General features: G+C 40.8%; 1 protein-coding gene across 1 annotated transcript; it reads right to left on the bottom strand.

Moving 5' to 3' along the window:
* Positions 1-22472: 22472 nt before the first annotated feature.
* LOC118925851 (lysozyme-like protein 1) lies at positions 22473-30472 on the bottom strand. Its single transcript, XM_036912157.2, has 4 exons — positions 30314-30472; positions 29656-29814; positions 23432-23510; positions 22473-22631 (listed from the first exon to the last, which is right to left on the bottom strand). The coding sequence occupies exons 1-4, from the start codon at positions 30450-30452 to the stop codon at positions 22562-22564; spliced, it is 447 nt and encodes a 148-aa protein (XP_036768052.1). The 5' UTR covers positions 30453-30472; the 3' UTR covers positions 22473-22561.
* Between the last annotated feature and the right edge of the window lie 41617 nt (positions 30473-72089).

The following is a 72089-nucleotide window of genomic DNA, read 5'->3' as shown; positions in this document are numbered from 1 at the left end:
ACCTGCTCTAGCCAAGTGTCATCCTGCCTGGGCCTTCGTATCTGAGAGCAGTGGTACAAAACAGGACTGCCGAGGCACATATGCATAGTAGCTCCGTTGTGCATCCGTGTGGTTTTTTTATCCTATCAAGGCCAGCTACTGGAATACAGTTCTGGCATCCTCGGCAGCCTTTCACTAATTCATGACACTTGGTTCAGTGTCTCCTATATGCTGGGGTTCAGTGTCTACTATATGCAGCTCTGGGGAATAAAACAAACCAGTCCCTACTTACCAGGGGCTTCCAGATAAAGGAGGTCCAGTGATGGGATCTGGAATCACATTAATCAGATAATTAAAAAAATAAATATACAGTTGATCCCTGAACAATACAGGGGCTCAGGGTGCTGATCCCCAGCACAATCAAAAATCCACATAAAACAGCTTCCTGTTGACTAGAAGCATTACCGATAACTTTAATAGTCGATCAACACATATTTGTATGTTACATATATTATATGCTGTATTCTTACAATAAAGTAAGCTAGAGAAAATGTGTTTTCAAACTGTTGCAAATCTCCAGAAATTTTTCCAATATATTTGTTGAGAAAATTCTGCATATAAGTGGACCCATGCAGTTTCAACCTGTGTTGTCCAAGGGTGGGTCAATTGAATAATTATAAACTGTGATAAGTGCCTGGAAGGAAAGTGAGTGATGGGAGAATAGAATGGAACATTCTAAAGGAGGAGGAGGAAACAGCCCTGTGGGCCCAGGGGAATCAGGACACCACTCTGAGGGCCAGATAAAGAGGACCATTTAGGAAGAAGAAGGACCCAACTTTAACATTTGTATTTAGCTGGTTACTGAGGCCCTTGCCATCAGAGTTCACAATGAATATTAAGTCTGGCTTTACAACATGAGGCTGTACAACATAGTGGTCAATGAGTAGATTTTCATGAGCATAAGTCTTGGATGGCAATACTTACATTGAATCACATTTTTTCCATGATAACTGATATTTTAAATGAAATGTGCTATGTTCATAATAACCCCCAACATACACAAAACTGGCAAACCCAAGGGAGTGACCTTAGACAACAGCATGCCGTGCTTTCCCCAGCATTTTGCATAGACAGACCCGTTTTGAATGAACATTTTCTTCTTTTTCCTGCTCTTGAACATCATTCCATGCTCACAAACCATGCTTTTCCTTTCTTCCCTCCTCCTCAATATTTATCACATATAAAGGACTAACTCTGAAGCCAGAAATTGTTCATCATTACTTGGGTAATAATCAAGTCGTCATTTCCTGTAGACTTGTTTGGGAGTGAAAATGAAGTGGTTAGTCTTAAAGTTTAATTAGCACAGAACTAAAAATAAGTTCTGGGTGATGAAACAAAAACATGGTATCATCGCTTGAACAAATCCATATAACATAAAACCACTAATCTAGTGCTTTATTTACTCTACTTGTTAAATTGTAATGTTATTATTACTATATTTTTTTCTTACTGTGCTAAGGATGGGGAAAAATGTTGTACAAATGTTGTTACACATGGATGGTTTTCCTCCACAGATGAAGATACGAGATTATTAAGGGAATTTAATTTATTTTTATTTTTATTTTTTATTAAGGTATTATTGGCATACACTCTTATGAATGTTTCACATGAAAAACAATGTGGTTACTACATTTACCCATATTATCAAGTCCCCACCCATACCCCATTGCAATCACTGTCCATCAGTGTAGTAAGATGCCACAGATTCACTATTTGCCTTCTCTGTGCTACACTGTTTTCCCTGTGATCCCCCACACACACCATGTGTACTAAACATAATACCCCTCAGTCCCCTTCTCCCTCCCTCCCCACCCCTCCTCCCCCACCCCTCCCCTTTGGTAACTGCTAGTCCCTTCTTGGAGTCTCTTAGTCTGCTGCTATTTTGTTCCTTCAGTTTTGCTTCATTGTTATACTCCACAAATGAGGGAAATCATTTGGCACTTGTCTTTCTCTGCCTGACTTATTTCATTGAGCACAATATTCTCCCACTCCATCCATGTTGTCGCAAATGGTAGGATTTGTTTCTTTCTTATGGCTGAATAGTATTCCATTGCATGTATGTACCACTTTTTCTTTATCCATTCATCTACTAATGGACACTTAGGTTGCTTCCATATCTTGGCTATTGTAAATAGTGCTGCAATTAGCATAGGGGTGCATATGTCTTTTTGAATCTGAGAAGTTGTATTCTTTGGGTAAATTCCAAGGAGTGGGATTCCCAGGTCAAATGGTATTTCTGTTTTTAGTTTTTTAAGGAACCTCCATATTGCTTTCCACAATGGTTGAACTAGCTTACCTTCCCACCAGCAGTGTAGGAGGATTCCCCTTTCTCTGCATCCTCACCAGCATTTGTCATTCTTAGTATTTTCGATGCTGGCCATCCTTATTGGTGTGAGTTGCTATCTCATTGTGGTTTTAATTTGCATTTCCCTGATGATTAGTGATGTGGAGCATCTTTTCATGCGTCTGTTGGCCATCTGAGTGTCTTCTTTGGAGAACTGTCTCTTCATATTCTCTGCCCATTTTTTAATCAGGCTATTTGCTTTTTGGGTGTTGAGGCATGTGAGTTCTTTATATATTTCAGATGTTAACCCCTTATAGGATATGTCATTTACAAATATATTCTCCCATACTGTAGGATGCCTTTTTGTTCTGTTGATGGTGTTCTTTGCTGTACAGAAACTTTTTAGTTTGATTTAGTCCCATGAGTTGATTTTTGCTTTTGTTTCCCTTGCTCGAGGAGATGCGTTCAGGAAGAAGTTGCCCTGCTTATATTCAGGAGATTTCTGCCTATGTTGTATTCTAACAGTTTTATGGTTTCATCACTTACATTCAGGTCTTTGATCCATTTTGAGTTTACTTTTGTGTATGGGGTTAAACAATAATCCAGTTTCATTCTCTTGCATCTAGCTGTCCAGTTTTGCCAACACCAGCCATTGAAGAGGCTGCCATTTCCCCATTGTATGTCCATGTCTCCTTTATCATATATTAATTGACCATATATGGTTGGGTTTAAATTAGGGCTCTCTAGTCTGTTCCATTGGTCTATGGGTCTGTTTTTGTGCTAGTACCAAATTGTCTTGATTACTGTGGCTTTGTAGTAGAGCATGAAGTTGGGGAACATAATCCCCCCAGCTTTATTCTTCCTTCTCAGGATTGTTTTGGCTATTCGGGGTCTTTTGTGGTCCCATATGTATTTTAGAACAATTTTCTCTAGTTTGTTGAAGAATGATGTTGGTATTTTGATAGGAATTGCATTGAATCTGTAGATTGCTTTAGGCAGGATGGTCATTTTGACAATATTATTTCTTCCTATCCATGAGCACAGGATGTGTTTCCATTTATTGGTATCTTCTTTAATTTCTCTCATGAGTGTCTTGTAGTTTTCATAGTATAGGTCTTTCACTTCCTTTGTTAGGATTATTCCTAGGTATTTTATTCTTTTTGATGCAACTGTGAATGGAATTGTTTTCCTAATTTCTCTTTCTGCTGGTTCATTGTTAGTGTATAGGAATGCCACAGATTTCTGCATATTAATTTTGTATTGTGCAACTTTGCTGAATTCAGATATTAGATGTAGTAGTTTTGGAGTGGATTCTTTAGGGTTTTTTATGTACAATATCATGTCATCTGCAAACAGGGACAGTTTAACTTCTTCCTTGCCAATCTGGATGCCTTTTATTTCTTTGTGTTGTCTGGTTGCTGTGGCTAGGACCTCCAGTACTATGTTGAACAAAAGCGGGGAGAGTGGGCATCCTTGTCTTATTTCCAATCTTAAAGGAAAACTCTCAACTTCTCGCTGTTAACTATAATGTTGGCTGTGGATTTGTCATATATGGCTTTTATTGTGTTGGGGTACTTGCCCTCTATACCCATTTTGTTTGAGAGTTTTTATCATGAATGGATGTTGAATTTTGTCATATGCTTTTTCAGCATCTATGGAGATTATCATGTGATTTTGGTCTTTTTTTTGTTGGTGTGGTGGGTGATGTTGATGGATTTTCAAATGTTGTACCATCCTTGCATCCCTGGAATACTTGATCATGATGGATGATCTTTTTGATGTATTTTTTAATTTGGTTTGCTAATATTTTGTTGAGTATTTTTGCATCTATATTTCTCAGGGATATTGGTCTGTAATTTTCTTTTTTTGTGGTGTCTTTGCCTGGTTTTGGTATTAGAGTGATGCTGGCCTCATAGAATGAGTTTGGAAGTATTCCCTCTTCTTCTACTCTTTGGAAAACTTTAAGGAGGATGGACATTAGGTTTTCACTAAATGTTTGATCAAATTCAGTGGTGAAGCCATCAGGTACAGGTGTTTTGTTCTTAGGTAGGGTTTTGATTACCAGTTCAATTTCGTTGCTGTTAATTGGTGTATTCAGATGTTCAGTTTCTTTCTCAGTCAGCCTTGGAAGGTTGTATTTTTCTAGAGAGTTGTCCATTTCTTCTAGATTATCCAGTTTGTTAGCATATAATTTTGCATAGTATTCTCTAATAATTCTTTGTATTTCTTTGGTGTCTGTAGTGTCTTTTCTTTCTCATTTCTGATTCTGTTTATGTGAGTAGACTCTCTTTTTTCTTGATAAGTCTGGCTAGGGGTTTACCTATTTTGTTAATTTCTCCAAGAACCAGCTCTTGCTTTCATTGATTCTTTCTATTGTTTTATTCTTCTTGATTTTATTTATTTCTGCTCTAATCTTTATTATGTCACTCCTTCTACTGACTTTGGGCCTCATTTGTTCTTCTTTTCTAGTTTTGTTAATTGTTAATTGAGACTGCTCATATGGGACTGTTCTTTCCTAAAGTAGGCCTATATTGCAATATACTTTCCTCTTAGCACAGCCATCACTGTGTCCCACAGATTTTGCAGCATTGAATTATTGTTGTCATTTGTCTCCATATATTGCTTGATCTCTGTTTTTGTTTGGTCACTGATCCACTGGTTATTTAGGAGCATGTTGTGAAGCCTCCATGTGTTTGTGGGGTTTTTCATTTTCTTTGTGTAATTTATTTCTAGTTTCATACCTTTGTGGTCTGAGAAACTGGTTGGTGCAATTTCAATCTTTTTGAATTTCCTGAGGCTCTTTTTGTGGCCTAGTGCATGATCTATTCTTGAAAATGTTCCATGTACACTTGAGAAGAATGTGTACTCTGCTGCTTTTGGGTGTAGAGTTCTGTAGATGTCTGTTAGGTTCATCTGTTCTAATGTGTTGTTCTGTGCCTCTGTCTCCTTACTTATTTTCTGTCTGGTTGATCTGTCCTTCATAGTGAGTGGAGTGCTGAAGTCTCCTAGAATGAATGCATTGCATTCTATTGCCCATTTTAATTCTGTTAGTATTTGTTTCACATATGTGGGTGCTCCTGTATTGGGTGCATAGATATTTATAATGGTTATATCTTCTTGTTGGATTGACCCCTTTATCATTATGTAATGTCTGTCTTTGTCTCTTGTTACTTTCTTTGTTTTGAAGTCCATTTTGTCTGATATAAGTACTGCAACTCCTGCTTTTTTGTCCCTATTAGTTGCATGAAACATCTTTTTCCATCCCTTCGCTTTTAGTCTGTGTATGTCTTTGGGTTTAAAGTGAGTCTCTGTTGTAGGCAGAATATAGATGGGTCTTGTTTTTTTATCCATTCAGTGACTCTATGTCTTTTGATTGGTACATTCTTTCATATACATTTAGGTTAAATATCGATAAGTATGTATTTATTGCCATTGCAGGCTTTGGATTTGTGCTTATGAAAGGTTCAAGGTTAACTTCCCTACTATCTAAAAGTCTAACTTCACTCACTTAATGTGCTATTACAAACACAATCTAAGGGTTCTTTTTTTTATCCTCCTTTTTCTTCCTCCTCCATTCTTTATATATTAGGTATCATATTCTGTACTCTTTGTCTATCCCTTGACTGACTTTGGGAATAGTTAATTTAATTTTGCACTTGCTTAGTATTTAGCTGTTCTACTTTCTTTACTATGGTTTTATTACCTCTGGTGACAGCTATTAAACCTTAGGAACACTTCCATCTATAGCAGTCCCTCCAAAATACACTGTAGAGATGGTTTTTGGGAGGTAAATTCTCTCAGCTTTTGATTATCTGGAAATTGTTTAATCCCTCCTTCAAATTTAAATGATAATCTTGCTGGATAAAGTAATCTTGGTTGGAGGCCCTTCTGCTTCATGGCATTGAACACATCATGCCACTCCCTTCTGGCCTGTAAGGTTTCTGCTGAGAAGTCTGATGAATGCCTGATGGGCTTTCCTTTGTATGTGATCTTATTTCTGTCTCTGGCTGCTTTTCATAGTCTGTCCTTATCCTTGATCCTTGCCATTTTAATTACTATATGTCTTGGTGTTGTCTTCTTTGGGTCCCTTGTGTTGGGACTTCTGTGTACCTCCATGGTCTGAGAGAGTATCTCCTTTCCCAGATTGGGGAAGTTTTCAGCAATTACCTCCTCAAAGACACTTTCTATCCCTGTTTCTCTCTTCTTCTTCTTTTTGTACCCCTATAATGCAAATAGTGTTCTATTTGGATTGGTCACACAGTTGTCTCAATATTCTTTCTTTCTTAGAGATGCTTTTTTCTCTCTGTGCCTCAGCTTCCTTATATCCTCTTCTCTAGTTTCTATTTCATTTATCGTCTCCTCCACTGTATTTAATCTGCTTTTAATAACCTCCATTGTGCTCTTCAACAATTGGATCTCTGGCTGGAATTCATTCCTGAGTTCTTGAATATTTTTCTGTACCTACATGAGCATGTTAATGATTTTTATTTTGAAATCCCTTTCAGGAAGATTCATGAGGTCAATGTCATTTATATCTTTCTCAGGAGTTGTATTCATAATCTTACTTTGAATCAGGTTCCCTTGGTGTTTCATATTTGTATATGCTGCCCTCTAGTGCCCTGAAGCTCTACTCTCTGGAGCTGCTCAGTCCCTGAAGCAATGTCGGGGATCACAGTGGAGTGGTATTGGTGCCTGTGGGGAGGAAAGAGCTGTTTGCTGCTTCCTGGCTGCTAAGCCTGTCTCCACTCCCTGAACCAGTGGGGCGAGCACACAGGTATAAGCCTCTATGCTTTGCATTTATAGTTGCTGTAGACAGGTCTTCCCTCTGGCTGGCCTAATGCCAGGGTAGTGTTTGCCAGTTTGAGAGCCAGGTGGGGCTGACTGAGAGAAACGCGCAGTAGGCTGCATATCATGGAGGGGGTTCTTGGAGCTGTGTAGCCAGCCAGGAAGCTGGAGTGCCTAAAGATCTTGGAAGCTCCCAACCTGCTAGGCAGAGTGCACCCAGACAATTTAGTCTACCTGTCCTTTCTCCTGAGCAGTAATCTCTGTGCAATCCTTGCCGCTTTAGCAGCCCTCTTGCTTTTCGGAAGTCCCTCAGACTGTCTGCTTTTCTTTTGTCCCAGAGCAGCCAGATATGGATCCCTGCTTTCCACAAGTGGCTGGAATCTCAGTCTCTCCAGGAATTCTTCCTGTCTTAGCTTTCCAAACCCCTAATCATGAGAGAACCATGCAAGCACCATGAAATGTAGGTTTGTGCTCCCAGAGCAGATCTCCGGAGCTAGGTATTCAGGAGTCCCAGGCCTCCACTCCCTCCCTGCTCCGTTTCTCATCCTCCAGCCTGTGAGCTTGGGTGGGGGAAGGGCTTGGGTCCTGCCGGGCCACAGCATTGGTATGTTACCCTGTTCTGTGAGGTTTATTCTTTTCTCCAGGTGTATGCAGTTTGGTGCAGTCCTCTTTCCTGTTGCTCTTTCAGGATTAGTTGTGTTAATTATATTTTTGTATTATATGCGGTTTTAGGAGGAAACCTCTCTCTCACCTCTCATGCTGCCATCTTTAATCCTTTTTGGAATTTAATTTGTTTTATCTTTTTTTCTGGTAGACTATTCCCCCTGATCTAATTTAATCTAATTTTTGTTTGTTTTTGACTTTCAGGCAGTTGTTTCTCTTTGATATACAAAGGAGGGATTTAGCATCCAGACTAGAAGCATGAAAAGCTGATAAGAAAAATATCAGAGGATAATGGGAAAAAAATCATTTTTTTTCTAAGCAGAGAGAAAAAAAATAATCAAATTAATCACATTACTCTGCTTTTAATATTCTCATAAGGACCTAGGGGGTGATCTTAATTTAGAGGATGTGAAACAAATAAAATGTTTTAAAAAATCACAAAATTGTAAAACCATAGAGATGAGTTAGTTAAATGCTTCAATTTTATAAAAAATTGGGTCGTGAGAGATTTTGCCTCATCCTGAGTCGCATGGGTAGTTAGTGGCAAAATCAGGACTCGAACTTAGGCCTCCAAACTCTTAGTCAAGTGACTTTAACCTGTCTTGGAAGCCATGGTTGCTTGTGTATATATAAATATATATAAATGAGGAATATAAATATAAATATATTTAAATAAGGAATATAAATATAAATGAGGAAAATAATCTGATAACAGTAACACTTTAATTTCAGTTTTGTAAGTGTGTAGTTATTGTGTTTTGGTGTCCATACTCTGTTACCATAACTCTTCTTCTCATTCTTGCTTTGTCTTCTTAGGAATGATTGAGAGAAAGAGAATGAGAGGGAGAGGGAGAGTGTGTGTATTCTTTCTTTAAAAAACACTCTAGATGGGCAAAAACCATCCTGAGTGTTTTTCTTCATCACTCTCAACCTTCAACTATTAATCCATGTGCAATTCAAATAATTTAAACAAATGCGTCTAAAAATACATGCAGAGCGCTGTGCTGGGCATTGCAGGACTATGGTGATAAACATGCTGCTGCTCTCAAGGAATTTACAAGCTGGTGGGGAATTTGACTCTTTTGCAGATAACTTGTCCAAAGCGGATTCTGATTAGTGTCATCATCATAGAGGTAGAAACTAAATGCCATGAGAGGTTCAAAGAGAGGAGAGATCTTTTTGTGAAGATGGGGCTCTGGGCTGGAATCAAAAGAGGCTTCTTCACAAAGGAAGCTGCCTTTGACATGACCTTAAAGGATGGGTAGGATTTCAGTAGTTGGAGATGAAGGGAGGGAGTCTGCGGTGTGGGAGGGGGCACGGGCCAAATGACACCACCTTTCATTACAGACTTTCAAAATTTGGGTCTGTCTCAAACTCTTCTCATGCAGTAGGCAGTTGATAAATGTGTGTTGATTGACTGATATTCTGCACCAGGGTCCCTGTCTCCCATCTGTGCCTTTGGTATGCAAGACCCACAAGGGCTGTGAACACTCTGTAAGAATGCCATGTTCATGAAGTTCACGTGTGTTGCATCTGCAATGGACTTGAGTGTGTGACCTAGAGATATTTATCTTTTTTCCCCCTCTGAGAACACACTTAACTTCTGGCGCACATCAGTTCTCAGTTTAGGATGATGTCCCATCTGTCTACATAATATTTAAACCCAAATCCTAGAGGTTTTAGCATGATGGCTGCAGAAACCTCTTAGGATTCACTAGAGCATCTACTGAAGTAGGCTGAGTTTTTGCCTGGCTCCTGTACAGAGAAACAGCCAGGTGGGTTTCATCCTGAGGCTATGTCCTCTTGGCCTTTCCCCAGGAGTTCACCCAGGAAACTCTTAGTCCTGTTTCCTCACCTAGAGTGGCTGACTCTTCTTCAGGCAGAATTGGCAGCTGGTACTCCTTCCCTGAAATGGCCAGGCACCCTGATCCCAGAAGCTGAGAGCACAGCCAGTGTCTAGACCAGAGGTTTACTGGCCAGTCTGAACAGCTGTGATTGTGAGCACAAGAGAGGTGCAAGCAAAAGGGTGCTTTTAAGTTTAGCAGTAACTTAGCTAAACATTTGGTTGTGGAGATTAAGAAGGAGAAGAGCTGAGATTAGCTGAGGGACAGAAAGAGGAAGAATTTCAGTGCAGGTCAGCTGTGAGCTTTGTTCAAATAACTTACGATTTCTGACTCAGTCTCTCTGTTTATCAAGTTGGACCCTTACTATCTGCCCTATCCAACACGGTTTCTTTCTTAAGGCTTAAAAAAGGAAATTGAATGTGCAAGTTATTGCATAGAAGTTAGAATTACATTATTAGTGCACAGAGTTTGAGGAGATGGTCTCAGGGTCATGCAGATTAAGCCCTGGGTGCCTCTCTTGCTTCACCTTGGTTATTAATGACTATTTTGTGCAATATGTTATTAATAATTAATAAAAGAAAGAAAAGAAGAAAATGTGGACTGCATAGTATCATTCTCCTCTGTAATCACAAAGAGTTGTCCATTACAACTGTATTTTCCCTTGGTAATGAATAGTAAACAACATGGGTTATAGAAATGATCTAATCTGTTTTCCTCTTCTTGCTGCCTACAATCATTGCTGGACTCCTTTCTTTCACACACACACACACACACACACACACACACAACTCACAAATCAGCGAACCATGTTAAAGACCTGCTCAATGCCATGCACTGTGAAAGGCACAGCATGAGGGATGTAATCCTTACTCCTGAGGATTAAATATGTGCTTATTGATGCTTGGCCTGAGAGGAGACACAATGTCTTTTAGGGTAGGAGTTGTGTAAATGCTCTGTTCTTAGCATTCTGTTTGACTTGGAGAGAATTTATAAAGCAGAATGCCCTTTAACATCTATTTCAAAGAGATATGAATGCATTGAGTATGATACTAATTTCCCTCAAGTGGTGGTTATGCAGCTAGGCAAGATTGGTTCTGAATAGGTGACAGTCAAGAGGCTTTGCAAAAACTAGAGGAGGTGGGGAGATCAAAATGTGGGTTGTGTTTGCTACAGCAGGTAGAAGGTGCTGGTGAGCTTCTGCAGAGCCAGCCATGGAGGTGAGCAGTAAATATACACAGGGCTGCTCACTCAAGAATGTTGGAAGCCATTCCCAGGCATTTCCTCTGCTCTTAGCTCACTCTTTATATTTGGAGAACATACCAGTGGAGTGGTAGATCCCAAAGTTTTAGGTCTTAACTGCTTCCCTGGCCGCATTATAATAATCCATGTTCCAAACCATCTTTCCATACTCGTGCCAAAAGTCAAACCAGCCACCCCATCAAGAATGAGGTGCATAGGTTCCACATGCACTGAGCCATTGTTAGAAAATTTTCAGAAAGGGTCCCTCTGGTCATCAACCAGACCTTTGAAATGAAGAATTAGAAAAGGAAGACTGTGGGGTCCCAAAGAGGAAGATAGAAGATGGGCATCTTACTTATCCCATACCTGAGGCCCCCGGGGTAGACAGCAGTGTCTGCAGAAGCAGCCTGGTGCACAGGGATGGACGTTGGCTTCAGGGTCAAGCAGATGCTGCAATCACATTCTGGCTCTGCCCCTTCCTATCTGTGCAACCTTCCCAGGTTCCCCTGAGTCTACAGTCTCGGTTTCCCCAAATGAAAAATGCCTGACATTATATTTCTTAATAAAAGATGGTTATTATTATTATTATTTAATGAATATTTCAAACAGTGATTGGGTGGTTGCTGCAGCCACGTCTCACTGCCTCTGAACTCCCAAAGTCCACGCAGCTTAGATGGTCTGACCTCCAACTACAGAAATGCTGATGTGGGACATGCCAGAACACAAACATCTCAGTTTTCGCTGTTCCTTCTCTAAGGAGAAACCTGGGGATATTCAGGGTCAACCACCTGCATAATCTATTACTAACCCAAAGAAAAAAAAGATTTCTCTGACAGTATGAGGAATGAGGTCACAAAACTGAAACTGGGGGGAAATGCAAGGAAACGTCCTGTGTCCTCAGACTTCGCTTGGCATGAGTGTATTGTCACAGCCCCTCTCACATGGATGGCTCTGATGGCATCACAGGGGAGAGGATGAGGAAGGCTTCATCCACAAGGTGCTGTTAGGGATGACTGGGCTAAATCAACAGCCAGAGACATATTGATGTGTACATCAGAGAGAAACCATTTAACTAGGAGGCTCTGTTTAGTTTAGGATGTTTTTGACTTTGAAATGCGAAAGCTGACGCCATATGGGGCATTCCCTGTAAGTGTGGGAAACTGCAGGCTTCAGAGAGCCTGCAATCTGCAAATATTTGAGTTTATTTTTTCCGCATGCTGATAAGTTTTAGCTTTAATTCCTTCACATACTCACCCTGTTACATTTTATTATGCCTCTGCTCTTGGTGGCCATTCCACAGAATGTACATGCACACAAAACACCAACAATCACAACTCAAACCATTGCTTATACAGTTAATAGAAACCACATGTCCCAGTAGCTTGCAACTCTGCATATCACATGTTTTCCTTTTCCCCACTGATTTAAGAAGCTCTTTCCTTGAGCTAATTTTCTTCCCTGTTCTCTCCACCCCAGGCCGCAAATGTCTACAGTCTACAGGTCTTTTGTCAACCACACTTAAAGACTTGCATCTCTTCAAGGGTGAATGTGTCTGCCTTGTTTCATTACTTGCATGGCATTCTTCACAGATGGGAACTTTGACCTTCTGGAATTCCTGCTGGAGATTAAATGTGGAGCCCAGCAGTCCACGGGAGAGTTAATAGACAGTTTCAGTATACACAGCAAGACCTCTCAGAGGGGTCAAATTATTAACTCACTGGAAAATGTGGATGGGATAGTCAAATACAGGATGTAACTCACATGTTAATCAACTCTGGCGATGGGGGTCACTGCATCCTAGGTAGGGAACAGGTCTGCTCTTAGTGAGCAGAAGATCTGAGTCTGGGCTTTTTCTGCAAAGCACACAAATGCTACTTCTCTCCTCATTAGGGAACTTCTAGGAGCTTTCTTCCCATTTTCAACAACCCAACTCCTGGCCCTCACTTATAACCTCTCTTCATGCTGTTCTTACACAGTGACTGAGTCAGACCTGCTGCCTCTTCCATCCTTCTCTTTTGCCTTTCCACAACCCAGTTTTAGGCTTTTCTAGTAGTTTAAAATATTATCTGGCTGGTCAGTTAGACAGAAGTTAATAAGAAGCCTACTGTATACATGAGGTGCATATCCCATAGCTACACAGGGGCTTAAAGTCCCCAGCTCAGGAGGTGGGGGGCCAGGAATAGAGCTGAGAAAATCATGTCCTTCTTCCAGCATGAAAATTTGCTAACAAATTTCTTGTTTTGAAATTGAACATAATTTTTCCAGTTTTACACTTTCTGAAATACCTATTTTGTTGAAAGTGTTTTTGGACAGTTGTTTCTTCATTGATTCAGAATTTTTCATTGGTCCCTTCTTCCTGTTGTCTGCTCTCGGGTTATGCTCATTACTTACTCTCTGAAGTAAGGAGGGAAGGTTCCTGGAGAGAAGAAAGAAAAATATGATTCTGTCTTCTTATCTGGGAACTTGTTAACATTTTCTTGGGAACAGGAGACTGAAGTTCTGGGCAAAATGTGTTTTAGGGTATGTATTCAGGTAGTAAGTATCATGCAATGTATAACCACATGGGTTTAGTATCAGGAGAACCTAGACTTGAATTACTTGCACTAATTAACTAACCTTCTATGACCAAGGGCAAGTTCATTAAGACTCTCTCAGTTTTAATGTTCTCATTTGTAAAATGAGAATGATATTAATTTCATAGGATTGTTAAGGAGGTTCAGTTAGCTAATATACATGAAAAGTCCTTAGATGTGTTCTCAACATACAGGAAAATTTATTGAGTGGTATTGTTTTATTATTATTCCATAAATCTGCTACAAATGGAACACATTGCTCCAAACATTTTCTGTTCAGTGTGGCGGGATATTTTTGAGAATTTAGTCCATATTTTCCTACCTTCTTTCCTTTTCTTTGTTCAACAGGCAGCAGGCTACTGCCTGGATGGCTGAGATTGTGGGTTCGCCCCATACTGCCATGCCATTAAAGAGAGCAACACTTCATTAAGCGGGTGAAAGCAATTTCAGATCAAATGGACAGAAGCATTTGTAACTAATCAGGAAGCTACATGCTCCAAACTTCCCATCACTGATGTCCAGGAATTTAGTTTTTTCAGGGTACATTTGGCCATGCTCAAAGAAAAGACACAAAACAGAAAGTTTTGAAAATGTCTGTAGTTTCTGAGTTATGCCACCTACACTCTTTTAGGACCTAGAGTAGGAGCATTAAAAATATCCAGAATGAGGTGGTGCTCACCTGATTTAATTTGGTTAGTTCAGTCCAATCAGTGTTGTGGTCCTGGTATTCAGGCTTCACCCGGGGCCCAGGGGCTTGTTTTCACTCAGCCTCCTGCAAGAAAGTAGCTAGAAGGCATTGCAAGACTGCTTGGCCAGCTTGACAGCATTCCCCTACCTGATAGGACAGGGCTGTTTCAGAACTTTCTCCACTTTGGGCTTCAGAAGATTTTTCTGAGAGTATGAAGATAGTAAGGAGACTTGGAATCAAGTAAGGAGCTCTGGAATCAGCCCAGCTCTCAGACTGGCTTCAGGATGTCGGGACAGTAACATCCCCTTCTAGTGTTTAATGGGTCACTGAAGGCTACATGTGCATGCTGAATTCATCCCTCCAATGGCTCTGGGAGGTTTACTGGACCAAATCGTGATCAGAACAGCAAAATCTCATTGAGCACCTGCTATGTGCTAGAATGTACTCTAGTACTCAAGATCTTATGAGGTGGCACTGATACCCTTTGAAAGTGAAGCAGAAGCTGAAGGGGGTTAAGTTACTCATCATACTGCAGAGATGGGGTTTGAACTTAGGCCTGCCCAGCCTGGCAGGCTGTGCCCTTCACCACCATGCAGGAGGCAGGAGGAGTGGGAGCCTCGGCACGACCAGGACCAACCCCAGATTTCTTGTCCCCTAGCTGGTCTTCTTCCTATTTTGTAGTGCCAAAGGCACTCTATATTTTGAATTACTAAACTTAAGCAGCTTATAAAACCACTCAATTTCATTTACCCTGCAGCTGGGAGTGATTAGCTTAGTTCTGGCCCTCGGGTCATATATACCTTATATATTTATTACATATTATATACTTTATGTGTATTCTATATAAAATGTATTAGTATATTGCACACAATACAGTTATGTTATGATATATTATAAAATAAAATTTTATGTATTTATAAAACATTGTATTATATATAATTATATATAAAATATGTTTTTTGTAATATAAAAATAAGTATTTCTTATATGTATGTATAATAAGTGTATACTTTATATATTATATGTAAAATATACTTTATGTATGATACTCTGTGCTGTATAGGTTATAAATATAGTGTATATATATATATATATACTGTATATACTTTATTATAAAAGTGCACTAAAATGTGTTTTAGAGATCAGACTTCACTTAAGACTATTTTTCAATCAACTGCTTAAAGAGGAGATAAAATTCTGATCATCTGAGTTATTAGCAGCTAAGATGATTTAAAAAAAAACAAGGCAGTGGCAAAGAGGTGGTTTGGTCAGAGAGAAACCAGAGCAGAGGAGGAGCATTCTGACACGGGAGCAGGTGGGGCATCTTTTGGAGAACAGGAATTGCAAACGTCTGAATTACTTGCATTTAAAATCTAAATCCTTTCATCTGCTTGGGCCTTCTAGTAAAACCGATATAAATGTCCTCTGTGAGTGGGCTTTATTTTATTTTTGTGTTAGGAACATTAAGAAAAGGGACACGTTTTCAGTAAGAAATGAGAGGACCTTTAAGGGACTAGTTCCTCAGAAGAAGGCACTTGTTGCCAGAGAGGAGCAGAAAGGGAACTGGTGAGGATGCTCAGGAACTGAGAGGAGGCATTAGGTAGTCCTGTATTTGTAAAGGGTTGAATCTGTCTTCCCAGAAGTATAAGGGGCTGTGAATGGCATGTGAGTGAGCCTTCGCCTGGCTGTCAGCATGCTATTATTGGTTTGTAATGGTGTAGACTGGGCTTTCTGGGTCGGTGTAGACTCTTGTGTGACTCTGCAGCTGCCACCTCAGGGTTTCTTCTTCAGGCCTGCCGCCTTGACACCTTTCTCTATCTGTCAAGAAAAATTATCAAAAACCTGGAAATAAGGCAAATGGATGGGCAGTACGCCCTTTCAAAGTCACGTGGGGACCAGAGTCTACCTAAGGATTACCTAGGGCAATGCACTCTCACTGTGCATGTTGTTAATAATTCCTAGACTTGGAGAAGTTTCATATCAAATTGTAGATCTTTCTTTGGTAGAGGTGCAAGTAATTTGTGTGGCAGGAAACAAACAACAACTCCGAAGTGTATAGTTTATTTCCTTAAGATGTTAGTTTTGGATCGAACCCAGCAATTTTCCCATAACATCCCTTTTGTAAAGTGCCTATAAATACCTACCTCTTCAAATCTCTTTCAAGCAGTCTTATCTCACTAGTTCTCTCATGAATTAATGAGTTGAATAAAATCTTTGCTGTGTTTACTTTATGTTTGCATGAAGAGTCACAACTTGACCTGTGTGGAAATTGTGCTCCAGCCCTCTCTGTGCCTGTAGACCTCAGCCAGGGGAGGGTGCTGCCCTGCCTCACCCCAAACCCTCTCGGCTTCAAGATTTCAGACTTGCCCCGCCTGGGCTCCTATGCGCCATTGCCAGCACAGTGCCTGGCACATAGTACTCACCCAAATATTTGTTGATTTGTATGATTTACATCCCCTTACCCCTGTCTGCTTTGATGACTAGGTTCGACTTCTCAGATCCTGGGACTGGCTTTCAGCCTTCCACATAGAATGACTTCTCGAGACCCAGAACGCAGCGGGAAGCTGGACCCTATTTGGGTTCTTCTCCCAGTGAGCAGACAGATTGCAACAGCCTGAGCAGTCTGGCCTCTTTAAGTCTCTTGCTTTAGGATTCACAGCCCTGGCTGCAAGTGAGCATTCGCGGGGGAGTTAAAAAACAAAAAAGCTCACTCCATGGGCCCCACTTTCAGCCAGCCTGATTTAACACAGCGAGCCGGACCTGGGTATCATCATTTTTAAAAAGCCTCCCACAGGTGCTTTTGTGCAGCCGGGCCTGAGAACCGCAACCCCAGCGCTGTCCCTAAACCAGCCCCCGGAATGCCCTGGGCTCTCCGCCTCCTCAACCGGGGATCCCTTGAGCTGTGTTCAAAGGGTCTCCTGGGGCTGTTTTTTTTTGGTGGCCCACCTTAATCTTCGTGGTGGGGCTCTGAGGAGCTCCAAAGTCCACAGAAAAATCCTAACTCCTGAAAGATTCTCATCTTATCAGCAATCTCACTGCTGCCTGCACAGAATGCTCTATTGTATGAGGCTTTTTCTTTTTTCGTTTTAATCCAAAGTTCCTGGCAGCGACTGAAATGTCTCCGAGGCAGAAGCCGGTTTTGATTGTCAGCAGAGCCGAAAACTGCAATTTTTAAAACAATTTTCTCAAGTTTCCCTTTCCTAGTTTTATCCTTCGCCCCCACCGGCTGGCCTTTGGACTGCCGATGGGCTCTGTGAGCATTGCTGGCCTCCCCAGCAGCGGGCCTCCCCTCCTCCCTGCCCCTGCAAAATAACGTAGCACTGCTGAGAGATGGGGTTTCTCCTAGGGTGCCTTTCTCTGGCCTCTCTGCCATCGCAGCCTGGCAGCTTCAAAGCTGTCACCGTCCTGTTTCTGTCTTCTCAGTGCCCGTGTGGTCTAACTCCCCTGCATGGGTCAAAAGTGCAGCCTCGCTGGTGGGCAACCTCCTCATCTCTCCCCCTATCGCCTTCTCCCCGTCCTCCTCCAAAATCAGCCCCTCCTTTGGCAAGATAAGGCCCTCTTCTCAGTTCCTGCTGCCCCTTCCCCTGACTGCTGTTTCCTTTTATTGCAGACTAAGGGGGCTCTTTGTGAAGGGAGGGTGTGGGGTATTTTTGCACAAATATTTAATCTTTTCCAATCTGCCCTCTGCATGCCTGTCAGTTCTCCGGGTTGAAACTGCTCTGTTTGCTTTAGCTGGTAACAGGATACTGTTTTGAAAAGTGATGCAGAAGTCCGATTACTTATGAATCTGGGCTTTATTTTGCATGAATGCTTTTCAAGGCAACTATAGATTTTTTTCTTCCTCACCAAGAATTATGTTACCAGTGGGGGCGTGGTAGCAAGCAGGCTGGGAAATCTAGAGACCATTTAACTTTTTACCTTTTGCTTGGGTATCTCAGCAGCAGGGACCTAGTAAAACAAACTCAGCCAAGGTTTCATTGGTGGTTTCTTTCAGGATAGATCTTCCCCTTACCCACTTGGAAATATTATTTCACAAAAACTGTAATTCACCCTATTGAAGTGTCTGTCAAACCTTACAGAAATCACCTGTTAAACATACTGGAGAAAGAAAAAATGTAGAAATAGAATAATAGTAACCAGTTTTTATCAAAAGCCTGGTTTGTACCATGTGCTTCTGATATTGTTGCTAATCGTTACCACAACTGTATATGGCAAATATATTATTTCCATTTTACAAGAGGTGAGACAGCATGGTAACTTTGTGTTTTAGATTTTTCTTGGCAGTATAGACATTAAATATTTTCTCTCAATGTTGGACCAACGGGCAGATAATGGATCCTAATTGTTTGGAAAATGTGACCCAATATCGTATTTCTTGTCTCCAAGTCATTCCCAAAGATGTCAAAGAGCTCATGGATTAAAGATGGACCCTAAAAAATCATGTATTGAGGACTTTGGGGTATGCTTGCAGAAAAATGAGCCATGAGAAAAGAAAAGGCCCTTTGCAAAAATCACCAAAACCCGAGGCCTGAAAATGCTACTGGTTAACCAAATAAACAACAGAGAAGAGAGGGAATGAATTATGAAACAGCAGAGTACCTATTACACTGTCTTATGTATTGTCTTTTAGAAAACATTAATTGGGTCATATATTAAGTGAAAAGAACAGGTTAAAAAGTGAAAACCCTGTAATTCTGACTTTATAAAAAGTAAAAAAAAAACTAGAAGAACAAACAGAAGTGTTAGTAGCCATTATTGTTGAGTGTTGAGAATATTTTTATAGTTTTGAAAGATATCTTCTGTGTTTCACCATGACTGTGCATTCTTGTTGTAACCAGAGCCTAACTGATAAAATGACTTAAAGGAAAGAAACGCCATTGCACAATATGCACGGTTTCATTTGGGTTGTGAATCAATAAGGAGGCCCCTGTGGTAGAAATTGTTCAAGTTGCGGCCTCATGTATGAAAACACGCTCTCTGTCCTTCCCCTCCTCTCTGAGACTGTTAGCATCGGATCTCCTGTTTCCCTTTCTTTCTACTCTTATGGAAGGATCAGATTAAACAGATGGGCTTGCTGTTATGTGTGACTTAGAACAGTTTCCAAGTGTCTCTCTTTCCCATTCAACTGCACTGTGAAACTAACTGGAAATGGGAGGGAAGGAGAATGAGGGAAAAATCACCTCTCCAAATTGTAATAGCTGCCTGGACATCCATAAGGGAGCCCCATTGTGGCCCAAATGCTTCTGTTTGTTCTTGGATTCTACGCTGTCTCAGGCAGGGGCAACTTTGCAAGTTGATTGTGTGAATTTCCATCCCCTGACATCACTGCATGTAAACAACCATAAGCAGCTTGATGCCCCCAGGACCGGCAACATGGATGATGGTAATGTCTGTAGTGCTGCCTCAGCCACGAGTACTCTACAGTCCAGAGGCGCTGTGGAGGAAATGCAGGGCCTGGAAACCCTGGCAAAATGATTCAAGGGGAATGGACCTCTAGTGGCCGTTTGGTCTATGTGGGAAGAAATAATGTTTCATGGTTTAAATTTTTTAATTAAAAAACATAAATTTTCTTACTGAAAAAGTCAATAATGCTTATTGTTTGAAGTTTTAGAAATCTAGAGCATATTGTTGTCCATTTTGGGAGGAGAGAAGAAATCTTCCCAGGTCTCCTAATGAAGTCTTTTAAAATTAAATTTTGGGTGGAAGCATTTTGTACTCTTTTCTCCTAGATCTTTCAGGGGCCAGCTAGAGTTTGCACTGTATTTTGGTGAACAATGAGGAGGAACTTGGGCTTTCCCTATCCCTGAAGGATACTGTTCTTTCCCTGAGTTCTGAAGATTCCTATCGGGTGGTACTGTGTGCCTGAATCCCCCACTGTAAGACTTGGAGAGAAAGTCACCCTTTCTGCGTCTCAGTGCCTTCTGTATAAAATGAAGATTACATTACATCACGTGCCAGGGTGCTTGTGTGGAGTATTTGAAATACTGGATGTGAACCTGATTTAAAGTAAAAATCTTCTAAATGTCAGATTGCATTCATATTCTATGATCCCATATGTGTCTAAGGGCACCAAAAATCAATATCAAACATTTTTGAATGTCAATTATCATGTGTTTATCACTGCAAGCGGGATTGTGGAAGATGCAGAGAGACATGGTCCAGGACTCATGGAGGTTACAGACCAAGTGAGTTCACCAACCCCTGGTGACCTCATGTGTAGTACACACCCAGCCATATTAGGAAGGGCCATAGAGAAAAAAACCGTTAGAAGGTTGGAGGGGCAGAGAGGCTTCATGTGGGCTGGGTGGGGCTTGAATAGGCTATAGGGAAGTGACACAATCTTCTAGATTTGGGGAAAACTAGGAGCAAAGACATCCATGGGGAGATGGTACACAGGTTCAGGAGGCAGCAGGAAAAAATGGCAGACCAGACAGAAAGTGTGGAAGAATGACAGGGATGAATGAGCTTGGGGTGCAAGGGGACAGCTGCTGGGGGAGGGAGTCCCGAGACAGCTGAGTCCCCAAAAAGAAATAAACCCGCATAACCAGGCACCTGCTCAATGTGTCTGATAAACTGATGATAAGTCAGTAGTGAGAAATCCATTTCCAAATGTCTTAGAAACTAAAAAAGGGAATATAAATCTTGATTGTTACCTTAATGTACTTCAGTTAAATAAAAATAACTCGAGAACAGAAGCGATACTTTCCTCTTGAATTTCTGAGGGTATTAATTATGGAAATTACCCAGGACAATGTATTTTTTACCTTCAATTATTGCTGATGGAAATACTAAGTAAATAAAACACTTAGGGAAAGAAATAGTAAGATTGTGTGTTTAGAAATTTCATGTTTTGCAAAAAGAGCAATCAGATTGTAGGGCCAGCCAACTTTCCTTCACCTTGAATTTCAAAGCACTCCTTTTTGGAGTTGAGTTTTTGTGTTTTAAAAAATATTCACCCTAGTCTTTGAACAGCTGGTGCCAGGCCCCATGCTCACCCAGGTCATTAACATGGTACCACTGGTTTAATGAAACAGGAGTTTTGTCTGAGAATGGGGACTGCAAGGAAGACGGATGACAGGACAACAATAGTGAAAAATACACACTGATGGGCTTCTATAAGCACAGATTATTGATTTAGAGCAGCTTAATGGATTCAACATTTTTCAGATTTTCTTCAGCTATCTTATGGAACTGTTTTTCAGTTCTTACACACATTTCAAAAGCTTTTCTCCCATGCTTTGTAATGCCTGGTAAATTGTCACAGGGTTATGTTTGTTTAGATATATGTGAAATGTTTATATTCTTCTGGCAAGTAGCAGTTCTAACTTTTTAAATCCTATGCCAGTAAGTGAAGCCAGAAGGTGTGAAATGTGCCGGCCTGAAAGCCCGGGCAGTGTGCAGCCAGAGAGTGTTTATGGGCTGTTTAGGGGGCATCCCAGAACCCATCCCTCTGAGCAGCAAGGACTTCCTTCTAAGTGGGGAACTTATTTGCAGGCATGACCATTTTTCTAAGTAACCTTAATTTAGTGCATTCTGGATGTCCAATTACCTTCAACTAGAGCCTTCCACATGTAAAATTCCAATGAGGTGGGCCCAACACCTCCTTCCAGCATGGCAGAGAGCAGGAGAACAGACCGGAGCTGCCCTGTGATGGGGGCCCACAGAGGAGCCACCCCTTCGCGGCTGTGGCATCGGGGGAATACTTCTTTGGAATCTGATCTCCTCAGCCCCCTGTTACTTGTCATGAAATGTCCTTTAGATAGTCACCAATTTCCTGTCCAAACTAATAAAGTCAAGCAGGTTGAAGGCTGGAAAGGGTTTTGTCATGAGGATGTAAGTGTACTTTTTGAATTTGATAGATTTAATTTAAATAAGTGTTGGCACAACACGGAGAGCCCTCTTAACACTGGGAATAAGAATGCACTGTCACTTACTTGTTCCCATGAGAGTGTCCATCAGGGCTGCCAGGGAGAGGTGGGGACACTCCTCCTAGCAGTGTTGAGCTGAGGAAGGACTGTGCGTCTGTCCACTGACCAGAAAAAGAATGAGCTCATGTTCTCAGACAGAGATTGGCAAACTACCACCATTCATGTAGGGCTCTCCTTGGCTAGGGAGTCTTGTTTTTAAGTAAGAAGCCATTCAGGGGCCAGGCCTCCTTACAATAAAGGAGAGTTTGTTCTTTCCAGGACTAGAACATTTTGTAGGTGACTTTTCAAGTCTTAAAATTATGCTTTTATGACTTCACTGAAACCAAGTCAGGGTGAAGTGAAGACACCTAAATGGAAATCTTTATTTCCTTAAAAATCTAGCCTACATTTTTAAGCAATTTTCTCCAACTTTGAGAAGGAATGCTGGGAGGAAGGGGGACAAGATGACACAAACACTGACATCCAATACACAAATTCAGGGAGTTGTTGTTGCAAAGCGTCCTTGGGCCATTTTCAGCTTATGAAATGTCACACCCTTTTTTCCACTCAGACAGGTCTCTGCCCTCACAGCGTTTCTTCCAGCCTTGCCTAAGGGGGAGAGGGAAACAGCAACAGAAAGAAGCATGATGTTCCCAATATTCTGAGGCTCACAGACCACGGATAATTAACCCAAACCACCAGAGGTGCTGAGGAGAGTTTCTCTCGTTTCTGAGATCCGAGGGCTCCATCCTTTTGCCTCATTACTTCTCTCTCCCTGGTTTTCTCCTGATCCTTATAGGAGCCTCAGCAACAAGCCAACGGCTTTGTAAGAATGGGTCGTTTAGTTAAACAGCCGCACCTCTGAAACTTGGGGTTCCCCAAGTGGGTACCCTGACTGGCATCGTTCACGGGAAACCCAGCGGCCAAAACGACAGTGACCCAAAATGGTGCCCGGTGCACAGTTCTGCACAAGGGTTCTGCTCCCTTAGGCGTGACCGACATGGCCATCCTTCTCTCACCGCGGATTGTCTCGGCACAAAATGTCTCCGCAGCCCTCCCAAATCTCATCCAAATGGAGGGCGAGCCCGAGCTCTTTCTCTCTAGCGTGTTGACCTCATTTGCAGTTCACTTTAGAAAGCTCCTTTCTTTCTATCTGGAACACCTTACTATGAAAAGTAGTTGCAAATGATCATGATTTGATGCCATCTCTTCTGCCCCGTATGCATCCCTTCTACTGTGTTCCCCACTCACCCACACCCCCCCTGGGGGGAAAGGGGGCTGCGGTCAGGCTTACGCTAGAACGGGTGGTCGCCCTGCAGAGCAGAGCTGCTCAATGTCCGCCGCAGCTGAGAGGAATGCACAGACTCGGTTTTGCCCATGTCAGCCTGTCTCCCAAGAAAGACTCTTACCAATAGTCCATCCCCTCGGTCTCCTTAACGATTTTCTTGGCACAGATAATTGCATCTGTGAGGTCGTCAGTGAGCAAGGCTGTAAGAGAGAGAAGTCTCAGAATTAGCTGAGCCTGTTAGCTGAAGGGTGGGCAAATCAGGTTTTCTGCACTTATCTCACTATTTTTGGAACAGGAGGGTTGGAAGAACTGTAGGCCGTACTCTAATTTTTGTTGAGCTTCCTTACAAATAAAAAAGAATTTGTTTGTTTGTTTCTAGATCTGCCATCTTGGACTCCTTGAAGTTTCGGAGGAAGAGACCAGTCTTGAGGGGCTTTTGGACATCTGTGTGGAGAAGACACAGTAGGAGAATGTTTCTCATGTCCTAAAGAAATGCACAACTAAGATAGGACAATGCATTGTTTTTTCTCTACTCTGGTTAATTTGACATAGAAGATATCTTTATAGGAAAATATTAAAGGTCTGTCATTGTAACTTTTCATTTACTGTGTGCATTTAAAAAGAATTTTATCCAAGGTGTTTTTCATATGCAAAATATTTAAAATTTTACGTCAAGCTCATTATTACTTTTTCAGTGGCTTTCAGATGTCACAAATCTTTCGACTGAAAATAAACTACAGCTGATCCTTGAACGACATAGGGTTGTGGGGCACCAATACCCAGGCATTCAGAAACTGTGTATAACTTTAGACTCCCCCAAAACTTAACTATTTAAATTAGCCTATTGTTGACCAGAAGCCTTACCAGCAATGTGAACAGTTGATTAACACATATTTTGTATGTTCTGTATATTATATACCATATTCTTAGAAGAGAAACATATTCTTACTAGAGAAAAAAAAAGTGCTTTTTCAAATTGCCTTAAATCTCCAAAAAGTTTTCTAATACATTTACTGGAAAAGTCTGCATATTAGTGGACCTACACAGTTCCAACCCATACTGTTCAAGGATCTGCTGGTCTCAAAATGTTTCTCAACACAAACATGATAGAAAAATGTAAATAAATGTAAAAGTACAAAATCACTCCTGTTGCATACCAGGTTCTTCAGAAGCAGATGGTGAGATGGGTTTGGGGTGCCAAGTATTTATTAGGGTTCCACACCTGTGGAATAAATGGGGCAAAAGCAGAACTGGGCAGATGGAGCTGTCTATCTGTGATGTGGGCTCATCAAAACCTCAGCCAACCTGACCAGGAGCTTGGGGGTACATGTTACCCACCAGAGTTGCCCATGTTATACCCAGATGGCCAGGTCTTCAAACCTCTGCCTCGCCAGCCATGGGGTGCAGGCTGCCCTGAAGGCACACCTTCCATTACATGGTCCTCGGCAGCTAAGGCAGACCCTGAAGAAGGTGCCAGGTAAGCTGTGTATAAATCACACAAAGTCAGCTGGGGACGAGCATCTTCCTTCCAAGGGGAATTAGGTTGGTCCATCTCCAAGCCCACCACAATAACCAGTCAAAGACATTAAAACTCAAACTATTTGAAATAATTTTAATTTATCAATTCAGCAAAGTTTTTAGACTTTTTCAAGCACAGACTTTTAAAGAATCGGGTAATACTCAGTGTTGAGAAGGATGCAGTGAGATATTCACGCTGGAGTACTTGCTGTAGGGAACGTAATGGGTTCAACTTTCAGGATAGCCATTAGCAGCATTTGTCAAGAGCCTTGAAGTGGTTCTTATCCTTTATGGATCCATCCTAAGGAACTAATCATGAATCTAGGCAAAGATTTGTATACCAAGGGGTTTACTGTAGCCTTATTTATAAGAGGAAATTTATTTCCTAGTGGGAAAAATCAAATTGCATCATAATTAGGGATATTCACATTAATAATAATAATACAATCTCAATATAATGAAAGAACAAGCCATTTAAATCATGTTTTCACATGATTCAGTAATATTGGAACATGTCCTTGTATAAAGCTCCCAATATTGTGAAAATATCCATCTAGAGCTACAACTGTCCAACACGGTAGCCATTAGCTACATGTGACTATTTAAATCTAAATTAATTAATATAATTGTAGCTTCAATTCCTTGTTCTCACTACATTTCAGATGCTTTATAACACCTTTATTGTGGCTAGTGGTTCTATATTGGGTAACCCAGATAAAGAACACTTCTGTCATCACAGAAAGTTCTATTGAACAGCACTGGTTTAGAGAAAGAGAGAGAGAGAAAAAGATAGTAGTAAATTCACCAGTATCTTAGGAAGGTCTAGCTCTTAACTGTGGGTTCACCAATGCTTTTAAACCTTCACTGCATGTTTTCTAAATATTTTATAATAGAAATGCATTATTTTTATTATCATAAGAAATCAGCAAAAAGAATAACATTAGCCTAAAATACTGCATTTTGATGGATCATTATAATATCAAATTCCGTTATCCTCATCTACTTCCTTCCAAACACAGCCACTTAAGCTAAGATTCTTGCTTATGGAACACTATATGCTGATGAACTTGTTAATAAAAGCATAAGTACTTTATTAATTTTTCAAGTAATTATTTATTTATTAGGAGATTATCAAAACTTAAGTGTTTGGTATCTGATACATGTTAAAATTTCTTAGAAACACTTTATTTTGTGTGCATAAATTCTTGATAAGTGTTGAGTGACTGTGGTTTGTGTTTGAAAGCTCCTAGATCCTGTTTCTTAGGAGAAGTGGTTTTAGTGAGGTGTCCAGGGGTGGGAAGGACACAGCTTGCTTATACATAGTGGAATATGAAAAGATTTTCTATTGTTTCAGGACTGGAGCACACCCCAGGCATGCATGTAAATAGGAAGGTTCATATCTCGGATAGGGAAGTTTGCTTGGCTGGAGATGCTGTGCAACCACCAGGAGGAATAGGTGCCCTAGGCCCAAGTTGTGGAGATGGAGTGAAGTGCTTTTCTTCTCTCGCTTCGTTATAGCATATTGTTGCACTACTGAGATGTTTCAAAAGTGCTAGTTGGACATGACTTTGAATTTGCTTTGGAAAATACATTAAGGGAGGTGGGGGCTGGCAAATGAACCTGATGCAGGGCTGAGATGTGAAAACACAGTGAGATCGCCACAGAGGGGCAGCAGAGGGGCAGAAATGGGATAAGGGAGCAAGTATTTATAAGGATCCATGCCAAGAATTGCTTCTGCTCAATTTACTTTAAATAGACAGTTCTGTCCAGTCAAACATGAATAAAGAAAGGGTTATGTTGAACAGCAAAGCCTTATTCAGTTGATGCTTTATTCTGCCACATCCAACAGAAAGCAGCAGCAGTCTACAGAAAAGGAACTAGTTATTTTCAGGTAAGTTAGTTCTGCTTCAAGGAGTTTCTGTCTCTCCCCAGGATCTTCCTGCCTCTGAACTAAAATATCACAGCTGTGCCCTCCTTTTACATTTCTTTCTACTCTCTGAAGTGAGAAAGACCAACTCAGATAGCAGGCTGATGAGAAATGGAGATTAATATAAGTAGAATAGACTAGACTAGACATAAGTCAATAATCACCTGCTTTTTCATCATCATCTCTTATTTTAAAGACATCCATGCTTCTGGAGGAAAAGAGTGCTACTATGTTATTACATGTGTGGTTATATTCCTATATATGCTTATATTTACATATATGTACCTATAACAAATATGCTGTTCAAACAGTTTGGGCAAGGTGGGTAGAAATTTTAGGAATACAATATGATATGGGCATGAGAAGATGGCCTAGCTGTACAGACAGGCATAAGTTGTGTGGGTACTGTACACGTGTGAAATGCCATGTGCCTTGTAATCATACCCTAGTTCTAATTTGTTTCCAAGTTCCCATGACAAATGTTCCTCCTTCTACAGCACATAGGCAGAATGGCACTGTCCCTGATTAAAGCTTCTCTGGCCTGAGGATGTGGGGGTTCAGTCACTCAGGGTGATTGGGATATAAAACCAACATCCTGTTTTCTATTTTAAGGCAAATCTAAAGATCCCATACTGTTTATGATGAAAACAGATATGAGTGTTTCTCCACCTCTAACCATGAATTGTCCAACATTTGAATTTCCTATAATTCAAGATTGTCTTGCAGATATATATTTGCCCAGATGTCCTTAATAGGAGCTAAATTGAACAAGATTAGTCAACTGCATATAAAGTCAAGCATGGCCATGATGGAGTAACAGATTTTCTTTCCCACTGTAAAAAAACAAAAGAACTAGATAAATTGTATGAGAACATTATTTTCAGTCATAAGAAAAGGCAATGCAGGATCCTTGAGAGAGAGAAACCAAATGAGATGAGCCTTGTGATTGCCATGACTTTATGCCCAGAGACATTTCCCAGACAAGGAAGGCAGAACCCAGGTGGGAGATGGCAATCTAAGTGTAGGAGACATAGATCAGAAGCCAAGGCAGCTGGAATTCATGGCACAGGATGATGGATTTTAAAGTAACTGTATCAGTAATTATATTAAACATAAATGGTCTAAACCAAGGTTTGGCAAACTATGATCCACAGGTCTACCCTCTGTTTCATAAAGAAACTTTCAGTGGAACACAACCATACCCATTTGTTTACATACTGTCTATAACTGCCTTTGTGCTACAAAAGAGTACAAAAGTTACAAAAGAGAGTTGTGTGTAGAAGGCCCACAAAGCCTTAAATAGTCACTACATGGCCCTTTAAGAAAAAGTTTGCTGACCCTTGGTCAAAACATTCCTACTGAAAAGCAGAGATAGTTAGACTGCCTATAAAAGCAATATAAAAACACTAAGAAGTTCACTGCAAAAAAAAAAAATCACAAATAGGCTAAAAGTAAAAGAACGGGAAGAAACACCATTCAAAGAAAGCTGAGTGGCTATATTCCTATACCACTATCAAAGTAGATTTGGGGATGAGAAATATTACCAGGATTAAGGAGGGACACTGATAGTCATGACAAAAAGGGTCAGTTCACCAGGAAGACATAACAGTCCTCCTCAGTGTGCATGCATCTAATAACAGAGCCTCAAAAACTGACAAAATTGAAAGGAGAAATAGATAAAACTATAATTATCCCTGGAGATTTCAATACATCTTTCTCACTATTTGATAGAATAAAAAAATAAGTAATGATATAACAGTCATGCATAAAACATCCACCATTCACTCACTGTACAATGCACATTTTTAAAGTATACATTTACCATAATAGATCATATACTGTTTGATGATCATAGATCTGTATCATTAAATGAAGTTCAAAAGACTTCAATTTTGAACTCTTCAATCTATTTCACACACTGCTCGCTGATTAATCTTTCTAAAGCGATGCTTAATCAACTGACCTCTTACTGATTTCCTATTGCAAGCAGAAATCAGTACATGTTTCTTAGGCTGGATCCCAAAGCCCTTTCTGGTCAGGCAGTAATCAGCCTTCCAGTCACATGACCTGTTATTTGTCTTCGTGACCCCTTTGTTCCAGAAAAGACAAGTGTCTTCATGACTCTGTCCTTGCCCCACACCTTCCCACAAGGCACCTCTTTGCTTTCATTGTTCCCCTAACCTGGAGTGACTCCTCTCTCTCTGAATAGCCAAATCTTATCTACCTTCCAAGTCTTAGGTCAAATATTGTCGTGTTTACACTATTTCCATGACTTTATTAATATCTTTCCCCTGAAGCCTCCCCTGTGTGTGTGTGCTCACACATTCTCTTCCCTAATACCAGAATTCATGTCTGATGGATTCTGCTAAACCCCTTCTGTGCACATATATATTAAATGATTATAGTAGAAGACTTGGAGGTGAATTCTAGCTTAATTCTACTGTGTAAAAAAATGCTATGTGAACAAAATTAAAACCCAAATCATCAAGAAAAAAAATGCTATGTAAAATGGATTTTTTGTCTTATTCTGTACAGAGGAGCATAAACTGCATCTTTTGGGAAAATTGCTTACAGAAAGCAGTTGGCAAACAGCTTTCTCCTTCTTATTGAACATTTTAAATGCCCTCTAGGTGTGAAAGGGTAGGGAGGTCATTTGTTCTTCCCTTTTTCATGGTGGGGTTTATAAAAGCTGTCCCAGAATTAAGTCATTGTCAGACAAGTAGGTCACAGGCTCCTGAAGGTCACCTGGGGACCTCTTGAATGATTTTTGGTCTGGTATAGACCTACTTACACATCTAAACTCCAAATTCTCATTAAAGCAGAAAATGGGTGGATATTCTATTATTGGCTTTCCTGCCTTTGTCCCTGAGGATGATATTTTTGGGAAAACAAAGCTGTACCTGAGCAGGCAACATGACAGTGGTTCTTCTCTTGTAGCTTTGCGTGTCTGCACCACGTGAAACTGTTTATCTGGAAAATGCCATAGTCTGTGCTGCCATCATCCAGGACAGTCTGAGCCATGGTATTGTAGCGGCTCTCATAGTATGCCATGCAGATCCCTAAAGGGGGGAAATGTCAGCCACTCTGGTACATTGTCTTCTCTTATCCTGCTCTTAGCGGAGAGTTCCCTTATACATGTTCCAACAGTGCTCCGTTCTGGAAAACCCTAGGGGAGGGTCAAGGCAGGTGGTGCCCCCTTGGGGCACATGGTGAGCAGGGAGTACACACCTGAGGCTGCACACCTAGTCAGGGGCTGGACCTGGACTAGATGGACAGTCAGATCTGCTTCCTACAATGCCAGCAAGAGTGGCATTGTTTTTTCTTCCCTTGCTGTGTCATTCATACAGGACTCCAGGGGTGAGGACGTGAGGGGCAGGGCTGAGGGGAGGAGCCCCAGGGAGCAGCAGCTGAAGAGGATATGTGAATAGCTAGCAGCGCTCCCTGGTGGGGCACGGTGTGGAAAAGCAGGGAACAAATGGAAGCCAGTGTGGATGGGGCCTGTAACATCTCAGGGGAGAGCTCAAGGGCAGAAAGAGAACAGGAAAGGAGAAATCTCACAGTTTCCAAGGCTAAAGCCGTGGTAATTGTCCAGGCCAGCCCTCGAAAATATCTTTGCCAGTTTACAGCGAGTGTAGATTTTGAACTCCGTAGCAGTGACCAGGCAGCCGATCAGGGCCAAGATGCTGGCAGCCTTCATCCCCAGGCCTGTTGGAGGCAGAACCTGTCAAAGATCGGGAGACTGGGTCAAATGACCTCGCTTCGTCCTGAGTCTTGAGACTAAATCGGTTGCCCATGAGAAGTTCACAGTCCTCCAGCTAGGGTCATGGATGGCCCTGCCTGGATGCTTCCTGTCACTTTTACCCATTCAGAACCAGCATCAGGGAAAAACAAAGTGCAGACAGTATCCAGTACAGGGAGGGAACAAGGGTGGGCACTGGATGGAAATGCTATGTTCTTGGGATCAGCAAGCAAAGGAATGAACCCTTTTTTCTTGATGTCCAGATGGAAACCAGCAAGGGCGATACATTTCTAGGGTTCATTTCATTTTAACACTATGAATAGAAAAACACAGAATATGAAGAGTTAATCATTCCCTCTCTATGAAGGAAAAGACACTCTGATTTCAGCCAGTGATGAAATAGATATAGGTTTGGGCAAAAAACTTTAAGATTTAATATTTGGGGTTTTACTGAAGGGAGACAATTTAGCACCTTATCTTTCTTCCATTTTCTTTTCTTGATACTTTCCAAATATGAGAGTGTTTCTTCAAGAAAGCTCTGTCACACTGCAAATGCAGTGTTTTCCTGGGCTCTGTCATCACTGCTCCATGGGGCCTCCTAAAAGTGTGGTGCCTGCTGGTGAGCAGGACAGGATGGATGACGATGGGTCACAAGAGGAGGAAAGAGCTGCTGGTGGGAGTAGAGAGGCCATAAAGAGACCCCCTACTGAATTATTTAAAATGGGAGTAGGATCAAGAATTCCATGCTTGCTGGCTACTGGTTTTCCAAAAGCACTTCTTCTCTTGAAGTCACCTGCCTTGCTGGGATGGGGATAGAGCAAAATTTCTGACAACTACTCATGATACTGAAGCTGAAATCCCTACATATTTTCAACCAGTATCATTTTCTGCACCAGCCTAGAAATCTCTAAAGTTTCTAACATTTCTACACTTTTTATCTAAAGTTAGTTTCTCCTCTTGGAGCTAGGTTCCCCTATTGAAAGGTGAGTCCAAAACTAGGGCTGAGTACTCAGAAAGGCCAGAGGGAAAATCGCTATGGGGGCTTTCAAGTAAGTAAGCAATAAGGTAATTACGTATCACCTGGAGGATGGAGACTTACATACCAGTGAATTGCAAGGGGCAGCACCCTAGGCCTGCTTCTGGAATTAAGTCTTCTTGGGACATAGCTATGCCCATTTGATAATATATTGTGTATGACTGTTTTTCCCAAAGCTGAGTGGTTTCTTTAGAAACTGTATATTCACTATCAAGCCCTTTACAGAGAAGTTCCTGGTGTACAGTGCAAGCTATACCCCAGCACTGCACCAGGTGCTGAGAGGGAGACAAATCAGGTTTATGATGCAGAGCTGACAAAAGTTAAGTTGGTTTCTATCCCTGTCTTAGAATCTTACTGGCCTCAAACATAAGAGAACCTCACAGCAGTGATGGCCCCAGGCACAATATTCTACATTCTTCAGCCAGCGGTTGCTATCGCTAGTTCTTCGGGGCAGATGGCTTCGTCAGAGTAATTCAGATCTTATTAAAAAGGCAACTTTTTGGTGCCGGCCCCACAGACTGCTCGGAGTCTGCTCTACTTACTCAGTCAGATCGGCAGCTCACTGAGCCTCCTGCATCCCCATGAAGCCACTCTGATTCTTACAGGGCACAAGTGAGCCTGTCTCCTGCCAAGAATCTTTCTTTAGAGCCTTAGAGAAAGAAGAATTCTTAACTCTTTTGTTTCCCAACTGCCCAGAGATTCTAGAATTCTATTTCTTGGGACTTAGGTGATAACTACATTCTGGGCTTTCCTATCTCACTTTTTCCCCCTTCTTCCTTGACAGACACCCTTGGTGCTCAAGCTTGCAGGGCCTCCCACCCACGTGAGAACCCTTCTCTACAGCATTTTCAAAATGTATCACAAACCCCACCAATAAAGACATTTAAGCATGTATCCCCAGTAGGTATATATTAAATAATGTATCACACTAATGTTCTTCTGTACTAATATGTCACCTAAATTATAAACATATATAAAACTAATATTTGAAAAAGGGTGAGATAGAGGTGAAATGAACAGTTAAAAATTGTATTAAGGGGACAAGATGTCTTGCTATAATTGAGTTGTTATTATTAATAAAATATTAATGAAACAGATTAGCATGACTGAGTAGGGTTTATTAGTTTTAAAAACTTTGCTTTAACACTTTGTGGATCAATAATTTGTGTGTTTCAAGATCCATTTATTTCCACGCTCAGATTTAATGGTACATTTAAAAATTAATTCTCAGTGTGATATGCAGATCTACGTAGAAGAAATTCTTGCTGTCTGCACATGATAACCTTATGTCACACTGGCTGAGTATCTTTTGGAGCCATTTGTGGATCTTTTTCTGTGAACTGTCTCTTATATGAGAAAATTTATAGGTTTATTCTTTATCTTTTCTAAATTCCTTTGAGTTAGAGATTTTACTGACCAGTGAGAAAATAAAGACATGTTGTCTTTTTTTCTTCAGAAACACTCAGTTAGCAAGTTTGTAGGATACAAAGTAAGTATACAAAAATCACTCAGAGTACCAGCAATAAAAAATTACAAATTGAAATTTGTAAAAATACCATTTAAAATAGCATGCACAAAAAAGAAATACTTAAGTGTAACTAAATATGAGTAGGATATATATATAATGACAATTATAAAATGATGAAAAGATCAAGAAGATCTAAATAAATTTTATGGATTTCTTCAAATCAGTATTATTAAAATTTGATCTACAGATTCAATGGGATCACAATAAAAATCCTACAGAGTTGTTTTGAAAACATCAATAAGATGTTCCTAAAATTTATATGCCAAGGCAAAGGAACTAGGATACACCACCAACAAAACAATTAAAATAAAACAAGGTGTGTTGAAGGACATATATCTCATACCTTATATACAAATCATCTCAAAATTGATTATGCCTAAATGTAAAGACATAAAATTTCTGGAAGTATATATAGGAGGTAATTTGCAAAACCTTGGATTTGAGAATGACTCTTTAAATTAAACACCAAAAGCACCCTCCATAAAAGAAAATAATTGGTAAATTGACTTGATCAAAATGTTACTGTTTTTCTCTTTGAAAGACACTTTAAAGAGAATGAGAAGACAAGCCACAGATTAGGAGTAATATTTCCAAATCACATACTTGATGAAGACCTTATATCCAGGATATTATAAAAGACTCTTAAAACTCAACAGTAACTGACACAAATAACCCAATTAAAAAATGGGCAAATTATTTGAACAGACATTTCATCAGAGAAGACATAAAATAGTAAATAAGCTTATAAAAACATGACCAACATCTTTTATCATTAGGGAAATGTAAATTGAAACCTAAATAAAATACCACTTTACATCTATTAGAATAACTAAAACTAATCAAAGAGACAATAACAAATAAAGACAAAGATGTAGAGCAGCTATAAGTCTCATTCATCACTGGTGGCATGCAAAGTTGTAGAATCACTTTGGAAAACAGTTTGGCAGTTTATTACAAAGTTAAACATAGACCAATTAAACCAACAACCACACTTCTAGGTATTTATCCAATGAATTGAAACTTATATTCACATGAAAACAAGCTAAACAGTGTTTATAACAACTTTACTCATCATCACTAACAACTAGAGGCAACCAGATGTCCTTCGACAAGAGAATGTATAAACAAACTTGGTATAGCCATTCAGTGGAGTACTACTCAGCAATGAATGGCACAAGTTACAGATTCCCACACATGGGTGAATGTCAAGTGCATTTTCCTAAGTGAAAGAAGAAACCCAAGACTACATATTGTATGATTCCATTTATATGACATTACAAGAAAGGTAAAACTCTGGGATGGAAAAGAGATTGGTGGTCTCTAGGGGTTAGGGAGGGTGTTGACTGCCAAGTGACCACACATGGGAAATTTCAAGTCATTAGAACTATTCTCTATTGTACTGGGGCAGTGACATATGACTGTGAATTTGCCAAAACCTACAGAACTGTGCACCACAAAGAATGAACTTCATTGTATGCATATTTTAAAAAATCAACCAGAATGTTGGGGGATCTCAGGATGGAATGCAGACTGTGACAAAGAAACTTAACTGTATTACAAATATATGACATAACCTCATTGAAGCTGATGGAGACAGAGTTATTGATCAAGGCAATTTTGGAAAACATTGTTTTAACTGGATATTAAAGTCTAAAGACAAAAAGATCTGTGTATCAGCGCTGTGATTTAGGTATTAAATTATTTTCTCACAGGGGTAAGGGTTAGCAATTTTGAAAATACTTTACATGTGTACTAGGGTTAAACTAATAAGTTAATAAATTATGGATACTGGGAGCCAGATTTTTGTACTCTCAGAGGAAGAAGTTACAAATAAGCAAAAGAAGAAGGCTAGAATGAATCTGGCAGTGCTGGATTAGACTCAGAGATATCTATCACCTGTCATCTATCTATCACCTATCTATCTATCTATCTATCTATCTACCTATCTATCTATCTATCTATCTATCTATCTATCTATCTAATCTAGCACCTATGTCTATCATCTATCTACCTATCATCTATCTGTCTCATCTTTAGCATCTGTATCTCCGTCACCTATCTATTCATCATCTGTCTTCAGATAGATATACATTCATATACAAATATACCTGTATTTTTGCCTTATCTTTGATATTTTTGATAACATATCTCTGATAGATATATATTGAATGGATGTATATACATATGTCTACTATCATTGATGGAGAAATAAATATATGTAAACATATGTGTGTATACATGGGTCAGCATATATTCACTTATTTCTTAACTCTGTCTTCTGGAAAACCTAGAAAAGGTGACACTCAGTAATAGTGAGCACACTCGGGACTCAGATCTTGCTTCTAGCCCCAATATCCAACCCAAGAAGCCAGGACTCCTTGGAAAACTGGCTGATTTCAGGACTGGGAAAGGGAAAATGCAAGATGAGCTTGGAGCATCTTGTTAATGCTAGAAATCAAGGAAATGCTTAAAAAGAAAGAAACAGAAAAAAAGGCAGGGGGATAATAAAAGGGCCAGAGGGGTCAGACTGGAAGAACAGCCAATGACCAAAGCTGGGACAGTTTGAGCAACTAAATACATACCTATAGTACTGGATTATAACTCAGAGGGTAAAATAAAATACACTCTGTGAGTGTTTACTGATATAAATAAATGATTGAATAAATAAATATGTGGGGAGAAGGAACAAATTTTATTTATGGAAGAATTCTAAATAATCTATGTAGATAATCCCCTCTCCAGGAAATGGAGCTTAATTATCTTCCTTTTGGGTAGGGGCTGGATTCAGTGACTTGCTTCCAACAGACAGAGAACAGAAAGGGGAAAATGGTAACTCTATAGTAAAGAGATGGGGCAGGCCCCATCTTAGCCAGTAATGACAATTGACCTCATCAGTGTGACTCATGCTTTGCACCCCCTCATGTGATGTGACCAGAAGGTCACTTCCCCTTGGTGGTTTTTCCCCCAACATCCACAACCCAGGCTAATCATGAGAAATAAGTCAAACCCCAAATGGAGGGCATTCTTCAAATGTACCAAAGTCATGAAAAATGAGACCGAGAAATGGTTACACACTGAGATCAAGAAGATAGGGTGATTAAATAGAACTGTTAGCTGGATCGGATCCTGGAGAAGAAAAAGGATAGTATTAGAAAAACTGGTGAATCTGAACAAAGCCTGTAGTTAACGCATTGTACCAATGTTCATTTGTTAGTTCGATGAACATGCTTGTAGACGTGTCAGCTGCTAATGTCAGGGAGGCCTGGTAAAGAGTACTTGTGGAGGATCTGTGTACTATCTGTGAAACATCTGCAAATCTAAAAGAATTCCTAAATAAGCTTAAAAACTCTGTTCATTGTGCACTGCTAATAGCCCCTAGTTATTGATTTGTATATTGTATAGTGGTACAACAGGAAAATTCAGCAAATCTGAACCTCTTGTGTGATATTGTGACTTACAGTAAGAAGTATGTATTTGGTCTTTGTCCCAGTTTCTGACACAGCGCTCCTTAAACCCTTGAAATTTCCTAAATGGTTAAGACTGATACCATGCCTTGATATTCATAGCAAGCCCCTTTCAACCACACTAATTTATGTTAATAAAGTGGCTTTCGGAAAGCACCTAAGGATGGAGGTAGTTGCCAGGGCAACCAACCATATGATTAGAGATTTCTTGATTTCCACAGAGGGGAGAGGGGCTGGAGGTTAAATCAATAACCTATGGCCAAAGATTTAATCAATCATGCCTATGTAATGGAGCCTCCATTAAAAATGAAAAGGAGAGGGTTCAGGGAGCTTCCTGTTTGGTGAATCAGAATATGTTTACATGCCTGAACTCCATGGGTACAGAAGCTCCTGTGCTGGGGGCCCTTCCAGAGCAGTATCTCTTCATCTGATTGTTCATGCACATCCTTTGATTTCGCTTGTAATAAACCAATAATCTAGTAAGTAAACTGATTTCCTGAGTTTTGTGAGCTGCTCTGGAAAATTAATCAAACCCAAGGAGGGGTTGTGGGAGCCTTCAATTAATAGCCTGTTGGTCAGAAGCACAGGTAACAACCTGGACTTGCGATTGGTGTCCAAAGTGGAGGGCAGTCTTATGGGACTGAGCCAGTAACCTGTGGGATCTGATGCTTTCTCCAGGTGGATAGTGTTAGAATTCAGTTAAAGTGCAGTACTCCCAGCCAGTGTCTGCTGAGAACTGGAGAACTCTTTGGTGGTGTTGGGAAAACACACACACACTTATTGACTTTGCTTATTAGAAAATTAAAAATGATCAATCTCCAAATCTGATAAGGCTTTTAGCTAACCTTGCTGATCAAAAATCTAGCAGACATGGGGCACAAAAGATTTTTGAAATCGCTGTACTCATTACATATTGCTGTGAAGATTCTTATTAATTACTAACATTGTTAATCCTATGAATTTAGTCTGGGCTTACTTAATGTTTTATAAAATGGGGCCACAGGGGTGATAAACTACCATATATTGGGTCATCTAAACTGCCATATATTGCAGTAAGCTGAAAGGAATGAATAGATACATTGTTCTATGGGTACATTATCCATTTACCTGGAGCCATGTAAAATAAGATGGACACAAGAACCATACAACTCAAATATATCCTGGGTGACAGCTGACCATAGACTTGGAGAGCAGCCCATCCTTACAAAGGGATGGACACTCTAATCAAGATTTTGGGCCACCACCTAGAGAGCTTCCTCTGAAATAATAAGGAAAAATAAAGAAGCAGTGTTCTTTAAAATTCTTTCTGGTTCATTGCTTTCTAATGGACTTTATGTTTACAGTTTCCACTGCCATGTATAGCAGAAGAAACTGGAAGATTAAGAATGCAATGTTTGGAATCAGACTGTCAAAATCTGAACTTAAGCCCTTGGCAACTACTGTTACATTAATCTCTCTGAGCCCCAGCTGTGTTGTCTGTAAAATGGGATAATAAGGTCACTATGAGCACCATACTCATAATACACATAAGCTGTTAGAATACTGCCTAACACAAAACAAGAACTCAGCATATGCTGGTTATCATCATCATTTGTAAGGACTACAACTATGATTCTTTGTATTACCCTGGTGAAGAAAATGAAGGCTTAGGCAAAAGCAACGGACAGTTCTGGTAGTTACATTTTGTTGGAAAATTGTGAAACAGTCCAACATAAAGATTCATTTATCAGAAGTGTCCAGAGATATTTTCTAGTTAGAGTTCTTAGTCCATAGCTCCCAAAGATTTGAAAGTCTCCTGTAATTGTATGCAAAGTCTGCATTTTTCTAGGGATAGACTCTAAACTTGACCAAATTCTCAAAAGAATCTGGGACTTCCAAAATGTTAGGAACTGCTACTTTTGGGCCTGTTCAGTCAAGGTCAGACAGCTGTCCCCTGGGGCACTCACCCTGCCTAGAGACATATGCACAGAAAAGATAAGAATCTTTCATGCCACACTAATCTTGCACTGGCTCGCTCTTATTTTTTCTATTCCTTGACATTTCTGACATTTCCCGAATGGATAATAAAAGTTCTCCAGTGTTCCAAACATGCAAAATCCTTGGGGGCATGGTTCAAGACAGTGACATAACACTGCCTGCTCCATGAAACATACATACTAGACTTTGTGGAAGCCTAGAAATTTTTTGGTCATTCGTACTCTAACCCTGGGAGAATCTGTGGTGTGTGTGTGTGTGTGTGTGTGTGTGTGTGTGTGTGTGTGTGTGTATGTTCACATTCAGTCCTTCCCACCACATATTTGTTAATTTTCCCCCACAAATGCCCACCTATTGGTAGACCTCTTTTATTTGCCATCATCTTTGTAAATTTTCCCCATTTTTACACTCGTATGTCAGCATGTCATGTTATTGCCATTTCCAAGTTTTCTTAAGTCCAAGATAAATGCTGAAAGAACTTGCACTGTGGCTGAACTCTCCCTAACTTCTTGAAAGGAAAATGTCTGTGTGGCATGACTTTTTCCATCATTTATTCCAACTGTGTGCTCCCAGAATAAGGCAAATCACAAACCTAGCAGGTTTAGATTTGCTGACTCCCATTAATGGTAAAATTGTTACCTTGAGTCAGATAACTGGGGTAGGAGGTACCACCCAAACTACCTGTGGCCTTGCAAGTGTTCCCCAAAAGGAGGGTCCCTTTTGGAATCCTGTTGGAGTCCCTGCTGGAATCCTGATTATATTGCCACTATTCAGTGGGAAAGAAGTTTTATGAAGATAAGTCTAAGAATCTTGATTCCGTTGCTGTCATTTATTTATTGTATCTGAGGCCTGCAGTAATTTGCAAGCATGTGTTTAACATTCCAGTCAACGTTTATCTCCATTCTCAAGGCTGGCAGGCTCCGACTGTGAGAACTGAATCCTCTGGTGACCCTTCCAATGTAGAATTTAGATTCAGGAAACATCACAATAATGAATCTGGATTGTTGAAGTTTGTAAATGAAAGACAAACTATAAACAAATAATAAAACAAATCAAAACGAGATTTTTTTTTAAACAGGAAGGAATTCTAGAAGAGTTGTAGTATTGTATCTTCTTTTACATATTAAAAGGCTGAGGCCCCATCAACAAAATGAAAAGGCAAGCCACTGAATGGGAGAAGATATTTGCAAATTGAATACCTGAAAAGGAGTTAATATCCAAAATAAATAAAGAACTTATGTAACTGAATAGCAAAAAAACAAACAACCCAATTAAAAACTGGCCAAAGAATCTGAATAGACATTTTTCTAAAGAAGACACACAGATACCCAATAGACACATCAAAGATGCTCAACATCACTAATTATCAGGGAAATGCAAATCAAAACCACAATGAGACAGCACCTGACACCTGTTAGAATGACTGTTATAAAAAAGACAAGAGACAAGTGTTGGTGAGGATGTGGAGAAAAGGGAACCATTGCACACTGTTGATCAGAGTGTAAATTGGTGCAACCACCATGGAAAAAAGTTAAAAATAGGACTACCGTATGACCCAGCAATTCCACTTCTGGATATTTACCTGAAAAAAGAAAATGCTAACTTGAAAAGCCATCTACAACCCCATGTTTATTGAAGCATATTTACAATAGCCAGGATGTGGAAACAATCTAAACGTCCATCAACGTGCATATATACAATTGAATACTATTAAGCTATAAAAAGGAATGAAATCTTGCCATTTGCAATTACATGGATAGCCCTTGAGCCCATTAGGTTAAGTGAAATCAGTCAGAGAAAGACGATTACTGTATAATCTCGTTTATATGTGAAATCTAGAAACAAAAGAAAAAGAGCTCATAGATACAGAGAACAGAGTGGTTCCAGAGGTGGGGGTTGGTGAAATGTGTGAAAGGGGTCAAAAGGCACAAACTTCCAGTTACACAATAAATAAGTCGCACAGTTGTAATGTACAACATGGTAACATAATTAATAATATTGTATTGTCTATTTGAAAGTCGCTAAGAGAGTACTTAAAATTTCTTATCATAAGAAAAAAAACATGTGGTTAATTACATGAAACGATAACTAGCCTTACTGGTGGTGATCATTTCTCAATATATACAACTATCGAATCCTTATGTTGTACACCTGAAACTAATATAATGAATGTCAAGTATGCCTTAATTTTTTTAAAAAATGAGGCCTGAAGAGTTACTTTGTTGCATTTTAAACCATGTAGCACAAAGTCTGGCTCTAAGTAAGCATTCAGTAAGTTCTTGTTGAATGAATATTTGTGATAAAGTGACTTGCTTAAGAAAAAATCTCCTAGTGCCTGCCACCTAATCAGAGAATCTTAACATTGAGTTAACAGGCCATACTGATGGAAGCTCAGGATTTCATATTGAGTTAATAGGACCTAAGATGGACAAGTTCAATTAAAAAAAATAACAATAAGCCCCCATTTTATCCAGAGAGGCAACTCTCCACAAACCAGCCCATATCATAGTAGGACAACAATTGCAGAGATCGCTTTCCTTTCTGAGCATAGCAATCTTCTATGCTCAAAAGTACTGCAAATTATTGCTGTTCTGCCCAATACACTTTATGTAAGTTAATTGGGAATGTACTTCTGTCCAGCGTGGCTGATCTTGATTAAAGCATTAGTCCCTTTAGAAGCTGTCATTTCTTTTACCTTTGCCCCTCCCAAAACCCTGAGTGCCCAGAAGCCATCCCTATTCCTCCTTTCCTCCTTTTAGGGAGCAGTGGGGCATCAGCCTGATTCCATAAGGTACTCCTACCTCATAGTATAGCTACTCCCTAAGTAAATATGGCCCAGGATTTCACACTTTACCTTACACATCTTCACATTTTTGACAAAAAGATAAAGCTGGTTGCAAATCTGGATGGGTTTTCACTGCAGAGTTTGTGTCATCCATGAGGTTGCATGAGAAAACTTGAGGATTTGAGATTGCATGGCAATTTCACTGGCTAACCCAGATGGGGTAATAATATTTGATATTAACTCAACTAAGCATTCCATGAATGTCAAAAATCATGGTCACTTCCAAGGGGTTATTATTTCTAATTTCATTTGGGGATTTGGAGAAACCATTTGTCCTTTGATTGATTGATAACCTGATTTGTGGATGTCTCTGGTTTTCTGCACAGTCCATGCATTTTCCTGGTCATTAGCATCTCCCCTACCAGTGGGAAAAGGTAGGCACAAGAGAGCCCCAAATCAGCCCAGTTTGTTTTTAAGGTAGCTCTTGTGTAAAAGATTTCAAGGGAGAAGATGTTAAAATGATTGGTAAAAATGTGGCTTGGCGTTTCTGAGGACTTAAACTAGGTTATGCCTTTGTTGTGTCTTGCTAGAAAGAATAATCAGATTTAATTTTATTTTTGGTGTTGAGAGAGCAGCAACTAGCTTTGGGATTATTATGGGTTCTTTTGGGAGATTAATTGAAGATATTTACTTGGGGCAAAGGAGAATCTGGTCCTTTATGTTTTAAAGATACTTTTCTTTGGAACTAATTGCATACAGAAGATGAAAATGTGCTTTCATCTATTAAAAAATTAGTATAACTTAATATTTTCCTGTTAAAAAAGTACTGTGACATGTTTGTAAAACAATACTTTTCATTTTGGGTGGGTTTTGATGACACAGATTTGTTTTGCTTCCCTTTATTTGTTTGGAAATATATGATGTCTGTAATTATGCTGATACATGTTCAGTACGAAACAAAGCCTGGAGATATTTAGAGACAAGAATTTTGCAGTATTTGGAAAGCCTGAGCCTTTTAAAATGTAAGAATGTTTTGACATGCTGAATTTACATGGCTTAGAAAATCTAAGGACTAAATTTGTATTTAGGCATTACTCACTCCACCTTCTGTAGCCCTGGGTCATGGAGAAGAACCAGGGGACACATTTGAATCTGCTAGTGAGTGGGGCTGGCACCAGGCTTGGTTTCCATAACCTCAGGGCAAGGTGAGGGGAAGCTCGGCCGGCCTCTGAATCTGCCACAGAATGTGAAAAGGAAAATCTAATGTTGGCTTTGCCCCTGCCCCTGGGGAAAATATGCATAGAGCGCAGAGAGTCATTGTCCCAAGGGAATATTTCTTGCCTTAGAGACAAAGTCCAAGGGTGACTATTTTTAAATGTCTAAAATAAGTTCATAAAGTCAAATGCAGGAAGATGATGTGAATGTAGATATTTTTGCCCAACTTCTTTGCGTGTATCATAGGCACAGGCATGGTACTTTACACATCATGGGTGTGCAATACATCTTTTTTTAGCTAGCATTATTAAAGATCTGGAACGTTGTAAAATGTATCATTTTCCAAATACTATTAATAATCACAAAACTGAATTTAAAATGCTTCTCTAACGTACAAGTCTCTACTCAGGGTAAATGTATATTAATGTTTGTTTCATTTGAAAGTCAACAGCATGTGCAGTATATAATCCTTAAAACACACACGCGCACACACATATATCAATATTGGATATTTTTAATCCTCTGCTTGGAGACAAAAAGGACAGTGGCTTCGTGTTGGGAACTGTACTGAGTAACAATGTGGATAATATTTTTACTCAGTTTGTACCAGGCCTTGTCTTCATGTGGAGAAAATTCTATTAACTTTCTTTATGACTGCCAGCATGGTATCTTGGGAAGAACAGTATCTTCAGAGTTTTAAGGGCTAGAGATTCAAGAGTATAAGTAACAGCTGGGAGCTTTGTCAGAACTAACTGCTTCCTTTGCCTCATAAAACTGCTATCTACATCAATCTGTGTTTATTTTTCTCCTGCTTTTTAATTTGCTTAATAGACTTCAGCTGAAGGCCTTCCTCACCATCAGAGGAAAGTAAAGTCTAATAAACCCCTAAGGACTTAGCAGGCATAGTTCAGCGCTTTCAGATTATTTTGTCTCACTTTCATCTTTGCTGCTGTAGAAACAATGGCTGTGGAGCTCCCTGGACCTAACGCTGAATATCTGGAGCCTGGGAAGCAATAAGCCAGAAAAGTCCTGCTTCCCTGCCCTTCACTGTCCTCCACTGAGCTCTTCTCTCCTCGGTGGGCTACGGGCTATGGGCTGTCTCAGCTCCTTCTGGCCTCTGTCTTCTTCTGTATTACCTCTACTCTCATCTTATTTACTTTTTCCACACTTTCTTTGACTCCTTTTTAAACCAGAAAATGATAGAGGCTCACATTTCAAGCTCACCTTGGGAAGGATGTGCGTGCATGTGTGTGTATGTGTGTGTAGACACACACACATACCTATCTTCTCTTCCTTTCCCCTGTTAACGCCCTGTGGGGGTAGTTTACTGTCGCCCTCTCCTCCAGGTCCCTGCTCAGAACCATTTCTCCTTTTGGTGTGTCCTGTGGGGATGTCACAGCTTCTGTTCCTAGGCCAGCAAAGGCTTCCTCACCTAGAGACCATGCAGCTGCCCATCATACCAGGCAACAGCTCTGCATGGCTGAACAGCCCAGCATGGGGGCCCCATCCAAACTGGGGAGCCCACCTTAGATCCTAACTTCATGCATGATTCAGTCTGGAAGCCCTCTCACTGGTATGTAGTCTATCCTATTCATGGCCTGCCCATGGAGTCATTCATCTAATTTCCTTAGCATGGTTATGATCTTTTAAATTCATTTATTTTAACCTGTTATTGCTGTATATTTGGAATACAGGCAGGAGATGAGCATGTCCAATGTCAATGCTCTCCTTATTGAAGATTCCAGGAATCACTGTTGTTGAAGTTTCTTACTGTCATACTTGGTTAGGATAAAATATTTTTATATCAATTAAACCTGTCTTTGAATCCGTAACCAAACCGTCTTTGGCAACTGTTCTTAGAGGGAGTCTATGAAAAGAAAGGATTCACCTTGCTAGGTTATAGTTAGTATTATCAGAGTTGGTCAACTACCTTAATAGGCAGATGTGATATCAAATTACATTTGGCTTAAAATATACATACATATAAATATACATATACATATACCTTCAGGGGAAGTCAATTTCAAAATAGCATGTCCTGCAGGCACTGACTCGGTCTCTGAAAAAGAAGTTACAAAAGCATCTGGGGCTGTGGGAACATCACAGGATCAGAGGGAATGCAGGAGACAGAATGAGAGGGAACACAACTCAGGGACCAAGGCCAAGACTAGCCAGATTGGAGACCTACTCCCCTTATTTCTTGCATGATCTTGGACTCTCTCTATCTCAGCCTCCTTATCTGTAAGATGGGGAGAATAACAGAATTTTCTTACAGGCTTGTGATGAAGATCAAGTGAGTCAATCCATGACATGTGCCTGGACATTTTCTGGCATGCAATAGATGCTCAGAGAAGGCTAGCTGTTATTACAGAACTATAAAGCTATAGAATCAGCAGGTTACAAGAGGCTAATAGGCTTAATGACATGTAGGAGCTGGTGTATCTGTTAAAAAGAATCAGTCTTCTTCTGAGGGCTGATTTTATGTGCCAAGTTGACAGGGCCATGGAGTGCCCAGACATCTGGTCAAACATGATTCTGGATGTTTCTTTGAAGGTGTTTCTGGATGAGATCAGCATTTGACTGGAAGGACTAAGTAAAGCAGGTGGCCCTCCCGATTGTGGGTGAGTTTCATTCAGTCAACAAAGGTCTGAATAGAACAAAAGGACTGAGTAAGAAAGAGGTCCTCCTGCCTACCTGCCTTGAGCTGGGATACTGTTCTGTGCCTGACCTCACACTCCAGCTGAAATATCAGTTCTTCTTAGGGTTGAGCAGGTGGCCTTTGGATGATAGCTCACAGAGCCAGCCCTCCGGGGTCTCCAGCTTGCTGACTGCAGATCTGGGGGCTTCTCAGCCTCCATAATTGTATAAGCCAATTCCTTATCACATATATATAAAGCTGAGTTGTGTGTGTGTGTGTGTATAAATTTTTTGATACATATATATATTGAGCCTTGGCCAGCACAGATTTGAACTGTGTGGGTTCACTTATATGTGGATCTTTTTCAATAAATATATTGGACTTTTTTTTTGAGATATGTGACAACTTGTGAAAACGTTTTCTTTTTTTTAGATTTCTTACTGTAAACATACAGTGTATAATACATATAACATAAAATATGTGTTAATAGACTGTTTATGTTGTTGGTAAGACTTCCAGTGAACAGTAGGCTATTAGTAAGTAAGGTTTGAGGGGGTCAAAAGTTATACACAGATTTCTGACTGTGAGGGAAGTAGGCATGCCTAACCCCCACACTGTTCAAGGGTCAACTATATATATATCTCCTGTTGGTTCTGTTTTTCTGGAGCACCCTAACATATGATCTGCTTCTAGCTGGGCTTTGTGTGAATGGGGGTGTGTGGTCAGCCTTGGGTTTTGACTACACTGATGTTAAAGGATATTAACTTCAATATCCGTAAGCCAGATAAAATGCTCTTGCAGATGTAGAGTTCAACACAATTACAAAAATTTCGTTTTGTTTGTGACATATTCTCTCATCTGAGGCCTTTGGGAGCCCATTCTTCCTGCTCCTCACACATTGTTCTTCTGTTCCTGAATTCTTTCATCTCAGCTTCTGGACGCAGTGAGTCTGGGCCTTTCCCCTGTCATATATTTGTAAAACCCTAAAGTAAACCTTGTCGTTGGGGACATTAAGACTGCTCAGTGGCTGTCTCTACCCCCATGGGAATGAGGCTCTGCCCTGGCCCTTCTGTAGACCTCGGCACCAGGTCCACAGGAAAATGTTGGAGTAAACAAATCCTTCCACTACTGTAATTATTCAATTCCACAATATTTGTTCTTTGCAAAATACACTTCTGTTTCTAACTGACTCTTTCACTTTTATTTTACTTTACACTAATGGTTCTTAACCTTTTTGGAGTTGTCCCCTCGGAATCTGATGAAAACCACAGCCCTGGAGCAATGTATATTCACACACAGACATGCAAACACGCACAGGGAATTCACCCCAAAGCTGGCATAGACCTGCCTTACAGATCTCTGTATCAGGTGGCTGTCCAAACACTTCTTACTTGGCAAATCCTGGTTCATTGCCTTTCCAAGGAAGCTGAAATCATTCTATTGCCCTATACTTCCCCATCCCAATGGGGCATAAGTAAGATTCTGAGGTGTCTGTTCCAATCTGTGGAAAATGTTTCATTGTCAATTAAATGCCAGATGTAGATTTTTTTTTAAATTTTTTATTAAGGTATGATTGATATACACTCTTATGAAGGTTTCACATGAAAAAACAATGTGGTTACTTCATTTACCCATATTATCAAGTCCCCACCCATACCCCAATGCAGTCACTGTCCATCAGTGCAGCAAGTTGCCAGAGATCCACTATGTCCCTTCTCTGTGATACACTGTTCTCCCCATGATCCCCCACACCATGTGTACTAAACATAATACCCCTCAATCCCCTTCTCCCTCCCTCCCCACCTACCCTCCCACACCCCTCCCCTTTGGTAACCACTAGTTCATTCATGGAGTCTGTGAGTCTCCTGCCATTTTGTTCCTTCAGTTTTGCTTCATTGTTACACTCCATAAATGAGGGAAACCATTTGGCATTTGTCTTTCTCTGCCTGGCTTATTTCACTGAGCATAATGTCCTCCAGCTCCATCCATGTTGTTGCAAATGGTAGGATTTGTTTCTTTCTTATGGCTGAATAGTATTCCATTGTGTATATGTACCACATCTTCTTTATCCATTCATCTACTGATGGACACTTAGGTTGCTTCCATATCTTGGCTATTGTAAAAAGTGCTGCGATAAACATAGGGGTGCATATGTCTTTTCAGATGTAGATTTTTATGAAACTGAAAATACATTTGTCATCTCATTTCTCAAGGACATTTCACCAACTGAGAGATAACCTGTCTTCATCATGGATTCTTCCATTTTAAAGAAAAATACATGGAAGGCTTACTTCTGTGCCATTTCTTTACTTCCCTTCAGAAGGTATAATTTTTTAAATATTTGATGTTCTCATCTCAATATGTTTTATGTAGTCAGAGATCCCATGGCTGTGTGTATATTATAGAAAGCTCTAGAAAATTCTATAAAGTTTTGTTAAAATCCAAGAGGCATTTTTTAAAAAGTCAGGGAAGAGAGCCCTCAACCCTGCTTCTCCCACTACTTCAGGTGGATCTTAGAGTGTCCGATTTCACTTGGCAAAAGAAAATCATTGCACCAAATAAGAGTGGAAAACTACTTCTGTGGGAAATCTGTGAATTTCCTGTTTCTTCTGTTTGTGAGGAAGGACTTCATAGTGTTCCCAGGCAGAAAGTCACCATTTGCATTTTGGAAATATAAACAAATCAAACACAGAAATGAAGATGGGTCCCAGGACTAAGGGAACAAAAACAAGACACACACACAATGAGAGTCAGTCAGTCGAAATATTGTATTTGGCTCATTGCAACAATTTATGACTATTGGTCACTGCTTTGAAAATTGATGATTGGGGATCCTGGGATGCTGGCCATTTCACCCATTAACTAGAGCATGTTCCCACTGCTTGTTGTTTAAAAGAGTGTGGGGCAAGTAGTCTCATCCTGGTTGCTGCTTTGGAGACATTTTGCACATGTTTTCCCAATAAAACTACACCATGTAAGTTGCTGGGTCAATAGTGGAACAGAAAAAAAAACATTTCGCTTGGCAAATCAAGTAGCTGAGACTCCAAATTGCCTCACAGGCAAAGTAAAGTAAGGGGTTCACGCTAATGAGACTGCTTGAGCTCTCTAAACACTTTTCTTGTTTTCTTTACTTTGTTGAAATTTGTATTCTTTTCCTCTTGTGTTTCTCTGTGTTCTCTCACTCACCACTGGAATATTTTTCAAATGAATATAAATCTCATGTTTATAGTTACAAAGATACGGAAAGCAGATTCAGTGTGGTACCTCTGAGAGTAACCATTCCTGTCTCAGGTAGAGAAGTAACGTACACAATAGGGTGTGAAACATGCCCATAAATTTCCTGGTGTTTCAGCCTAGGACATAGGCATAGCAGCTTTCTTTCTCTCTGAGGCCATGCAAAGACATGAAGGTGACGCCTACCAGTGTCAGCTCACCCTGGCCTCTGCACAGCCGTGTTCCTGTGAGAGAGGGTGTTACTCTGTGCAAAGTGTCGGCCTCTCTCATTGTCTTATCTGTGTTACGGATACAGGCATATACACACATTAAATCTTGCATTTCCAAAACAGGAACAGATGCATAAACATGGAGAACAAGGTGGTTGTGGCCATAGTGGAGGCAGGTAGGGGGACTGGTGAAATAGGTGAAGGGAATCAAGAGGTCCAAACCTCCAATAATAAAATAAACAAGTCTTAAGGATGAAAAGTGCAGCATAGGAAATGTAGTCAATAATATTGTGATAACTTTGTGTGGTGACAGATAGTTACCATGCGTACAATGGTGAGCATTTCATAATGTATATAATTGTTGAATCATTACATTGTACAACTGAAACCAGTATAATATTGTATGTGAACCATACTTCAGTAAAAAAGGATTTTTAAACAGAAGTAAATCTTTGTATTTCCACACATATATTTAAATGTAAAATAGGTATGTATATATGAGTTTAATCCCTCACATGCTTGTGTAAGCTGTGTAAATATGTTGACCAGTTGCCATGATAGTGCTTATAATATATGCACACATATGCCTGTTCAGAATAGACCATGATTCTCTACACTGCCTTATATCTCATGCACAAAAACTGTCCCAGGATAACCCTGCAAACCTCCAGAGCAGTCTAAGCTGCCATAGAATTTTTATTTTTGAAAGCACGGCTCTAAACCTTATTTCCTTTGCTTTCTAGATCAACAAAAAAAATTCACTATCTTTGACTCAGCTTGACCAGCAAAAATAGGAAACAATACAAGCACGTGCTTTTCCAAGGTGCTGTAGTGTGCAAGTTACACAGCACCATGTGTGCAGGAAGAGGGGCAATAGGCAGGGAGATGCACAGATACAGCTGTAGGAGAAGGTGGGTTTTTAAATGTGAGTTAAAACATTAAAAAAGGGTATCTAATTAGGTATTTTAAATATGTATATGAAGATTAAAAACAGCTGCAGTACTCCTCTGTGGCATTTCCACTTTTTCCAGCGGTACTACTTCCTGAAAAGTTGGCTTGAGGAGGGAGCCCCAAGAACTGAGCGTTAGCTGTCCAAGCACACGAGCAGCCCCCCTGGATGGCTCAGCACCTTGGGGGGCCCTCAGTGAGAAGCGTCAGCGCTGCCAGAGCTGTGATGGGGCAGGTGGGCACACTGTGGTCTGCCAGCCTCCTGAGGGCAAGGGTCGTGCTTTATTCCTTTTTGTCCCCGAGCATAATGTCCCTGAACAGTAGGTGCTTGCATGATGGCGGCTGATGGAGCAGCAGGTGCTGCCACCTCTCAGAGAGGCTCTGCACCCAAACACGGCTCTCCCCTCTCTCTCTTCTGCTCTGGGCAGTCAGTTCTGACCGTTTCTCGGTCAGGCCTTCTAAGCCAGCACAACTCCTGCAGGTCAGGTGGAGGCTGCAAAGCTGAGAGGCCCTGGGGAGGACAGGTGTTTGGGTGTCTCTGAGTGCCTTGGGCCCATTTCTGTGGAATCCCTGGAAGCATCACTACCCCAGCCAGTTGAGCGCCCGGAAGAATCTCAGAAGCACCCAGCCCCCACCCCTCCAGCAACCTTGTACTGTTCTTCCTCTTTCCATCCTGCTCTTTTCTGAAAATCTCCTTTGTTTCCTTCTGCTCTGAGATGCAAGATTTTCTAAATGACACATGGCGATGGCAGTGGGATTCTTGATGCCCAGAAGCGCAGAATGAGTGGGGTGTGTTTTACACAGTGATGTTGGTGGCAAGGGTGGGGTCTTCATAAAGCAGGCCCCCTGGGCCACGAATAGGTAGTGCAATGATTAGGAGCTGCCTGGTGGGAAGAAGTTGTGGCAGAGAGGCAGACGGCGAAAGGAGGTCCGCTAGTTAGTGCAGGGTAGGGACAGGCTGGTGGTGGCTGGTTTCACAGCAGTGTCCAAACTTGTTCTCTAGCAGAAGAAAAAGCAGCATTGTCCTATAGGTGTCAGGGATCCCTCAGAGAGGGAAATCAGATTTCTCTCCATGGGCACATCCAAAAGAGCTACCTCAAAGGGAATGATGGTAGAAATAGGCTCAAGGGGAAAGAGCTGGTCATGACTTGCCTACCCCAATTCCATGATAATTGTCTTTGCTCTTCAGGTACTGACCCAGCCCACCTTTTATACCTGAGACCAATCCAGGATCTCAGACCTGTAACTTATCAAGAGGCTCCATGAGGGAGCTTCACCCTCAGATTTCTGCTATTTTGGCTAAATTTGGAGTACAACAGGGCTATTTTCTGCTGAAATTATTGCCTTGGGAAGGAAGAACCTGTGTATGACAGCTTCTTGTCACTTTGTCAAGCACAAAATGGATTAAGGGAACCTAGATGATGGGGTGCCAAGCACATCCATTTGGTAGAGGAGGTAAAGAGAAAGGAGGATGGTGGACAGAGAGGTTGGGACTCGGGGGGGCCCCCCGATGGGAAGGCAGCAGCAGTGGGCAAGCAGCAGGCTGACCTGGGGTGGCGAGGGCTGGTAGGCACAGGAGAAGGCTGTGAACTTTGCTCACCCCCTGCAGTGTCACCTGCTCACTTCTGTATCTGCTCACTTCCACACCCTAGGATCACACACCAACCAGGGCACAGAGGAATTAAGGTGTGCATACTTTTCACTGATACACAGAAGAATGGTATTGGAGAAAAGATATTTTTTTTGACATGAACTTTTTCTTTATTATAAAAGTCATTTATATTTTGTGAAAAGTAAGTGGAAATAAAAAGAAGAAAATGAATATGTACATGATTAAAGGAAAAAAAAACACTTGTAATGATTAACTGCATGTCTCTCACATATTAATTCATTTACCAAAATTTTAAAAACATACCAATATGTGGCAAGCTCTGTACTAGTCATCGGGGATACAGTAATTAAGAAGATGGATTGGATTCCAGTCTTCAGTAACAAAAATGATCATATATTGTATGTTCTATCTTGTAGTTTGCTTTTTTCACTTAACCATGTAGCACCTATTTTCTTGTATCAGTAAATATTCTTCTACAACATGCTGGATAATGGCCATGTATTATTTCATTTTATAGCCTTACAATTATTCACTAATCAACTTCCTATACTTAAACTGCTAAGTTTTTAACTCCTCCATTTTTATCAGTATAATGTGAAAATGAACATTCCTGAACGTACATTTTATAATATGTTTCTGTTATTTTTTTTACTGGTTTGCTACCAGAATTGGTCATTCTAAGGGCTTTTTAGATGTTTAGTTGAAAGACTGTCCAGAATATTCAGGAATAGCTTTATATGAATTAGTGGAATTTCTGGAATTTAAGCATCTTATTCCAAATAGCAAAGTTATTGAAAAATAAAATTAAAGTGTTATTCTACCTCACATCTTCTGAATGCATACTCTTTTTTCTCCTTTTCTCTTAGGTAGTAAGAGATTGGATGTATATTATGAGTTTGTGTAATGCTTTCTAACAATTGTTAACCTCTCAGCCAGTTAGCAATGCATTTCCTGCAAAGCAATAGAGAATCAGGTTTATGGTATCTTCCACAAGTGGAGCTTAGCTTTTGTTATATAATCAGGAGACTGGGGCTCTTTGTGTTGAGGTAAAGTATCTGAGCCTCTTGACCTTCTCTTATGGTCACAAAATGGCTGTCCCAGCTCCAGACTTCACATCCTCATTCAAGATGGGAAGGAGTCAGGAAATGGTGACAAACTCTTCTTTAAATTTTTAAAAAACATTCTAATATTTATTTTTAACAGCTTATTAAATAAACCCTTTTCTGTTTTTTAAAAATTTTATTGGGGTATGACTGATATACAAACTGTGCATATTTAATGTGTACAACTTGATGAGTTTGAACATAGGCAAATACCAGTGACATTATTACCACCATCAAGGCAACAGACATATCCAACACCTACCAGAATTTCCTTGTGCTCCTTTGCTTTTGTTTTTGTTTTTTTTTTTTGCTTTCTGTGGTAAAAACACTTAACATGAGATCTACCTGCTTAACACATTTTGAGGCATGCAATATTGTGTTGTTAACTCTAGGTACTATGTTGTACAGTAGAGTTCTAGAATGTATTCATCTAGCATAACTGAAACAAAATAAATCTCTAGTAGCTGACCCCAGAGAAAGAAATCTATGAATTGCCTGACAAAGAATTTGCAAACCTATTCTTACAGCTCTTTGTTCAATCCCAACTTACATTGCCATCTGTGTTTGCAGATGGAGAAAGTGAGATTTGAGCTTTTTTAGGTTTTAGGGTTAACATGAGCAAAGGAGAAGAGGTTCACCAGTGGTGGTAGGGGCAGCCAGCCAACAGTATCTGCCATACACACACCATGGCTCTGGGTGTCACTTTGGAGGATTGGGTGTCACTTTTAAGGACTTTGTTTGTTTGTTTGTTTGTTTGTTTGTTTTAATTTATTTTTATTTTATTTGAAGAACATTATGTTTACTAGGCTCTCCCCTACCCCAAGTCCTCCGCACAAACCCCATTACAGTCACTGTCCATCAGCATAGCAAGACGCTGTAGAATCACTACTTGTCTTCTCAGTGTTGCAAAGCCCTCCCCTTTCCCCCACCCCTGACATTATACATGCTAATCATAATACTCCTTACTTCTTCCCCGCCCTTATCCCTCCCTACCCTCCCTTTCTCCCCAGTCTCTTTCCCTTTGGTAACTGTTAGTCCATTCTTGGGTTCTGTGATTCTGCTGCGGTTTTGTTCCTTCAGTTTTAATTTTGTTCTTATACTCCACAGATGAGTGAAATCATTTGGTATTTGTCTTTCTCCACTTGGCTTATTTCACTGAGCATAAAACCCTCTAGCTCCATCCATGTTGTTGCAAATGGTAGGATTTGTTTTCTTCTTATGGCTGAATAAGATTCCATTGTGTCTATGTACCACATCTTCTTTAACCATTCATCTACTGATGGACACTTAGGTTGCTTCCATTTATTGGCTATTGTAAATAGTGCTGCAATAAGCATAGGGGTGCATCTGTCTTTTTCAAACTGGAGTGCTGCATCTTTAGGGTAAATTCATAGAAGTGGAATTCCCGGGTCAAATGGTAAGTCTGTTTTGAGCATTTTGAGGAACCTCCATACTGCTTTTCACAATGGTTGAACTAATTTACATTCCCAACAGCAGTGTAGGAGGGTTCCCCTTTCTCCGCAACCTTGCCAACATTTGTTATTGTTTGTCTTTTGGATGGTGGCCATCCTTACTGGTGTGAGGTGATATCTCATTGTGGTTTTAATTTGCATTTCTCTGATAACTAGTGATGTGGAGTATCTTTTCATGTGTCTGTTGGCCATCTGAATTTCTTCTCTGGAGAACTGTCTGTTCAGCTCCTCTGCCCATTTTTTAATTGGATTATTTGCTTTTTGTTTGTTGAGGTGTGTAAGCTCTTTATATATTTTGGATGTCAACCCTTTATCGGATCTGTCATTTATGAATATATTCTCCCATACCGTAGGGTACCTTTTTGTTCTATTGATGGTGTCCTTTGCTGTACAGAAGCTTTTCAGCTTGATATAGTCCCACTTGTTCATTTTTGCTTTTGTTTTCCTTGCCCAGGGAGATGTATTCATGAAGAAGTTGCTAATGTTCACAACCAAGAGATTTTTGCCTATGTTTTTTTCTAAGAGTTTTATGGTTTCATGACTTACATTCAGGTTTTGATCCATTTTGAATTTACTTTTGTGTATAGGGTTAGACAGTGATCCAGTTTCATTCTCTTACACGGAGCTGTCCAGTTCTGCCAGCACCATCTGTTGAAGAGACTGTCATTTCCCCCATTGTATGTCCATGGCTCCTTTATCAAATATTAATTGACCATATATGTTTAGGTTAATGTCTGGAGTCTCTAATCTGTTCCACTGGTCTGTGGCTCTGTTCTTGTGCCAGTACCAAATTGTCTTGATTACTATGGCTTTGTAGTAGAGCTTGAAGTTGGGGAGTGAGATTCCTGCCACTTTATTCTTCTTTCTCAGGATTGCTTTGGCTATTCAGGGTCTTTGGTGTTTCCATATGAATTTTTGAACTATTTGTTCCAGTTTGTTGAAGAATGTTGTTGGTAATTTGATAGGGATTGCATCAAATCTGTATATTGCTTTGGGCAGGATGGCCATTTTGACAATATTTATTCTTCCTAGCCAGGAACATGGGATGAGTTTCCATTTGTTGGTGTCCTCTTTAACTTCTCTTAAGAGTGTCTTATAGTTTTCAGGGTATGGGTCTTTCACTTCTTTGGTTAGGTTTATTCCTAGGTATTTTATTCTCTTTGATGCAATTGTGAATGGAATTGTTTTCCTGATTTCTCTTTCTATTGGCTCATTGTTAGTGTATAGGAAAGCCACAGATTTCTGTGTGTTAATTTTGTATCCTGTAACTTTGCTGTACTCCAATATCAGTTCTAGAAGTTTTGGAGTGGAGTCTTTAGGGTTTTTTATGTACAATATCGTGTCATCAGCAAATAGTGACAGTTTAACTTCTTCTTTACCAATCTGGATTCCTTGTATTTCTTTGTTTTGTCTAATTGCCGTGGCTAGGACCACCAGTACTATGTTAAATAACAGTGGGGAGAGTGGGCATCCCTGTCTAGTTCCCGATCTCAGAGAAAAAGCTTTCAGCTTCTCGCTGTTCAGTATAATGTTGGCTGTGGGTTTATCATATATGGCCTTTATTATGTTGAGGAACTTGCCTTCTATACCCATTTTGTTGAGAGTTTTTATCATGAATGGATGTTGAATTTTGTCGAATGCTTTTTCAGCATCTATGGAGATGATCATGTGGTTTTTGTCTTTCTTTTTGTTTATGTGGTGGATGATGTTGATGGATTTTCAAATGCTGTACCATCCTTGCATCCCTGGAATGAATCCCACTTGGTCATGTCGTATGATCCTTTTGATATATTTTTGAATTCGGTTTGCTAATATTTTATTGAGTATTCCTGCATCTACGTTCATCAGGGATATTGGTCTGTAATTTTCTTTTTTCTTGGGGTCTTTGCCTGGTTTTGGTATTAGGGTGATGTTGGCTTCATAGAATGAGTTTGGGAGTATTCCCTCCTTTTCTATTTTTTGGAAAACTTTAAGGAGAATGGGTACTAGATCTTCTCTGTATGTCTGATAAAATTCCAAGGTAAATCCATCTGGCCCAGGGGTTTTTTCCTGGGTAGTTTTTGGTTACTGCTTCAATTTCTTTGCTGGTAATTGGTTTGTTTAGATTTTGTGTTTCTTCCTTGGTCAGTCTTGGAAGGTTGTATTTTTCTAGGAAGTTGTCCATTTCTTCTAGGCTTTCCAGCTTGTTAGCATATAGGTTTTCATAGTAGTCTCTAATAATTCTTTGTATTTCTGTTGGGTCCATCATGATGTTTCCTTTCTCATTTCTGATTCTGTTGATGTGTGTTGATTCTCTTTTTCTCTTAATAAGTCTGGCTAGAGGCTTATCTATTTTATTTATTTTCTCAACGAACCAGCTCTTGGTTTCATTGATTTTTTTCTATTGTTTTATTCTTCTCAGTTTTGTTTATTTCTTCTCTGATCTTTATTATGTCCCTCCTTCTGCTGACTTTAGGCCTCATTTGTTCTTCTTTTTCCAATTTTGATAACTGTGACATTAGACTATTCATTTGGGTTTGTTCTTCCTTCTTTAAATATGCCTGGTTTGCTATATACTTTCCTCTTAAGACTGCTTTCACTGCGTCCCACAGAAGTTGGGGCTTTGTGTTGTTGTTGTCATTATTTCCATATATTGCTGGATCTCCATTTTAATTTGGTTTTTGATCCATTGACTATTTAGAAGCGTGTTGTTAAGCCTCCATGTGTTTATGAGCCTTTTTGCTTTCTTGGTACAATTTAGTTCTACTTTTAGACCTTTGTGGTCTGAAAAGTTGGTTGGTAGGATTTCAATCTTTTTGAATTTAGTAAGGCTCTTTTTGTGGCATAGTATGTGGTCTCTTCTGGAGAATGTTCCATGTGCACTTGAGAAGAATGTGTATCCTGTTGCTTTTGGGTGTAGCGTTCTAGTGTGTTGTTCAGTGCCTCTGTGTCCTTACTTATTTTCTGCCTGGTGGATCTGTCCTTTGGAGTGAATGGTGTGTTGAAGTCTCCTAAAATGAATGCATTGCATTCTATTTCCTCCTTCAGTTCTGTTAGTATTTGTTTCACATATGCTGGTGCTCTTGTGTTGGGTGCATATATATTTATAATGGTTATATCCTCTTGTTGGACTGAGCCCTTTATCATTATGTAATGTCCTTCTTTATCTCTTGTTACATTCTTTGTTTTGAAGTCTATTTTGTCTGATACTAGTACTGCAACACCTGCTTTTTTCTCCCTATTGTTTGCATGCAATATCTTTTTCCATTCCTTGACTTTTAGTCTGTGCATGTCTTTGGGTTTGAGGTGAGTCTCTTGTAAGCAGCATATAGATGGGTCTTGTTTTTTTATCCATTCAGTGACTCTATGTCTTTTGATTGGTGCATTCAGTCCATTTACATTTAGGGTGATTATCAATAGGTATGTACTTATTACCATTTCAGGCTTTAGATTCGTGGTTACCAAAGGTTCCAGGTTACTTTCCTTACTATCTAAGAGTCTAACTTACCTCACTTAGTATGCTGTTACAAACACAATCTAAAGGTTCTTTTCTATTTCTCCTCCTTTTTCTTCCTCCTTCATTCTTTATATATTAGGTATCAGATTCTGTACTTTTTCTCTATCCCTTGACTGGCTTTGAGGATAGTCAATTTAATTTTGCATTTGCCTCGCAATCAGCTGCTCCACCCTCCCTACCATGATTTTACTACCTCTGGTGACAGCTATCCACCCCTAGGAACACTTCCATCTACAGCAGTCCCTCCAAAACAGACTGTAGAGATGGTTTGTGGGAGGTAAATTCTCTCAGCTTTTGCTTATCTGGAAATTGTTTAATCCCTCCTTCAAATTTAAATGATAATCTCGCTGGATAAAGTAATCTTGATTCCAGGCCCTTCTGCTTCATGGCATTAAATACATCATGCCACTCCCTTCTGGCCTGTAAGGTTTCTGCTGAGAAGTCTGTTGTTAGTCTGATGGGCTTTCCTTTGTATGTGATCTTATTTCTGCCTCTGGCTGCTTTTAGCAGTCTGTCCTTATCCCTGATCTTTCCCATTTTAATTACTATGTGTCTTGGTGTTGTCTTCCTTGGGTCCCTTGTGTTGGGAGATCTGTGGATCTCCATGGCCTGAGAGACTATATCCTTCCCCAGATTGGGGAAGTTTTCAGCAATTACCTCCTCAAAGACACTTTCTATCCCTTTTTCTCTCTCTTCTTCTGGTATCCCTGTAATGCGAATATTGTTCTGCTTGGATTGGTCACACAGTTCTCTCAATATTCTTTCATTTTTAGAGATCTTTTTTTCTCTCTGTGCCTCAACTTATTTGTATTCCTCTTCTCTAGTTTCTATTTCATTTATTGTCTCCTCCACCATATCCAACCTGCTTTTAATACCCTCCATTGTGTTCTTTAACGATTGGATCGCCAACCTGAATTCATTCCTGAGTTCTTGTATGTCTTTCCATACCTCCATTAGTATGTTGATGATTTTTATTTTGAACTCCCTTTCAGGAGGAGTCACGAGGTCCGTATCATTTAAATCTTTCTCAGGAGTTGTATTAACAATTTTACTCTGGACAAGGTTCCTTTGGTGTTTCATGTTTGTATATGGTGCCCTCTAGTGTCCAGAAGCTCTATTCTGGAGCTGCTGAGCCCCTGAAGCAATGTCGGGGGTTGCAGGGGAGCGGTACTGGTGCCTGGGGGGAGGAAAGAGCTGTTCCCCGCCTCCTGGTTCCTGTGCCTGTCTCCACTGCCTGAGCCGGGCACACAGGTATAAGTTTTTGTCCCAGAGCAGCCAGATATGGATCCCTGCTTTCCACAAGCATCCAGAATCCCAGTCTCCCCAGGAACTCTGCCTGTATTAACTTTCCAAACTGGTAGTCATGCAAGTCTCATGAAAGCACCATGAAATGTAGGTTTGTGCTCCCAGTGCAGATCTCCGGAGCTAGGTATTCAGCAGTCCCCAGCCTTCCACTCCCTCCCTGCTCCGTTTGTCTTCCTCCCACTGGTGAGCTGGGGTGGGGGAGGGGTTTGAGTCCTGCGGAGCTGCAGCTCTGGTACATTACCCCGTTTGCTGAGGTCTGCTCTTTTCTCCCCATGTGTGCTTTGTGACGCGGTCCTCTTCCCTGTTGCTCTCTCAGGATTAGTTGCGCCAATTAAATTTTCTAACTGTATCCAGTTTTAGGAGGAAGCCTCTGTCTCTCCTCTCACGCTGCCATCTTTAATCTCACTTTTAAGGACTTTTTATTCATCTCCTTAATCATCTTTCACTGTGTTTGTGCAATGTATGGGAGTATTGTTTTGCATCCATTGGTCTTTTTTCCTTATGGTTTCTACCTCTTTAGTCATGATTTGAAAATCCTTCCCTTCTTATAAAACAACCATATAAACAATCAGCTACATTTCCTTCTTATATGATTTTATGTTTAATTCTTAATCTTTTCAGTTCTTTAAAGTATAATCCATGAGGTATGTCTCTAATTTCTTGTTTTCTAAAGAGTTAACCAATTACACTTGTATAACTTAGTAATAATCTATGTATTCCCCACTAAATAGATACAGTAGCTTTTTCATATAATACTGAATTTTAGGGTCTGTTTGTACACATTCTACTTGGCCCATTGGTTTCTTTGTCCATTCTTGTTCTAATGCCATATTAGTTAACATACTGTAGCTTTGTAATCTATTTTAGTGCCCGGCACTGCAAGTCTGCTCATCTGTCTTCTGAAATACTTGACTGGATTTTCTCATCTGCTTACTGTTACACAAGGTGTTACTTTGAATTATGATCAGTTTAGTCAAGTCCCTCCTGAACAGCCTGGGAAACTTGGAAAGTGGTCAGCTCTCATGGCCTTGGATGCTGTAGGCTAAGAAACCATTTCCTGGACTCTCCTATAATGAAGGATTTTTACAAAGTAGACACGAGTGAAATTGCGGGACTGTTTTCAGAGAAGGTTGACCTACAGACTCATGAAAGTGTAGATGGATATTCATCGAGAAAGCACAGATGGGTAGTTTCAGTCACCAGCACATACTGAGCTTTCCCCAGAAGATGATTCATTCATTCATTCATTCATTTTCTTCTAAAAATTCTAAGGTTCCTAACTTAATAGGCTCAGCACTGACACTGGAGGACATAAGCTGATGTTAGCAGTGTCAGTACTTTCTCCCCATGGATCTTTTCACTTGAAATGAGTCTCTATTTTTGGTAGAGCATGAAGGGTATTTATAGCCCCAGTTTTTTGAAGATCAGACACCATTCCAGTTATGTGGTTCAGACAATGGGGGACCGACCTGATGAAGTGCCTACAGTCCTGGGGCCAGGGCAGTTTTCCGCCAATGACATATTCCTGGTGACTTCCCTGCTCCCTTCCATCTTTGTGATCCATGTGCCAAATTCCTGGGCTTGACACATGTAGAGAGATAATTCACATGACCCTAGCTTGTTTTTGACTCTGTTTAAAAAAATGCAATAAAACTTTACAGTACAACCAGCATGACTCAATGTTGTTTCTGGATTTCAAAATATTGAGGTTAGATGTGCTAATGATTTGCTCGGGAGCTACTTTTAGAAGGCAAGCCAGGGCCTCTCTTGCCAGCACATCTGAGAAGGGGATGGCAGTGTGTTCCCAGCAACACCTTTCCACCCCAGTACATGCCATGTCTGAAGCTCTGGAGCCAGAGCATGCAGCTGATGGAGTCAGGAGTCACCTGTAACGTGGCCATCACTACCTCCAGATCATAAATAAAAGCAGAACACAATTCCAAGCACACTTGCGATGTCTTTTCAATACAGCTGGACACAGTGGAGGATGCATCTTTTTACTAAAAGCATCTGGAGGGAGAGGAGTTCTGCACAAATATTTAAATATCTTTCTCATTCTTCTCACACATTCACTGTCAATCTCCTGCTCCCTCTTGTATTATCTTATTTACCCCAGTGGCAGGCAAGGTCAAAGAGATTGAACTTGGTTGCTAGAAAATAATCTTCTTGTTTTGACAAAGATAGTCTTGGCTTCTCTGTGAGTTTCATTTTCTACAAACGTTATTGCATTTATATCACAAAAAGGGATGATTATAGATGCCTAGAGTTCACCTTATCTTTTAAATAAAACTTTTATTTATGGAGACAGTTTTGTGGCATGTCTGGACCCTGCTGTAAATTTCCCTTTCCATTTTTTTTTTCAAGGTAAAAAAAGACGACTTTGCTTCATTCCTTTAAGGGTATTTACTCAAATTGCTTATAGTTGGTTTTAGGCAGGACAGTTCACATTAAGACTAAAGAAAGTTACCTGTTTGAAACCCTGGAAAAAAAAAACCCCTCATTCCCTTGAAGCCCTCTTTACGGCTCATTTGGAAGCTCTCATTTACTCTCCCCTCAGATTTGACCTTTTATGGAATTCAGGCATGCAACAAGGGAGTGAGGGCAGGAGCTCTAGAATCACGCCATTTGAATGAAATGCTCCTGGTGCCCCATGTGGCATGTCTAGGCATCCGAGAGTCGCCTGGGCATCTCAGGGGGCAACATTAGACACATGTTGCCTAAAATCCTTTGTAAATGCCCCTGTTGACTGACAAGCTTCTGTGGTTATTTTTGTGAATAACCTGAATTCTGTGACTTCTTTAAAGCAAACTTTTATTGACATTTACTAAGCCAAGCATATCACACAATGGGTGTAACACACTCAAGTCTTGCTGTCCATCCACAGGCCACATGGTTTCCGAGCTGGGCAACTAAAATGCTGATGGAGAGGATGCCACTAAAACAAGAATTTGTGCTTCATTGATCCCTGAAATCTTTTCTTTGGTTGAACATTTTAAAATCCCATGACTCATGTAAACCCCTGCTAGTCTGATTGAGGATAGCCACAAGATCCTAGCTAACTTGAGATAGCAAGCCCTACCCATCAACCAAGGAAACTGAACACTTTAAATTTGGTTGTTCCAACCCTTTCCCCCCAACCCCACCAAGTCTGGGTTACCTCCCCCCTTCTCCATGAAAAGGAACTGGTAAAGCAAGAAAGGTCAGCCATGTGCCACAACTTCACTTCACTATGTCCAGGCAAAGCCAGAGGAAGGAAATGAGGGTCTTTGACAGGATGGCTAATGGAATGCATATTAAACAGGGTGTCACAGAATGGGACTTCCCCAAGTGACGTGGGTAGGCATCCATCTTTATGGCCTCCAAATTTTTACCTCTAAAATGCAGCTAGTTCTGCCTCTCTAGACTCCTTAAAGATGCTTGTAAACAAACTAAGGCTCTCCTCTTTAAAAATTGTTGGGCCTTAATGTGATTTGATGTTAGTCTGTTTCCTTAGGAAACAAGCAAATATTTGCTTTTTGACATTTCTGATCTGGAGAACTTTGGATGTCAATTTATTATCCATTGATTTTTTTTTTCTTTGATACATATACCTTTCTCAGACAAAACAATATCACTTTTGCTTACCACACCAGATATCCCAATGTTGGCTTCAGAAATTATGACCAATATGTAAACATTGTATTTCCTCTTCTAAGTGTTTGAGTGTGTGTGTGTGGTGTGTGTGTGTGCACATACTATTTAAATCACAACTGGCTCTGGCTGATATCCCAAAATAGAATTGCACTGGTGATGTAAAGATGGAACAAAACTCATGTGCATATCCAGAGCGTAAGTCAGAACAATGACTGTCTTTAACAAAGGATGCTGACTGCTTCTGATTGTTTTTAATTATGCCCAGCATTTTAGATGGCCTGGGAGTGCTGTTATAATTCAGGTACTAAAGAACTCATTGAGAGCTCACCCGTGGATCTGAGCCTGAGTTAGAGCATTTTAGTCTATGAAAAAGAACTGAAAATAGATGCTCTTGGGCTGGTGGCCACCAGGCTGCAGAGAGTGTCAGCACACCACCCACCCCGCCCTGCCTCTGTAGGCTGCTGCCTGGGGCCCCAGTGCCATCAGCATTCTTGGCAGAGTGTGTCTGGGTGTTGGATGATTGATGAGCTGTAACTACAACTATCTTTGACAAAACACAGTGGGCTGCAAGAGTTAGGAGGACCGGGGGTAGGGGGCAGGGACGGGCTCTCATTTTATCTGTAAGAATGGCCCCCCATAAAGGAAGTTCCTTCCAAAGCAGTGCCATCTAACTGTGTGTATGAGTGCATTTCTGGGACAAAGCAACTTTCCTTAGGCAAGTTTTGCAGAGAAATTCCAGGCAGGAAAGGACATTTAGCTCTTTCCAAAGCAGAATCACCTTTCTTTGGTAGCTCAGGAGCTGGTGTGCTGAGACTTGTATGAAAGAGTGGACACGTATGACTCCAACACTGGTGTCAGAAAGTGTGTGTGAGGGGGACAGGGAGGTTTGCTCTGAAGAAGTTAATTGTCAGGATTCATTTGCTGTTCAAGTTTTCTACTGCTGGCCTGGGCGGTGGGTACGTAGTTCATTCCGGGAGAGAGCAGCTCACTCTCTAATCAGATTGAAGCATGCTTCATGGCTATAGATGTCCTGCTGAAACCCAATCTGCTTATATTTCACTGCCAACATGAGCGATTACATTAGCCTTTTAATATGTACTTTTGTCTATGAAACCACTGCTGTAAAAGCCCTCACATTAGAAACAGGTTGTAAATCATCTACTGCCTGAGCACTGACCCTCCTGTGCTTTCTTCCTAAACCACAGCACATCTGCTCAGTGACAAGGCCGGGCAATGTGCCGTACGACACACTGGGTCACCCCAGCTTTGGCAGCAACGATGCTGTTTCAAATGACAACTCCAGGTGAGTTCCCCCACACCAGCCCCGATTCCATTCCTGTTTCCTACTGCTGGAAATGGTCAGCCCTTGGCCCTGTGTGCAAGCCAGTTCTTCCCTCTTTTTCTCTTGTAGCAGCCTGAAAATTTCACAGACATTGCAGTAATCGTCTCCCTCCTCCCATAAACAGAGAGGGGAGAGAGGAGGGTCTGTGGGATGGATTGTGTGAGGCTTCCTTTCAACATAAGCATGTTCTGGAACAAGGTGTAGACGTGCCCCACATCCAGGACTGAAGGTGTTGCTCCCCAGGGGTTCTTGCTGAGACCAGGAGAGAGCCAGGAGATGTCACTGGGGACACTCTTGTGACCCTTGACTGCACTGAGGAGTCATCTGCCTTTTTTGCAGCAGCAGACAAGCTAATGATCCCCCAAGGAAATTTCAGATGCATTTCAGGATGGAAAAACTCAAGCATCGCTTGAGCTCATCTCTGCTGTCTTTTAATCATCTGCCAGATCAATAAACTGCTCCTTAAGACTGGATTCTTCAAGACACTGTCTGGTACAGATTCTCTGCATGGTATAAAGTATGTTGGCTGAAACAGGTCCAGACTTATAGCAGGTTTTCCAGCCCAGCTGCCTGAGGGACTGGGCCAGGCTTTCGATGTGCCTGTGCACCAGAGCGAGGGACTCTTGGGGACAGTACCCTGAAACATGAGGTACCCTCAATGCTGCTGCCACGGGGAGTAAGGGTGGCTAGAGGCACTGCTGGGGCCTTGCAGGCAGGGGGCTTGGCTCCAGCACCGCATGGGTGGGGTCAGGCTCAGCTACCCTCCTACACACTGGGACAACAGCCCCTACTCGCACTTCAGCTTTGCTGTTCCTGAGAAATACACAGCACAGCCTGGGATGTCATTCATCTGAGACTCTCAGGCAGAATGTCCTAAGCTGAAAAATGGGGCTACTAACACCCATAGGACAGTGTGTGAATCCAGTTAGATTGTGACAACATATCCTTCTACTTGGGGATGTGGTAGGTGTCACTGCAAACAGGATGACCTCAGCCTCGTACGCCTGTGTGAAAGCCACTTGCAGTGCTGGTGCTCAGACAAGCTGTGAAGAGGGCTCTCTTACCCCATCTATGTGCCTTAGAACACCCTTCTCCCAACTTCTGAATGGTCAGGGTCTTCACTGGACCTGAAGCACATCTGGAATTCCCTTTTCTTCCCCAGTGACTTAGTTACTTGGTAGCTGTTGATTCCCAGTGTCCTGTGCTGGTGGAAGCCAGGATGGTCTGTTAGAGGCTCTCAGTACTGCAAAAGTCAGAGTGCTCCCTGAAAATCCAAAATATAAACACTACTAAACCATGAAATAAGTGTCCCAAAGACCAACTGAGCTCCTCATTTCTCAAAATAAATCCTTTGAACCTGGAATTGTGATTTTTCACATCCATTCTTTTCACAGCTCTTCTAATGTCCCCACTTTGCTGAGATCTGAAGGGTGCACATGGCCTGTTTATACAGCTTTGATTTTATTAGTCACCTCAGCCTGGCTCTGTCAGCTCACCTGCTGAGGAGTTATGAAGTCCCAGAGTCAGGGACAGGGGAGGGGAGACCTGTGAAAGGTGTGGACAGAGCAGCGCACAAAAGCCATCATCGTGAGTGTTGCAAAAACCAGAAATCAGAAATTTCAATTTGAAAAGGAGTTAGAGTCCACTTGGTCCAGCGTGTGCTCAGAATGAGCCCTGCAGAAGTGAGTCCATCAGTATATTAGGACACAGTGGGCAGAGCGCGGGGTTTGAAGTCAGAAGACACAGTGGTCTCATTAGTTAAGAGAGGCACACCAAGCACTTTGGGGTGAAATGATTGGATGTCTGTGAAATTACTTCAGCAAAATAAAAATAGATGAGACACATGTCCAAAGATATTGACAGTTTTTAAGACTAGGTGATGGGCACAGATGGTATGACCTACTTGTTCTACCCTTCTTATGTTTGAAAATTTAATAATAAAAATACTCAGTATGCTTGGGTTCCCACTTGGACATCGATGTTCATTACTTAGGTCATGCAAAGCCAGTCTTTCAACCTCTTGGCTTTCTTAGTTGTGAAATCAGGAACAAACTCTCATAATTGTTTTGCAGATATAATGGAGAAATGAATTAAAATCCTTTGTACACTCAAACGTGCTACCCGAATGTGAGTTGCTTACTGATTAAAGCAGAAGATATATTAGTCAGACACCTGATATCACAGCCAAGAAATGGCTGGACTTGGCCTAACACAGCTCCACCCACTAATCCTCTCCCCAGCTCCTCCCAGATGGTTTTCTGACTGGAACATGGTGCAGGTCCTCACCTCCAAGGGCAAGTTGGGACCTTTCCTGGGGGTGTGGTAACATGGAGCTCATTCCTGGGTTCCATTCAGTGGTGTAACTGGTGCAGAAGAAAAGGCCAGCAAGGAAGCTTGGCTGCAGCTGGTTGGCAGAATGACAGACCTGCTCTTTAATTTCACTGTTGATTTCAGGGCATCTGATACTAGCAACTCGCTCTTTCATTTTCAGCACAGACCCCAAAAACTCCGTGAGAATGGGAGTGGTGACAGAGCTTGGGGGTGGCCGAAGCTGAGGTCAGATGATGCCCGAACACACTCACTCTTTGCCGTCACATGGCCCAGAGCCGCCCCGGCCTTGCTGGGTAATCGGACATGTGTTCTCGCTCACCGCCTGTTCCACATGGGGCAGGTCAGGCTGAAAATCCTAACCCATAAAACAGGTTGTTAATCCCTGTCTCCTAGGACAGTCGCGTGAATCAAGTGAGATCATGACAATATATCACATTGTTTATGAATTGGTAGGTGTCACATCAAAAGGAAAAGTCCCAGCCTTGTAAACTTCTCTTGGTTCAACCACTTAGAGGGCTGATGCTCAGCCAAGATATGAGAAGAGGGAACACCCCACCCACTCCCCTTAGAGCACCCTTGTCCCAAAGTCAAACACACGGGGCCTTTCATTGGACTTCACCCTGTTCTCATCATCCCCAAATCACCCTCTTTCCTCTCTTCTATTGAAATCTACTGTGAACCAACTGTCAGACTGGAATAGGTCTACAGGCTTAATTTTCCCTTTTACTCTGGGGACACCTTCATTTTGTTGGGCCCATGACTCAACCCCTCTCAAACAAGATGGTGTTTTGGATACATTAGCGGGAAGACGGACTGCCATGAGCCCACTGTAGGCACATAGCCTGAAGGCCAAAAGGTGCCCTGGGCACACAGGCAACCCCAAATGCAAGCTGGATTGTCCCTAGATGACTTTTGGATTTTTCTTATCTTTCTGGATCTTTGCACAGCTTTGAAGCAATGCCCCCACAGTGTTAAACTCTTCATCTTTAAAGACTCAAGATAGAATGGATTTCTATTGCTGAAACATCACTACAGCTATAGATAGAAATTCAGAGGCTGCTGCTGACTTTCTTAATTCAGGCCTATTCACGGAAATAATTAGAGCAGAGGATTAAACGCTTGGGTTCATATAACTTTCTCTCATGGGAGCTGTCACACACTGACATTTGAAAGACAGATTCCCTTTTGTTACAGGCCTCTTTACTGACCTGTTTGGGGTTGTATATTTGGAATCCAGGGTTCCCACCTACGTCAGTGGAAATCCTGTGGGCAGATGAGGCTGGAAGGCAGGCAGTCTGTGCACACCCACATGGGCCAGAAGTCTTCAACAAACAGGGTGGAGCAAAGAGCTTTGCCACGAGAGAGAGAGATTTTATTGTCTGAGGCTTTGAAATTATGCTTTTCAGTTTAGAGAGAATGCTAAATCTTTATTACTATTGGTTTTCATACTTACAGTACATTCATCTACCAATATGAAAACTTGAAACATAAATATTTATGTTTATTAGACAATGATTTCACCATTTCCAGACCTCTGGAGCATCAGACAAATGATAGCCAAGCTGGCCTCTCTCCCTGGTGCCTCATGGGGGCTCATAATATGCATTGATTTTAAAGGGTGAGAGAAGCAAGGAGTGCAAATGGCACATTGCACTGTTACCTGAGCATCCTACGTTTTGAGTAGAACGTCGCTGAGTCTTTCACATGCATATAAATACAGAAAAATGCACATGTCAGGAAACGTCCTGCAACCAATGGACCAACATCTTGCTGTTGCTTTATTTGCATTTTCCCCACCACAGCCCTGCCTCTCATCCATGTGCTGGCACAAGATCGATCGCTTGCTTTCAACGCAGCCCTTATGTCTGAGGAAAGATGTGAGTGCCTCAGCTAAACTTTTCTTAGCTTCCTATAGAGTTCTCTTATTTCTTTTAACCAATGTGTCCTTTATTTAAAACTCGTAGACCCATTCTATTTCTTTGTGCCTCAGTTTCCCCCTGTGACTTGGAGAAAAGAAAATATTCTTCTTCTATAGCCTCAGAAGAAGTTCAGCTAAGTGGGCTTTTTACTAGACATTAAGGGCAAAATAAAATGGAAAACCATTTTTTTCTGGGCAATTGTGTTAGAGGAGATGCTCCATCAAATGAATCCTGTATGTTGGGACCACTGTCCATCTTAGTATTCTTGAAATGTGCAACACATTGTCTTGCATGGCATCTTCATGGGCTCTTGGTAAATGCTGACAGATTGAAATTCCACATTTGCAGGTGATGTGTTATCAGCCAGAGGGTTTGTGCTTCAGTCAGATGATTTGCATGTTTACTGTGAGATTTTATCTGAACCTCCCTGACTGCACTTAGCACATTCTACCCTATAATATTGTTATTGCAGATATCCTCCCTCCTTGTAGATTACAAGCTTTTGAGAGTATGTGTCATATTAGACCAACCTTTGTTTTTTCCTAGAGCACATTTCTTGTCTTTTTATAGTTCAGTCTGAAGAAATAATTTTTGAAAGATAGAGCAATTAAGGATCTTTAAAGTCAAATAGTTTTACATCTATATTTTTAAAAAACCACAATTCTTTGCAGACAGTGTAGAATTCACCAGCTACCTGAGATACTTATTTTTTTTAAGAGGCTAAATAATACAATACAGGGAGAGATACAGAAATGGAAAAAATTAGAAACTGCTGCAGGCAGTATTGGAGTACATTCATTGAAATGATAGATGAGAAAAGCAGAAGAGAAAAATGGTTTTGGAACAGTTGGTCTACCCATAATGAGGGAAGCAGACTCCATACTCCATGCCTATAAAAAATAATAAGACATGTACAAGAAGGTTCATACTGAATTTGTTCATAATAGCCCCAAACCTGAAATAACTCAAATGTCCATCACCAGTAAAATGGATAAATAAGTCGTGGTGTTGTCACACAACAGAATACTGTTCAACAAAATAGAGCAAATTATGGATACCCAAGACACAGAGACAAAATTCAGAGTGAAAGAAACCAGACACCAAAAGAGTATATACTCTATGATGACATTTCCAGAAAGTTCCAGAGAAGTCAACATGTATGTTTGGTGATAGAACAAGGAAGTTGTTTTCTCTGAGGGGACCAGATATAATGGGGAAGGGGCATCTTGGAGTCCTCTAGGGTGATAAAATGTTCTGTATTTTTATCTGGGTAATTTTTGTATGTGTAGAAATTCATTAAAGTCTGCATTAAAGATACAGATATTTTATATCAACGTAAAGGTAAAGATAGATAAAGACATCACTATATATCATTATATGAAGGCACAGATTATATATAATAAACTATACTATATATATATATATATATACAAACATATATATAACAACCCAGACTTTTAAAAAAATTAAGGGAAAAATGCACTGCTATATATTGAGTGCTTACTATATGCCAGGTAAAGTGCTCATGAGGCTTTAAAAATACTAAGCAATTTGCCACAGGTCACAGATTCTGTGAGAGAATCTTGACTCTAGATTCTTTCTTTGTCAACTCCAAATCCCAGACTCCAAATCTCTGCCCTGTGGTCCCCACTCTCCAGCCAAGGAGCTGATCCCCTGCCTGCAGGGACCTGGCCCTTCCATCTGGCAGGTTCTCTAAACAGAGCAGGTGGGCTTTGCCCTACATATCTGTTTGATAACAATAAACCTCTGTTGCTGTATTAACAGAGCTGTTAAAACATTTCCCTTGCTGTTGGTTATGTCAGAGGTCCTTGCCAAGTCTCGGGGACAGTGGCCTGATTGTAGAAGGAAGGAACTCACTGGAGGAACAGTGAATGGAGTTTTCAATTAAGGCAGGGTGTAAGAACAGAAAATGTATTCTTTGTGGGATTTCTTCATATTTGAAGTTCATTCTGGCCAGGTGCTCTGTTGGGTGGAGAAAACCAAAAATGAAGTTTCAGACCACATTTCTCCATCTACTCTTCTCTCTAACTTTTAATTTAGCTTGTTAGACTTATGAGGTTTAATTTATAAACCTAATGAGTTATTAACATTTAATAAGTAGACATTTACTATCTTAATATTTATTAATGAGGGCTCACATACGTGAACCACAACATTCAAGTATATCCATAAAATGAAAGAAATGAGAAACCCATGCCAGGGTCATGGTCTATGGAATCCTGACCCCCAGGTCTCTCCGTGCTGTTGTCCAAGGTCACTGACATCCTCCCCTCCTTGTCTCCGCGGCCTGCCATCCTGTGTGGTGAAGAATTTCTGTCAGGCTTCTCTCGCTTAGAAAATTCTGAAGGACATTCAAACTTGGTCTCCCACAAAATAACACCACTGACCCCTCACTTATGACTCCATTTCATAAGATCCTGAAGAAATTCCTTTGCCTTCTTTCCAAGTCCTAGAATCTGATTCTAAAGCAGGAGACAAGACAGCATGGCTAAAAAGTGCTCGTTCACTTACAGAATTACCTGGGGAAAGGCACTCAGCTTCTATGAGCTTCCCCAGGTTCTTCATAACACTGCTTAGCATTACACTGGAAATTACCACCTACCTAGCATTGCCCTAGAAAGCTAATTTGCCTACTAGAGTGCTTTGCACATGGGAACTCACTAGTAATGATTACAGTGATGGCTAATTTGTTAGAAGTAGCTGAAAGCCTGAGTCTTTTTCCCCAAATAAAACGTGAACAAGGCTTCAATGCCATACCTCCTTAGTGACGTTTTTCTCTACTGGGTACAAATTGGGGCTGCAAAGGGCTAGGCTTCAGGCCATGCCATGTTCCAAAATCAGCTAAATGCATGGGAAACCTCAATAAAGGTGACCCAAATCCTAATTTTCCAAACCCTTAACTGCGTTGTGTTGATCATAAATTGAAGTCATCTTTTGAGACAGAAATTTGCTGATACTGAAATATCAGTAAGTCTAATTGTCTTGCCATTACTCAAGTCATGTATGGCCACTGGGACCATATAGTGACCCTCCTTCCCAATCCAGGCCAGCAGCCATTTCTGTCACCAATCTTCTTAATTACACTGGGGAGTTCTCGTAGCCCCCTCCCCTCAGCCTTCGGACAGCCCCAGCCAGTCCATCAGCTCGGCCTCAACGACAAGCACTCATTTTTATGCTTGGTATAGGTCACTGGCTAGGTACTGTACCAATGTTTCTTTTTTACCACTGATCTAGGAAAAGCTAAAAAATCAAAGCCGAGCAAGCTATGTTAAATCTGGGCCTAAGTGGAGCATCTCAGCACATGGCCTGACCAGAATTTGGAGTCATGAACAGAAGCACCCATCAGTGCTCTCCTTTGAATTCTATTTTTCTTCCCCATTCGTCCGGTAGGGGGCACTCCGGAGCGCGGCGTCTTTGCTAAGGTGGTGGAGTCTATCCAAACTCAGCTCTATAGCAGGCGGACAGCTGGGAATCTGCTGATGCATGGCAGAGGGCTGCCGAGTGTCCCTGTCATCCGAGGTAGGTGAAGGCAGGTAGACGAAAGGAAAGACAGGGACACCGGTTGAAACTGGATAGTCCAAGAAAGAAGCTGGGCTATTGGTGGACATTTCTCACTGGGGAACATGGGCTCTTGCTTATTCAAGGTCTAACTACATGCTTCAAGCTCCTAAGAGCAGTATTTTTAGATCTAAAAATAATACCAAGTTTATCTAAAACTTTCCATTCTCCCATTACTAACTAATTGTGGCTCTCTAGGCCTTGCCTCCCTTGGATCACCAGTTTTGTCTAACCTTTTTGTGAGGGGCAATTTATTTTGTATGGGGAGCCTTTCCCATCTTTCCAAAAAGGCAAGGGGGTGCCTTAGACTCACATACTGGCCAGACGGGCCCATGTGGTCTGGCTTGCACCGCAAGGTAACTCCTGATTCCCTTGTTGCAACCATCTCAAGGTTTTCTTTCTATAGGGAAATGATTTCAGAGAACCGTTATCGAATGCTTGCATCTTTGAGACTGAGCTGTTTCAGCTTATAAACTCATAGGATGCATTTACTTGGTGGGTTTTATATTCCCCCTAGTAGCCAACCAACATGTCAGAGGGCCAACCTTGCCTATGTGGGAGTCAGACTTGTGAACAGATTTATCAGGGAGCTGTCCACTTCAAGACCCCCTTGACACCATAGGAGATGTTGCTTCTGATGGCAAAGAGAAGCTTAGGAAAACCACTGGGATCATGCTACAGCTTTCATTTGTTCTGCTCCAGTCCTGATCTAGGGATTTTCATCCTCAGTGCTACTGAAATTTTGGACTGGGCCATTCTTTATTGTGGGCCC

This window comes from Manis pentadactyla, chromosome 3 (assembly GCF_030020395.1).
Source record: "Manis pentadactyla isolate mManPen7 chromosome 3, mManPen7.hap1, whole genome shotgun sequence".
Lineage (NCBI taxonomy): Eukaryota > Metazoa > Chordata > Mammalia > Pholidota > Manidae > Manis > Manis pentadactyla.
This window is presented reverse-complemented; position numbering and strand designations above follow the sequence as displayed.

Bases quoted from the DNA above. Each gene is read 5' to 3' on its own strand.
- LOC118925851 (XM_036912157.2), bottom strand. From the start codon at position 30,452: ATGAAGGCTGCCAGCATCTTGGCCCTGATCGGCTGCCTGGTCACTGCT. The intron at 23,511-29,655 runs GTACAGCTTTGT...TCTCTCTTACAG, and splicing joins CTGTCATGTTGCCTGCTCAG to CCTTGCTCACTGACGACCTC. The intron at 22,632-23,431 runs GTAAGAGTCTTT...TCTCCCCCTTAG, and splicing joins ACCGAGGGGATGGACTATTG to GCAAGGCTGGAAGAAACGCT.